The 68,462-nt window shown below is 42.0% G+C and overlaps 3 protein-coding genes across 6 annotated transcripts in view; 2 read left to right on the top strand and 1 right to left on the bottom strand.

Annotated features, from left to right (window-relative positions):
• The window catches only part of ide (insulin degrading enzyme), a 31,380-nt gene extending 20,160 nt beyond the window's left edge, over nt 1–11,220 (top strand). For both annotated transcript variants that reach the window (XM_022743767.1, XM_022743768.1), the window contains exons 19-25: nt 1,543–1,654; nt 4,551–4,718; nt 5,196–5,468; nt 6,565–6,626; nt 9,494–9,566; nt 9,654–9,721; nt 10,684–11,220. In XM_022743767.1, coding sequence (XP_022599488.1) covers nt 1,543–1,654; nt 4,551–4,718; nt 5,196–5,468; nt 6,565–6,626; nt 9,494–9,566; nt 9,654–9,721; nt 10,684–10,779 — 852 coding nt within the window. In that variant the 3' untranslated portion in view covers nt 10,780–11,220. The remainder of the gene's footprint in view (nt 1–1,542; nt 1,655–4,550; nt 4,719–5,195; nt 5,469–6,564; nt 6,627–9,493; nt 9,567–9,653; nt 9,722–10,683) is intronic.
• A 1,967-nt stretch (nt 11,221–13,187) lies between these two features.
• march5 (membrane associated ring-CH-type finger 5) lies at nt 13,188–41,806 on the bottom strand. Of its 2 annotated transcripts, none has more exons than XM_022743777.1 (6): nt 41,398–41,806; nt 30,045–30,247; nt 20,482–20,612; nt 17,772–17,955; nt 17,199–17,365; nt 13,188–15,298 (listed from the first exon to the last, which is right to left on the bottom strand). In XM_022743777.1, exons 1-6 carry the CDS (start codon nt 41,439–41,441, stop codon nt 15,182–15,184), a joined length of 846 nt encoding a protein of 281 aa, XP_022599498.1. In that variant the 5' UTR covers nt 41,442–41,806; the 3' UTR covers nt 13,188–15,181. The 2 variants fall into 2 exon arrangements, with proteins under 2 accessions (XP_022599498.1, XP_022599497.1); XM_022743776.1 differs by having other exon boundaries at nt 17,199–17,392.
• A 2,173-nt stretch (nt 41,807–43,979) lies between these two features.
• The window catches only part of cpeb3 (cytoplasmic polyadenylation element binding protein 3), a 39,128-nt gene continuing 14,645 nt past the window's right edge, over nt 43,980–68,462 (top strand). The window contains exons 1-5 of one of the 2 annotated variants that reach the window (XM_022743780.1): nt 43,980–44,163; nt 44,439–45,385; nt 53,666–53,750; nt 62,535–62,591; nt 66,220–66,243. In XM_022743780.1, coding sequence (XP_022599501.1) covers nt 44,058–44,163; nt 44,439–45,385; nt 53,666–53,750; nt 62,535–62,591; nt 66,220–66,243 — 1,219 coding nt within the window. In that variant the 5' untranslated portion in view covers nt 43,980–44,057. Of the gene's footprint in view, nt 45,386–53,665; nt 53,820–62,534; nt 62,592–66,219; nt 66,244–68,462 lie in introns of both variants that reach the window. The other variant, XM_022743779.1, reaches the window with a different exon arrangement.

Here is a 68,462-nt window from a genome sequence, read left to right on the forward strand (position 1 = left end):
TATATATATATATATATATAGAGAAATTATGATTTTTTTGCTAGGGTCTGTACCAAACAAACATGATCCTTTACATCTGAAGAATATGATTTTATGGGCATCTCTGCAGAACCACAATGCTTCATTTATACTGGGATGTTGTGACACATTTTCCTTTAAACATGAAAGATTATAATTGTTTGTGTGATATAAGCTTAAGCACATTGTGTTAGTTTATACTAATGACTTAAAGTCAGATCATATTTTATGGCCAGTTAATGCAGAAAATCAGGTATTTCCAATTTTTTTTTCTCATCACTGTATGTGTATGTCTTTTTTCAGTGAATATAAAACGCACATTTTTATTCTAAAGAATCATTCCAGTCACCCTCAGCCTTTTTAACTGGCCTTCCAATAGTATCACAGAGGATTATTGTCAATAAATTATCACAAGATCTAGCAAACAAGTCACACATTAAACAAGGTCCCAGCTGCCACAGCAACCGCATTACATCTTGTAATAATGACAGCGTCACAGTCTGGTGGAGAGAGACTTAGATTCAACAGTGGGAGCAATGATCCATTTTGTTGTCATTGAGCTGCAGTGGAGACCTGCTCCTGTAACACCAGAGAAGAACCGACTATGGAGTCAGGCAGTCCTGTTATGAGGCTGTGTGATACATGAGGAATTTTTCATTTTCATAAAGCAGGCCAATTAGAGGGTGGGGAAAGGTCACCTCAAACATTGATTGAAAAAGTTACTAGGGATGTAGCTTTAATTACTTTCTTGTTGTTTGGTGGCAAAACGGGTACAAAAACTTCTCATCTAACTTTGTTCTACAACCCCAACTTTTTCATACAATATATTGACCTTGGTGGAATCCTGGATTTTAAAGGCTCAGACAAAACCAAAACCACTTGGCGTTAAAAAGGGAAATTATTATTTTGGTTATTTAGGTTACTAAGAGGTTGTGTGATTATATCTGATGCTGAGACGTCTGCTCAGGAAAACCCACTTAACTCACTATTTTCAGTTTTCTCCAAGAGTATCCACGGCTGGGGACCTGCTCAAACACAATTTTGTGATGCTGCAAATGAAATAACATTCACCTCCTTTGTGTTAGAAGCCTGGGTAGACAATGCATTGCAATTCCTGCAAATAAAATTTAACTATCTGAATGAAGGGGGAAAATACCCACTGAATATCAAACAAACCTCAGAGTTTAATACAAAGCCCACGTGTACCATTCATTTACTGTACAAGTGGGAAAGGTCCAATGTCAAGCAAAGTTCTTACTGGTCATGTGGAACCCACAGCGTAATGCAGCCTGTTGGGGAACGTCAGAAGCAATTCTGGGTAATGTACATAGAAAACTTACTACTAACTAAACCGGGAGCCAGTTTAAAGGAAACTGTGCAGAGCAGAAAAGTAAATTACAAGTTAAACATTAGAGCTCAGTAGTACATGATGTTTGTTTAGAGAATGTTCCTTAAAAACACTGTTACTCAGGTTTTTGTGGACTAAAATGTTTTCTTTTCCCACCCTCCCTGTAATCTCTCCAGTCTGCTCTTGGCATGATGCAAATGGTGGAGGACACGCTCATTGAGCACGCTCACACGAAGCCCCTCCTCCCGAGCCAACTGATTCGCTACAGAGAGGTGCAGGTTCCAGATGGTAGGTCCTGTGCTCTCCCACACCACACACACACACCAGTTAAGCACTCTTAACCATCATCCACCAGTCATGCCTGTCTCCACGGTGATCACGCAGAAAGGTTCTTACCCAGCGCTCCTGCCCTCGTCATCAGTGAGGCTGCCGTGTGTTTGTAAAGACTTGATTAAATTCATTTCCCTTGGAGGAACATAACAGTCACTGGGTGGAAATGGACGTCACTGGGCGAAATACGTACACACCCTCCCCTCAGCAGTTCAAGGATGAACACAGACACGCAAAGCACCTGTGCTGCCTTTCATTACATTAGAAAATTGAGTGACGTGGAGAGGAAAAGCAGTGCAGCGCAGGGCCACCTGGAGACATCCTGTGTTTCACCGAGGGATTTTCCAGGCTTGTCTCCAGGCTGCCAGTCGGACACAGAGCAGGAGCACAAGAGAAGGACGTAAAGGATGTAGACGCAAAATTAGCTTATGAAATGAGCGACTGGCTGACAGTTCGCCCAGGAAACGCATTATGACTCTGAGCTGAGAGCTTTAGAGAGTCAGAGAGTTCACACAAATCTGTGGCCATTTAGTCATTAATCTTTGGTAAAGCACCATGAACTGATCGACAGGCTTTTTAATAACATGACAAACACTAGAAAACAACTACGCTTCTTAGTGTTGTCTGTTGCTGTAGCAAAGAAACAAAATATTGACATCTGTAATTTAAATTTAAAATAGATTGATGGGGCAATTAGTTATGTCAGTTTTAATAATATGGTAACACGCCGTATCATTTGGTTGCCTGTCAACGACGTCATATCCCCTATGTACATGGGTTGGAGTTGTGGTTGCCTGCCTGCCAGAAGCTCAAAATGGACCTTTATCCAGTTTTAAGCCACATATACCTTTTACACCTTGGTCGTTTCAACTATATATTTTAACCAGATAAAGGATTTTAGTCATCAGATGTCTGGATCTTAAATTATCAGAGAAAAAATGTTAGGCAGTGAAGCACTTAGCCACTCAGATGTCCTGTGTCTGCCAAACAATGTTGGCGAATCACTGATTTTTTTTCCTTTTAAGTGGAACTGCTTTATTTGATGTTTTATACTGGTTTTAATCCCCTGGTCCATTTGTTATGGAGAGGAGGACACCTCTGCAGATAATTTGGCTGCCGGAAAAACCTCCTGAATGCCTATCTCTGATAACTTATGAACCAATCAAAACAAAGGTTAGCTGCAGTCTCAGCTCCCAACCTTTCCTGGATGTATCATGTCTGCTGTACAGCGTCGGTGAAACATTGACTTTAAATGTTAAACTACTTTATTCAGTGTTTTTAACGGTTATAATCACCTGGTCTGTTTGATTTGGAGAGGAGGAGACCTCTGGATAATTTGGCTCCTGGTAAAAACCTTCTGAACGACAATGAAGGAATCCAAACCAGGAGAAGCTTAGGGCAATGGTAGTGAAGACAACAACTCCCATGATTCCACACTATTTCATAGTGTCACCCAACGCCATCTTTTGTTCTTGTTTTAATTGAGAGACCCCTAGCAACAGAAGTTACATACTGTGTGTTTAAAGCAGTAAGTTGCAGTTTCAGCTCTTACTATGCAGCATGTAGTGTTTGATGGTTGTTATGCTTATGCCACACTGACAGCCTGATAACGTGCTGTAACAAAACAAAGTTCACTCTGACATATGAGCTTAAATTTTCTAAGCTTCACATTAGTGCTTTGATTAATCAAGGCTTTTATCTGTTCTCTTTTATGTTTCTAAAGTAAAGTTAAGTCAAAGTTTCGGCACGTTGAGCAGGGGGGTGGGGGTTGGGGGGTGGGTGGGGAGGACTGTGAGGACTGTGGACGTGACGCTCCCTGAGTGCAGAGCCTGAGTGCTCACTCAGCATGTGCATAAAGGTACCTGCATTACCCACCCTTAACTTGTCCTCCATTCAAAGTGAGTTTGATCACACTGGACTCAAATAAGCTAAAGCTGAACATAAAGGCAGTCTGGTTCTCCCCATGCCAGAAGGGATGGCTCCTCTGAAAGCAAATATCAAGCACAATAAAAAGCTAGAGGAGACCAATTTGAAGCCACTCAGCAAAAAAGCACGATGTTGGCCTTCAGCAGAATGTCTCCGCCTTTCTGGAGAGTGTCACTACTGTCCTCTGTGTGAACTCTCCTGTTTCAGTGTATTACACTCAATCTACGCCTCAAGCAAAGTGCTCAGGCTTCACTGCAGTTACTTTACACAGAATTGATTACATTTTTGACAGACCTGATTATGCACAGAGGAATGGATTATATAGAGGTGTACAGCTAAGCTGGTGAAATTCATTTCAGTTCAGGGATCACTGTGGATTTTGGGTTCATGAGAAGGATTCAGACTGAAACTAGTTGAGCTTGTTTTTGCTCAGTCACGGCATCACATGCTAAGTGCAGCTCTCATCTGAGCAAGACCGAGTCACGTTTGACAGAATCCTGTGAACTTGCACATGCTTTATAATCTTAATTAAATCTGCACACACATAAGAGAAAAGAATTATTGCTCATGTTATTTGATGCTGTCTTCCACTACCTGTTTTATGTTTAAAAACTGGAGCAAGAGATTTGAGGGAAAAGGATTTTTCAGTATTTTTAAACATGTAAAAATTACTAAATATTTTGAATTTAATGTCTTAAATATTTTTCTGAGTACTTCAGTGTCTGTATCAAGATACAAAATGCATTTGTGCTCCTTCAGTTGTGTTGCTTCCTTTAGTCTTCAATTGAAATAAAATGGGAGGTGTTTTTTGTTTCAGAAGCTGAGCCTTTTTCTCTGTTTTCTGTCTGTGTCTGTTTTTTTCAATGTGTTTACATTGTATGATTATAATACAGAGTGAAATGAACAAATATTCCTCTATTCCTCTCAGGTGGCTGGTATGTTTACCAGCAGAGAAACGAGGTGCACAACAACTGTGGCATTGAGATCTACTACCAGACAGATATGCAGACCACCCACGACAACATGCTGCTGGAGCTGTTTTGTCAGATCATCTCTGAGCCCTGCTTCAACACACTGAGAACCAAAGAGCAGCTGGGTGAGCCCAAAATATCATGTTGAACATTACGTTTACACTGTTTTCCAATCTGGATTTCAAGTAATAATGTTGCAGAAAAAAAATGAATTTTTCAGTGAGAATGATGTTGCATTTAGTAATTAGATGCTGCTCTATAAAGAACAGACTGTGTAAGTGAAGTTTCTAAAGTACCGTCAACCATGATGATGTTTAATCATTTGAATAATTTGAATGGATTGAGCCTTGGTTCCGTAAGAATAATGCCAAACCAAATATTAATATCAAGCTAAAGGCAAAGACGGTGGTAAAATGAAGTGATGAACACACTTCACAAAACCCTTCTTGTAAAATGCTTTTTTAAACATTTATAAGGCTCAGCTCATGAACATGAGTATGTGATTGTGAAATTAATAGTTTAGAGCAAGATGGCCTTAGAGCAGATTTTCCCTTACAAGCTAATGTGTCTTCCTACTGAGCTATCTTCTCTCTGTCCCCCAGGCTACATTGTGTTCAGCGGGCCCCGGCGGGCCAATGGAGTCCAAGGGCTGCGCTTTATCATGCAGTCGGAGAAAGCGCCCCACTACCTGGAGAGCCGTGTGGAGGCTTTCCTCTGCACCATGGAGAAGGCTGTGGAGGAGATGGGCGAGGAAGCCTTCCAGAAACACATCCAGGCCCTGGCCATCCGCCGCCTGGACAAGCCTAAGAAGCTGTCTGCTGAGTGCGCCAAGTACTGGGGGGAGATCATCTCTCAGCAGTATAATTTTGACAGAGGTGAGGCATCCCAGCAGCCCACTTCACTGCTAACCCTTGATTATGTTTTCTTTCCAAGTGTATTTAAATATATTTTAAAACCTTTCCTGATCTACCAGCCAGACACCATGAAGAGCTTGTGTTACACACAAAGTCAAATATAAGTTCTTGGGAGTTATCAATATTTTGGTGGGTCCCAGAGGTGAGTGGGATGCTGCTTAGAGCTGCACAAATTAGGATCGATTAAAGCCTGAAATAATCTGCAGCCGTAGCACACCTCTCTGTTGCAGCACTCTCCTGAGTGCCATAATGGATTGTAATGGGCCTGATTCACTGGTAATCTGCCTAAAGCCCTGAGTGATGGCAACACTGACAGTCTGCCAAGGGCGTGGTGGTGATTACTGATACTAGCAGTGATGGAGGGAGGGAGGAGAGTCAGGAGGGTGAGGGCAGCTAACACTCAATGCCAAGGGCACAGAAAAAAACATACAGCACACATCATCAGTCAGAGCTTACAGTCTGCTTCATGGGCTGACTGTGAGATAGAGCTGCTGTTTGTTAAATGCTTCGCTTGATTCAGTATCATTTTTTTTTTACATTTTGTACAAAAAGACTTTTGTTTGATATGATTGGTTTTTAGAAAGCTGAGGTTTACCATTGATCTGTTTGCAGCAGTAGAGGCTGTTGACTGAGAATTGTTCAGAGTGGTGAATTTATTTTCTTGTGCCGTGCTCAACAATTCAAGTTTGTGAATGTGTTTCTTTCACAAGCTACATTATCACAAAATCAAATCCAGGAGGCAAACACAATTGAATATCAAGAAAATGATTCCTGAAATGAGCTCAAGCTAGAGAAATTGGAGGTTTCCACAAGCAATCGATCTGATAAATCACACTGCAAGTTTATTTTTTAAACTCACCGACATGAATCAAACTGTTTGCTGGCTGCAAAGGTGAGCAATAGAGCCTAATTTAAAGTTTACACAGGCTATAATATGTTGGCTTAGAATGTATCTCATGTGTAGCCCAGATCCTCTTTGACATGCTCACACCATAGTCATAATGAGCCTGCTACAACTGATGATGTTAACTCTTGTGTTTTCCCTGTTGTGTTGCAGATAACATTGAAGTGGCATATTTGAAGACTTTGACAAAAGAAAATATAATGCAATTCTACAGAGTGAGTACAACTTTGTCATATGATGGCTCTTCCTTTGAACACATGTGACAGTGAACAGTGGGAGACGCATCCCTGTCCTCCAGTTCAGCTCAAACTGACATCTGTGGTTTAAATTCTGCTTCTTTATATTATATTCCATTTTTATTTAAAAAAAAAAAAAGAAAAAAAGAAAAGAATATATTACAACACCATTCAGCTTCTACAGAGACAAAGGATGATGAAGCTGAGAAATAGTTTAGTTTCTAGAGTCCTAGAGGTTAGAGAAGAGAAGCTTGGGGACCAAAGGGTCAACAGTTCAAATCCCTGGACTGACGGGAAGACACGGCAGAACAGGACTTTCCGCTCCCTCAACATCCATGGCTGAAGTGTCCTTGAGCAAGACACCTAACCTCCCAACTGCTCCCCGGACACTGTACCACAGCTGCCGTGTGCGTGTGTGCGCACGCTCATGGATGGGTTAAATGCAGAGGTAAAATTTAGAGTAGCCGTCAAAGATTTAACTTAATCTCACAAATCTGAACTTTATCTTATTTAATATGGAAATGGCAACATGACTTTACAATGAACAAAGATGAAATGACTCCTTCGGTGCAGTTACTCCACAAACTGCTACAGATTTATTTGAATGGCCTTAAATTATGACACTCATTGACTTTAATTGTGGTACTTTGTGGCTGTGGTTAATGCTGTATTGACAGCAGAGGTGTCATTAGGAGGCAGCTACACACATTACAGCAATAACCCAATATTTAATGACATGGAAGGGTCATTAAATATTTCAAAGGTCCATCAATCATTATTAAAGGCACATTTGGACTGTCTAATGAGAAGTGGTTTAGTCACAATTCTGTGAAGATAAAATTAGCACTGACACAGTCTGTTGTTAATATCTGGTGTCTGACCCCAAACTAAACCTAAAAATTATTGACTGACTTAAACATTTAATTTGATAATAACATGAACTGACAAGAAATTATTTGTTTAGACAGACTGGACATTATTTGGCTGCTGTTATTTATGAAACATCTGGGTGAACGCTCTGTCAGACAATTTGTTGTTTGACTTCCTTCTCGACCTTGGAAACGGCAACATCTGGAGAAAACAGTTGAACCACAAGGTCCATTTTGTTGCTGCTGTGTTGTCCATTTTCCAGGCACTTTAAGAGCTTTTAAAGTTAAAGTCCAAATAAATGAGAAACTGTGAATGTGAATCCAAGCAATATCTATAATTCATTACAGCTGGGCAAATCCATCTGCTGATGAAGGCTTAGTGATATAATTGAAAGCTCCAGAATGCAATTTAAAAATGTACATAAGCGTCATGAGATCTTCTTAGGCTGTCTTCATCTCAGGTCACCAGTTGTTGCACGGTCATTAAGATTTTTTTTTTTAACTACTTCTCTTGAAAGGAATTGGGTTAATGATTCCAGTTACTTTAAAGCTCCATAAATTCCTCTTCTCCTCTGATTTATGTGATTTAAGTGTTGATCCATAAGAAGATATCTGTGGTTTTAAAACCAAAAAACCATCTCAATGTAGTTTTACATCTCCTCTCTCAGGCTTCTCTCTGGAGCTCTAGTAACAACAGATCGGTTGGCTCCTCTGGTTGGCTCACTGTTTTCTGAGTGATTGAATAAAAATATAGCAGCTTTCAGGTAAAACACTCAGAGAAACCAAATCCTGCAAGGTTGGATGGTGGGTCCATGTGGGCGGGGCTTGGGGCATGGCTGAGAGAGGTGACACAAAGTTCCAGAAGTCTCGACTGCTGGTTCAGTTTCTGAATACAGGCTGTGTGCATTTCTCTGTGGACTAAGGCTTTGATACTTTCCCAGTATTAATATAGAACCTAGACCTGCTGTATAATCAAACACATGGACAAATACCTTTATACTGTATGGGACCTTTAAAAGTTTTTACAAAATGTCCCTGCGACTTCTGGTGCAGGTTTTGTATATGTGAATAATCGCTGAAAGGAAAGTATGAGAGTTGCATTCTGTAGAATGATGTTTTACCTTCCTAGTGTAGATAATTGGATATATTGATCACTAGTACAGTAAAAATAGTATCAGACTCTATCAAATCAGTGTTGCACTGCAGTGACTGTATAACAGTTACATTTCTGATGAAATGGCAGCATTGGTTCAATATACAGAGTGAGAAAACCACCTGCACTGTGTGTGTGTGTGCGCGCGCGCGCGCATGGTTTTAGAGGATTCAGTCTGCCCTCCCAGCTTTCATCTCCTGCCTCCTGCTTCTATTCATAGCTGTGGAGGTGACACTGACACAGGGCGCTCACAGCATATCAGCTGCCATAATGACAGCCAGCCAGCCTGTTTCAAGGGGGATAACGGGCCAGAGACACACGGCCGCTGAAAGAATTGGCATTATCTGAGCCCAGCAGAAACCATTACAGGCCCCATGCAGAATAAACCTAATGCATTTCTAATGTCATATCAGCTGCAATCACTTTTTTCCCCTCCACTCTCGGTCACCAGAGTCGATGCTGTCTGACTGCAGATGAGCCAAATCTTCAGTCTCATATAATCCTCCATCCAGAGACAGTGATGAGGCCTGACTGTGTAGCTAAATCTCCACAGGGCTGTCACAACTGATCCCTGACTCAGTGAGAAAAACATGGCCACCCCGGCCACACTGCTCCAAAGAGTCTGAACACATTGATGAGTCATCGCACTAACTGCTGCTGATGGATTCATCTGTTTGTTTTCCCCAAAACTATATGTGGGGATCTAATTAATGAATAAAACTCAAAATCCTGGTTATAGTCTTGATGCCGTCATCACAAACAAACAACAACGTTCCCTGCCACCCGCCGTGCATCATTCCACCTGTCTGTCTGTGTCTGTGCAGGAACGACTGACGGTCGACGCCCCGAAGAGACACAAGGTGTCCGTACACGTCCTGTCCAGAGAGATGGACTCCTGTGAGTACCTGTAGACACGTGTTGGTTGCAATGGCTTCACTCAATGACGTACAGGTATACTTGACAGTGTGTGTGTCTGTTCACCAGGTCCAATAGTGGGAGAGTTCCCTGCTCAGAATGATGTCAACCTGGCTCCTGCTCCCTCCCTGCCACAGGTAACAATCATGTTCTGTATTTATACTTCATTTTTTGTCAAGCTCTCTGCTTTCCTGACAGCTGTCCCATGTTTACTTCAGATTTCAGGCAATGAGAAAAATACAACATGACATCAATCATTTATTAACCTGTAACTGTTTTGTACAAAAGGAAGACACAAAAGATCAATCCGAACTTTAGTGCAGCTTTTTCTGGACAGAATTTTGTGCAAAGAGTAATGAGGCTTCGTGCCAGTCTAGTGATATTCTATATTTTTAATATTCAACAAATCACGTGAAAGGACCAAATTCATCCCATTATCTGTGTCTAAAGCCTGATATGTTATTCCTCTGTCCAAAAAGAAGTGAAAACACATCAGTGAAGCCACACTGTTGCACTGGGGGGGACAAGTTTCTTCATGACCATGAACACACTGTAGTTTATTTTGACTCAGTCCGCCACGCACCGTCCTGCTGCCCCAAATAATCACTAAAGCACCAAATGTGTATTAATCTGCAGAATAAAATAGTCCTGAACGAACGTACTATTACCTCTTGTTTCAGTGGTGTTTGTTAAAAACTACAGTCCCAAGCTGTTTTGGGGACTGTGCTACAGTCCTGGTAGGAAAGTCGAGAGAATAATGCTGGTGTTGTCCTTTTAGACCAGTTCTGTTTTACTGGTCAGAACTGGGAAAGAGCTGTTTGTGTTTCTCAACTAATTTCCCCTGTTTAGAGGAAGTGATTCATGCTGAGTGAAAACAGAACAAATCCATGAGGAAGAAAATTTTGCAGCAGCTGTTGCGGATTAGAGAAAACTGAAGTTATAAAGCCCCTATAGTGTTAAGTAGTTACCATGGAAACGGCATGCATGTAGCTCTTTTTGCTATCAAATGCAGTTTAGGGAGGGTGCAGACAAAGCAGAGTAAGTGTAGATGTGTCTCAGTAGGAGTTTAACCTGCAGACATTTTTTTTTATTTTTCCAGCCCACGTTGGTTCAGGACATGACGGAGTTCAAGAGGAGCCTGCCTCTGTTCCCTCTGGTCAAACCTCACATCAACTTCATGGCTGCCAAACTGTGAGTGAGTCCGGCAGGTCGACACGCAGCAGCAGCACGGGGGCGCCGGGGGGAGGGCGGCCGCGAGGGACCCCGCTCAGTTTCCCACCTACATATCCCCCACCATCCTCCTCCTCCTCCTCCCATCAGGAAGACTCTTATCTGACTGAGCCTGCGTGAGTTTGTGTTTGTGTGGGTGAGTGTGTGCGCGCGCGTGTGTGTGTGTGTGTGCGCGTGCATGTGCACGTGTGGCAGGCTGGGGCCACTAGAAGAGATGCTTGGAAACAAATGCGTGTATTTGAATCACAAAGTTAGCCGTGGTTGTCAACATAGCTGTGATAACAATAGAGGTCACACCAGACTCACCTCATGTTCAAATCTCTAAAAGGAGATGCAACACTCACACGCATCACAATACTGTGTAGGTTGTTGTAGAAGATATAGAAACAACCTGAAAAAAAAAAAAGATGAGGGCCAGATCCCTTTAAACAAGTTTGAGTATACTGCAGAAGCTTCACACTAGGAGGCGTTTTATTTGAATTATTCAGACATGCTGCTTGGAGAATGGATAGCTGGTTTATTGTGATGAGCTGTGGGCTGCAGAGGTTGACCACACTAGGTCCATGAAGGTCTCCTCTTTTTATTTGTCGGACTGCTTTGTTTGCCATGTAACTCTGGGAGGCACCGCGACTCTCCTGAAAACGTTATCACAAAAGACGCACTCGGTTCAAACGGAACATTTTATTCAAATTTATGCATTTCTGAAGAATATCTGCCTTATAATTACGGTTTTAATCCTCGCTGCTTTTGAATTTTTTTTTATTTATTTTTTTTGCTTGTAAACTGGTAAAATGTTGGGACCCTTTGAGGAGCTGTTTTAAATTGCTAATCACAGAGAACCATGCCCGTGGAAATGAGTTTTTATTTTTTATTGCATTTTACAGTAGTGTGTGATTCAGACATCTCAGGGGTACCTCCATGCTGTTTTATTTTTACATTCAATTTTATTAGTGATTTAAAATACAAAACACTTTTATCAGTCTGTCATCTACATCAGAAGTTTGTTCACTAAATGTGATCAAATACTTTTTAGTCTCCAAGTTTTTTTGTAGAACTCAAAGGACTTATTGGCTGTAGAGATGAACAGTTTTATTTTTGCTCTCTGTGTCTGCATGTGAGACATTCTGCAGCTTGTGCCTTTCCAGGGGGGCATCAATTACTTTGTATCTGGCTGCTCTTGGTCTGATCCGGGGCAGAATCCTGGAAGATCTGACACCCCCAACCCACCCACCGCCACCACCCCCACCCCCCAAAGTAAAAATATAAAAAAAAATGCTGGACTGTGCACTGGCTCTTACAGCGTAGATCAAAAAACAAAAAGCAGCTAGACTTTTTCTCTGACAGGAAATATTACACTTATGAAGGGGAGGGTTAGAGAAAAGCTCCGGTCTGGATTTCTTTCTGAATATATGCACTTCTCTCTCAAAGCAATAACTTCAGTGATGTAGACGGTGAACAGTGTGAGGCAGAATGAGATGTAGCCCAGAGGAGCTGGATCCACACTGGTCCCAGGCTCCGGCCTAAACCGCGGAGAGGACTGTGTCTGTTCTGCGTGAATAGTGATGTCAGTGCCGTGCAAGCGTGACCTGCTCTCAGGTGCTAACTTAAAAAAAAAAAAAAACAAAAAAAAAAAACACTGCTGGTAGAGCTGCCAACCACTCTGTTCAAACAGCCAAAAAAAAAGAGTTAGGATTTATTTTTTCCCCGTCTCTCCTCCACCACACCTGCGCTCAGGTCTAGTTCATCGCTCACTCACTCGATGCTGCGAAGATTTAAAGCGTGACTTCAGGTTGGAGAGTTGTAAGGCAGGACCTGTAGGACTGTGCTGTATCTAAAGCTTCTTCAATGTTTTCCAGCATTTTACTACGTCACATCAAAACAACTTCAATCTTTTTAAATTTTCAAATGAGACCCTGTGTCATCGTAAACTGCTACTGCGTTAAAAGGCACTATTCCCTTGTGGTTAAAACCCAAAGACAACCAGCAGCAGGAGCAGCAGCTTGCCTTAGGTCGTCTCTCACTCCCACAGGCAGTAGCTCGACGGCGTCTGCGGCAGTGACGAAGCCGTTTCCATGCAGTGTTCGGAAGAAACTGGCAGCATCACATATCAGGCTTGGATGGGCCATGCACTGTTTACCTTGTGAAGTACCTAGTGATCGGTTTACATTTAGAAAATCAGAAGCTTTTTTAATTTCTGGATGTCTCTGGCAACACGGGACTGCGATTGGCTGGTTGGGTTCATGGGCTGATGATAAGAGTGCTGATGTTTTTGAGTTTTTTCATTGTCTCCTGTGTGTTTCTAATTAATAAACAATTGAATGGAATCAGGTGTTTGTTTTCCTTCACTACAGTCTCGACACATGCACGTCAACGTTGTGGAAAAATACCTTTATTCACAGAACTGGTACCATTTTAACTCTTTAAGTCAGAAGCAACTTCTGTACAACACAGTTCACGCTTGAGACGTCTCTTCTGGCAGAGCGGAGACTGAACGGTGAATGTGCTGGGGAAGCTGTGGTTTGCAGATGGTGGGAGGACATCTGTAAAGCAGGCACAGTTTTACATGTGCAGGTTCAATATTCCAAGTGTTCGGCGTTGCGTCACATACCATAGGTTCTCATGTTTCTCACCTGAGGGGCAGAAAACAGCAAAACACACCACGATTTGCCACATGAAATGAATGACACTGATAGTCACATTATGCTCCCAATGATTTACAACCTCTTTCGTATCATGTAAAGCAACATTAAAGAGTCAGTTCAGAGATAATAAGCCCCCTCTCTCCTGCCTTTAATGAAGATCCAGAGCTTTATTTATCAAGCTTTTTCTCCCCCAGTTAATCTCTTCTGATGTAGTAATAGCATTTAAATATTATAGTAAGAGAAAAGTTTTCATTGTCTACTGAAGAAATTATCCCAAATTAGATTGTAAAAAATGAAAGGGCACATTTTCAATGACATTTATCTGTAGTGTCAGTGTGGAAGCAGAAATCAAAAACACAAACTATCTGCACCACTTGTATTAAGTGAGAAAATATGGCTTGTCATTTGGGTGAACTGACCCTTTAATTTCCACAGGAGTCCTGCCAAAGTGTCAGCTGCTCCAATGACTCATTTCAAATTTCCACTGTCCAAGTTTCACTCGTGTCTGCAACCAACCACAGTCTGACCTGAGCTGCACTTCACACTCAGGCAACACAGCAGTCCCATCACATGTTGGGGAAAGGAGAAAAAAAAAAAAGAAAGGAATTGTATTTTAAATAAAAGCCACATAGAACGAGTCCAAGCGGAGGAGTTTGAGTACTTTCACCCCAATGAAAAGTGCTCCATCCAACATCGTGTGCGAGTCACCCGAAGCTTTAAAAACTGTGTCTCAGTCCCAAATCCAGTCAGTGCAACAAGCTCTGAAAGGACTACAACATCCACACGACCGGTGGAGACGGTCTCATGGCAACAGGCTTCAGGAGCTCAGACTAACCTGAAGTGCTGTGTTGGGCGATGAGCGTTAAAACACACCACATAAGAGCTTCTTGTAAAATGGAGATAAAGCTACAGACATGAACACCGCCAAGGCATGTGAAAAAAAAAACAAAATCAAAATGCAGGGTCTAAAACACACACCTACTTAAACTTCTGATCTGTGGTCAGTGTTAGGGTTTCATAGTGAAGTATTAAGATTCAACCTCAACAGTCACGTTTTCCTCCTGGCCGTAGTTAATTTACTGCATCATGACTCACAACTCTTAAACGCATTTTATTATTTTATCATTAATACATTCCATACACTAAACATTGTTCCTCATTCAATATAAAGCCCCTAACATTGGCAGAGGGGACTTCTCAAATCTGCAAAATAAACATTATAAAACAATCATTTATTAATATTTATAAAACTTTATAATTACACATGCCCCGCATTTTTTTTCCTTTAAAATACAGTTAAGTTTACAGCAAGTATTAGTTATGTGATCGGTGAGACACATCCACCCTGCGCAAGTTCTTGGGAAAGAGAGGTGTGTGTTAATGTGTGTATGTGTAACTGCAAACGTGCTCCAGTCTGTGTCCACAAGTCTTTTCCAGTCTTCACCGAATGAAAGCGTCAGAAGATTAAAAACGATGCGAGGTGGCGGTGATGGGGATCCTTGCATTGAATGTCAGCTCCAGAAGGGAGGAGGGGTGAGAGGGGTGAGGAGTAGGTAAATGAGGGTGACACTGATCCTAGTCTGTTTCACCAGCACTTCCTGCTCAGGGGTCTGACTTGACATGTTCATCTCCTCCTCCCCACCCTCACCCCTTCAGCGGATGGGTGTGTGTGTGTATGCGTGTGTGGTTCGTGGAGCGGTCCTCCCTCTGGACTGCGCCTCCTCCTCAGGCTTCCTCCTGCTCGGGGAAGTTGAGGATCTTACGGTGGGCTTGCCTCAGGTACTGCTGCTGTTTGAAATACACCTTAAACGCTCCCTTGATGGCCACGAATGCGATACCTCCCTGTGGGGGAGAGAGAAAAAAAAAAAAGAAAAAGTTGAGTTTAAAGACACATCAAAGCCTTTTCCTCCACTCCGCTTCAGAAAGATCCTTTCATTTCCACGCCGACTGTCATACGAATGACAGCACCTCACATCCCATCAATAGACAGAGGAGATCTTCCTGGTTGTTTCCTGTCCAGCTGTGAACGGGGACTATTTGAAAACTTTTATAATACTTCATTGTACTTGTTAGCAGATGATCATGTGCCTAAACTTTTGCACATGCCCCAATTTAATTAATTTAATTTTAGTTATGAAATAAAAAGGTGACAGTATTAATATGTGTCAAAAAGTTAATTTGCTGCAGGGGGTGTTTTTACTTTCACTTCAAAAACCAACTAAATATATTAGTTGTAATGTTGTATATTGTTTTTGAACAGAACCTGAGTAAATGTGAAATGTCATCTAGAGGTAACAAGATCATTAAAAACTGTTTATGTGCTGTAAATGTAAAACTAGAATCACCGCCTCACAGTTGTATGTCTGCACCAACCAGCAAAGTAGCAGGAAATATAGTGAAAGTCTCTTCCTCCTGAGTTACAGCATTGAATAATTGCCAGAAGTGTGACATTATATCACAGTGAAGTTGACCTTTGACCTTTTGAATATAAAATGTCATGACTTTTTATCCCGTTAGACATTTGAGATAAATTGCACGTTGCAAAAACGTGTTTTGTGAGGTCACAATGAGCCAGAAGTGATGAAATTCCCTTGGGGCATTCCTGATATACCGCGTTCACAGGTGCGTGAGGTTACTGTGACCTTGAACTTTGACCACCAAAATTGGATCAGTTCATTGCTGAGTCTAAGTGAATGTTTGTGCCAAATCTAAACAGATTTCCTCGGGGTGGTCTTCAGACACCACATTCAACATGCCAAAACCATGTTTCGTGAGGTAATCGCGACCTCAACCTTTGAGCACCAAAATCTAATCAGTTCATCCTTGAGTCCTTGTGAATGTGTGTGCCAAATGGGAAGAAGTAATGTCAAGGCGTTACTGAACTACTGCGTTCACGAGAATGGGACGCACAGTCGACAGACAACGTGAAAACAGAACGCCTCTGGCTGTGGGCGGCGCAGAGGCATAAAAAGCAACTGTATTAATATTTGAAGAAAGGTTCATTTTAATGTCAGATAGCTGCAGGGGTTGTCTTTACTTCTTTTCACTTCAAAAACCAACTAATGTGTAGTTTACCCAGGAGTACCTGAAACCTGTTCTTGAACAGAGGTATCATCCAGAAGTAACAAGATCATTAAAAACTGTTGATGTGTTGTAAATTTGAAAAAAAATGCAAAAACTCACAAATCATCCTACATCTGTGTGTTGATGTCAAAACTTAGTGATGACACTCATGTCTTAATTTTGAATGAAGCCCTGGTCGAGAACTTTAGAACCTAATCTAAGCAGAGTCATCAGTGCGTCCTCCTTCCTGCACACGTGAAACTTCATCATGCCAGAGCTTTCAGTCAGCAGCAGCCTGTCCGTCACTCACAGAGCTCAGTGCGTGAGGACAGAGTGTTCAGTGGTGTCAGTGCAGCCTGGATCACATGAGCCACTCCGGTTACCTCTCTGTCCTCAGCACTAGGTGGGTGAGGAGGTGGGGCCACATGAATGGTTCATATGTTGCAGTTATCACAGAGGAATCATTTATTCACTGACAGTGTGGCTGTGTTCCCTTCAAACAGCAGAACTTAGCACACTTGATTCTGTTACAAGGAAAATGATTCTGACTTTGTTTTGGGCTGCCAATGGTCAGAAGCTCGAATTTACAGTAACAACAATCATATCATGGTCCAGTACTGTGTGACAGGTGAGTGATTCATCATTCAGTCATTCTACAGTTGTGTGCTGCTGAACCCACCAGGATGGTCCTCTGCAGGTTGGAGTTGACACTGCTGAACATGAGCTTCCCCACAATGGTGGCGATGGTGGGGAAGACTAGGGCGCCACACAGGATCCGTGTAGCCGACACATGGTCTGCCAGGGGGCTGGCCTCTGCGGGGATCCGAGGAACTGGACAGCCAATCCCTTTAGAGACAGAAAACAGCAGCAGAGCTGCTGAAACAACCACTGCTTCTCAAGTGGCTCGCTCCATGATATTATGATAAAGACGCTCCTCTAAAAATGTTAGGAGACTTGCGGTTGAGTGGTGGTTGTGTTTCGGTTGCAGTTACACGCCCCTGCTGAGTACAGTTACAGCTTCTGCTCATATTGATTTCACATTGGGAGCAAGTTCTGAATTAAGTCCAAATTCTAAATGGCTGACATTCAAATCAAAAGCATAATCACAACAGAAAACAGACTGACACATTTTTCAAATAAAGGTTAAAAAGAAGAAAAACATTTTTGTGGTTTCTGGTTGTAAACACGATACGAGTGTGTGTGTGTGTGTGTTTCTGTGTGTGTGTGTGTGTGTGTGTGTGTGTGTGCTGACCTGGGAAGATGCTGTTGAGGATCTGCAGTTTGTTAGAATACTTCCTCCACAGACGCAGGACGTAGTCCTCCCAGCGGATCATCTTGCCGAGGATCAGCATGACCGGGATGGTGGGCAGGCCAATGAGCAGGAACAGAGGGTCGGCCCGCTCCATGACATCCAGGCCCTCCTTATGGCCCACCACCTGACAGCAGAGAGCACAATCTGAATGGAAAACTACCGCCGAGAAGGGGTGAGTAAAACTTTATTTATACAGTATCAGTATCAGTACAGAATTAAAAACATAAATACTAAGTGCATACAAACACAACACACATACGAAGACAGAAGCACACAGCAACCAGTCCCCATGCAGGACAAGCCTTGAACTTAAAGAAGTGTGTATTTAGATGTTTTCTGAAACAGTCAACAGGCTCAGCTGATCTAATGTGAGGGTGGAGATTGTTCTGAAGTGTGGATGCTAGCCAGGACAGCAAAAGAGCAGTCTCCTTTGGTTTTCTGTTTGGCACGCGGTGCAGCCAACAGGTTTTGGTTGGATGACCTCAGTGGCCGCTCAGTGGTGTTAAGGGTTTAGTAACTAGGAAATGTAGGCAGGAGGCAGCAGCTAATCCATGTAGTTCCTTTTAAGTGATTAAAAGAATCTAAGAGTCGATCCTGAACTTCACTGGCAGCCAAAGCAGCGAGGCTAAAATAAGGATGATCTTCAGTTCTCAAGATCTGAGCTGCTGCATTGTGAAAAAGCTGAAGACGAGCTAGGGCAGTTTGAGTACGGCAAGAGAAAAGGGGCTTAGAGAAGTCATCAAAGGGAAAAAATCAAATCACAAGTAGATAATAATGGTCTGATTTTTGCAATGTTTCTCAGTTGATGTAGGGGTCAAGTACACCCACACACTGGTGCCATCCAGTCCTTTATAGCAGCTAAACAGGTGTGAACAGTGTCTAGGATTTTCTTTTACATACAGCTGAGTGTTGTCCTAGTAACAAGGACAAAATATACAACCAAATATAAACTGATTATCTGGTCCAAAGGAAGCATACACATAGAGAAAAGAATGGGACTGAGGATTGAGCCCTGAGGCACACCATGTAACAGCGGAGTGGATGAGGAGACGCATCTATTTGACAAATATGATTCAAACCAGTTTAAGGCTTTCCCAACGCAACGCAACTACTTAGTCGATTAATGAGGATGTTATGACCAACAGCATCAAAGGCAGCACTTGCATCAATTAAAATTCAGCCAGCATGAGGATGTCACTTGTGACTCTTCACAACTCAGTTTCAGTACTGTGGCTTTGGCAAAGCCAGATTGAGATTTATCTGAAATATTGTTCTCTTCAACAACTTGAAGCAGCTGCTCCACAACATTTTTTTCCCAATACTTACAATATAACAATACAATATAATACAAGAACTGAAAGGTAATTTCAAGTCTAAAATTGTTCGGAATGGATGGACAGAGGCTGGGTTGTTTGAAAAACATCTGGACACATGCCGTCTTAAAATGATGGGGGTCACAGCCGGAGGTGAGGGACAGGTTTACAACAGTGAGGATAGCCGGCCTATGATAGAATATGGAGGGTAAATATCAAGGTGGCAGGAGGACAGGTGCAGATGAGAAATTGTGTTAATGAGGTTGCGCATGATAATGGCAGCAAATTGGATTAGTACATTTGGAGCAGCACTAGAAAGACCAAAAGAGATGAACTGGGACACAATGTTGGATCTGATGCTGTTGATCTTGTTGACAAAAAAAATGATAAATACTTTTCACAATCCTCAGCTGAAGTGGCAGAGACAGCGGCGGGAGCAGGCTGTACAGGCTGTACAGGCTGACTGATTGTGCTACACACAGCTCAGGGACTGTGTTTATTAGTAGTAATTAATTCTGAGAAGTAAGCTGTTCTTGCATCCTTTATTTTCTGCACATGAAAGAGCTTTTGACTTCAATCAGAAATTAAACATTTAAGTCTTTTTCCATCTGCGCTCAGCTCTCCTGCAGTCCTGCATCGTTTATCTGGGGTGGTGATTTGGCGGCTGATACAGACCTGGTTGTGACAGGTGCAATGGTATCTTTCACCAAGGAAGCACATTATGAAAATCAATGACCAGATCATTTTTGTTAGAATGTATAGCTTCAGGATTTACACAGTATGTGGCATTAACAGCGACAGGAACATCGCACTTAAGAGCACAGTTGTCAGTATAATTGGACCAGAACAGGGACTGAGGTACAGGGAATGTGATTGTAGGATTTTACTTTGACCCCCTTGCTCAATCTTCGTCACTTTACCGTGTGTTTACTGTGGACCATGACAGAGTCGAGGAGTTTGGCGAAGTCACATTTTAGTATTTCAGAGTTCTGTCTGAGGATCTTATCACATACAACATGAAGGACAGCATCCTGGGCGAGTGGGTGATCGGCACATAGAACAACTCTAATGCTACGCCTAACTAAATTTGCTAGGTGGCGCTGTTGCGAAAAACTAGTGTGCCAGAAATGCAATCCTTGGACAGAAAGGAGAAACAGAGGAGCACAAAAAGGCATCTGTGACTTGAAATACAGACATGAGTTGCAAAACTACTTTTGAGTAGATTTTGAGTTTGATTTAATTTGCCAGCTCACAGGTACAGTCAAAGTCACAACACTGACCAGACTGAACAGGCCTATTATAAACCAAAACCCCTCAGGAGGGATCACTGGTCCAACCTGCATGACAGTGACAGCTCCGTAGGTGACAGCAGTCCAGTAGATGGAGCCCACCATGATGCCAGCAGCTGCAAAGGGTCCGGCCTTAGAGATGAGCCGGTCGGCCAGGTCCAGCACGTAGACCACGGGACCTGATGGAGGCCAACAATCAGGTATTAAAGTCAAACGTGCAACTTTTATTTCAAAGTTATTCTTACCACTGTTAGGTAGACAGTTACATTCACAACCTGTGGGCCCTTTCCTGAAAATGACTTGGGGTATAAAATACAGGGCTGCAAATGTTATTTTCATTATTGATTAATCTGCTGATTATTTTTCCAATGAATCATTATTCATCATTATTCATCATTATTCATCATTATTCATCGTTATTCATCATTAATTGAAAATACCTTGTTTTGTTCAACAGTCAAATCCCAAAGAGATTCAATTTACTATCATAGATAAAGACTTGTTCACAATTGAGAAACCATAACTAGTGAATTTTTGGAATTTTTGCTTTAAAAATGATAATTATGTAAGAAGAAAATGATAAACAACATAACATCAAATAATTACCAAAATAGTTGCTGGTTATTTGGTCGACAAATCGTTTTCCGCTCTGATAAGGCTGTCATTTACTCAGCATTGATGCCAGAATAAGTATTTTACAGTAGTGCCCATTTCTAATAAAATCAGAAATGACACACTGGATATAAAGTATATACTACTTATACTTCTGAAAATATAACAGTTTATAAAAATATAATCCTGGTGAACAATGGTGCGCAAAAGATAAAAATTAAAGTGACACAGGAACATTGTGTCACTGGCAAATAGTCAAATACATTTGTGTCAGTGAATGTCTCACCACGCCTAAGATGCTATTCACATGCATAAACACACCGTTTTGTGCATCAGAGCAAATACTTTCTAGAAGACTGCAGACACTGAAGTCAAGTGTAAGGTACTGTGGGAAATACACAGACTAGACAATCAGCTAATGAACAGTGAGTGTTTGTACAGCAGGGGTCATGAGACTCCTGCTGCTTAAACAACCACCTGAACAAGAAACATGAACACATCTAAACTCAACACATATCATCAATCTACAAAAAGAAAGGCACTAGTCATCATTCTTTAGGTGACCTATTCTTTATGCAAAAGTCAGGCTGACAGGTCATGTGACACAAGAACAACCACAGCCTGTCTTCAGGGTGAATGACCTGTATTATAACAACAGTAAGAGAACTGATGACACAAGGAAACTCACACTAAATAGACAACATGTGATCAGGCATTCTTCCAGTCCAACAAGAAAAATTACAACAATGCAGTCAAGTGAAAGTACAGTTTCTTCTTCAAGGCTTTAACCAAAGACTGAAGCATGTGAGGTATGGTGCACACCTTGTGTTGTGTTGACAGAGAGGGAGGAGGCTCTCAGGCGGATTCCACCTCGATTAAAAATAACCGGGCTGATCTTGACAAGCATGTAATAAGGATTAATCTGAAGTCTTTACTTCCCTTCCTGACATCAGGGGCAGGACCCCAAAAAAGGACCCCGCTCCAGCATTCCTGGCTGACTCGGGGGAAATCATGCAATATTTACAGGAAGGCAACCTGATTTCCTCACTCAGACAGACCCATCCACATCCTATTAATAACTAGCCTGTGAGTGGGAGGAGAGCTGGGTGGGGATGCTACCAAGGGGACCAAGCACAGAACACAGCACTGGGCCTGGATGTGTTGCAGTGGAACTCTGTAGCTGCAAGATGAGATCCACAGCACACAGCAGTCTGGGTTTACAGGCCCTGAAAACCTATTTTCTCAAACACCTTCTTGCTATAATCAGTGTTGTCCTACATATACACAACATGTTCTGCCAAAGTACGAACAGTTTTGGGTATTTCACGAGAGATTTCTGTGACTGACCAATCACGAAGCGCTGCGCCCCTTAGTTACAGTTTATATTCTCAGTCAATTTTCCATTCTCACATTTGTGCAGTTAACAGTAATAACAGTGGCAGGTCTACATCTCTAAATTCCTAGTAATCTTTTCAACAATTCGTCCTTGGTTTCAGACAAAGGTAAAACTTATTTCTAGCAAAAATGGTTGATTTTGTCTGCTGGAATGGTGACTGTCAGATCTGTCAGATTTTATTTGTTGCAGCAAGCTAGCTAATTATGCTAACGAGATCAGTAGGTCGGTTAAAAACTCTGTCTCTGGTTGACATTTTAATATTTCCAGACAGATAGTTTTATCAACAGCCAGTTAGTCTTCCCATTATAGGTATAAAAAGGAAAAATGCAAGTGTAAATATTTAGTAACAACTAATCTCTATGTAAGAAGCCTTTTGTCTTGTGAAACCTGTTTTAATTTAGTGATGCATAAACCTCAGTCTCTTACATCAGAACTGGGCTAAGTTTGAATTCTGGAGTCGGTAGCATCAGCTGTTCATAAGTTCAAATATTGTTGATATTTATATATGAATGTGAGGATATTATTATTATTATCCAGAGAAACAGTCTCACATATTTATAAAACTGGTCCAAAGGTCAGCAGGCTTTCTAACAAACACACTCGTCTCTCGAGAGGGGTGACATTTCCAATCACATTTTTAAAATAGTGATTTTGACACATCTTGTCGCATTGAGTAATAAAGCTGTGAAGTGGCATTAAAACAGTGCTGAGTCATTGGTCATTGTGAAAGCAGGACTTGGTTCAAGAACACTTTCCCCTCTGGCCATGTCAGCAGTGGATTGATAAATATATTATGCTGTTCATTTATGCTACAAGGCAAGAAAAAAAAAAAAAAAAACAGATCGACCATGTAGCGCAGAAAGCTTGGTAAGCCTTGGTAAGAGTTAACGCAAACACCTCAGCAGATACATTTTCATAAGCCTGCAGAGGAAACCAAAGCAGTGAGACCAAACTGTAACATCGTCTGACTACAACATTTACCTACACATGGAGTGTAAAAAGAGCAGCAGCTTTCTAAAATAATTCTGAGGATCCGTGGTTATTTTTGGGTTTGGGGTTTTTACAGTTTGAACATAAGACAGACTTTATCAAGATGTTTGTACAGCCGGGCCACCAGGAGGCTGTTACCCATAAGTACTTGCCACAAGTTGTATACAATTCAGCCACTGTTAGCTCTCCTTCTACAGCTGAGTACATTCACTGCTCATGCTAAAGGTCTGTCTTCAGACAGCAGTGCTCCAGTCCACTTGTTGGGGAAGGAACCCAAAGCAAGCAAGAAGCATTTGGCCCTTTTAAAGCTACTTAACTCACAATGGAAATATCCCACTTTTATCTCTAAAGTAGTTATAAACACAGTGGCTCTCTCTTGTCTACTGCCAGTCCTTTGATGCTGTCCAGAGCTCCCCTTTACTGCACCTGTGTTTCCCGACCACATTGATCTTGCAATGCTTGAGCGCATTAATATGGCATATTTTGATGACAGCGTTGGAATCTCTTCCGCTCTCTCCCTGCCTAAGCATTACGACATCGCGGCTGGAGAGAACTGGGTCGCCCTTAATGGCCACTGGCAGGACGGAGAGCTGAGCAATTCATTTCAGCCACTGGCAGCAGATTCCATAATTAAGATAATTAAAAGGGAGGGGGGAGTGAAGGAGTGAGGGGAAAAGTGCAACTGCAGTTCTTCGGTAGTGGGCACGCATGCTGGCACACTGTTCCAGCTGGCTTGTTTACTCTCTCTAGGCAGAGAGTCCATAAAGAAGAAGGAGCAGCAAGGACACACCGTCCTCGGAGTTGTATTGCCAGCCAAATTAGCATGATAGGCTGGCTTTGGCTCTGCAGCAGGTGCTGGTGGGAATACAGCCAGAATGGCATATAGCTACCCTGCTCTTTGTGGGCTGCAGTGTTGCAAGCTTCTTTCTCTCCTGCGCCATAAGTCAGGGAAAACAATCAAAACCTAGGTTAATAGAAAAGGTGATCTGTGGCTCCTGAACAACCCCCTATCTGATCTGGTGGCAGACAGGGGGTCCCACAGTGAGCAAATCATGAGTCATACCTGTCAAACCTGTAGAAATGAGCCGGCCTCAGCAGCAACCCTAAGAAAGCAACCGCTGTGGCAGCTTCCCCTCAGTGCACCCTGTCTCTACCTGTCCACAGCTTTGCCACCGTCACCTAAATTGAAAGCTGTCATCACAGTGTTGTCACCAAGCTGTGAAATTGCTATTATTCTGAGGGCTAATTAAAGCTGCTGCAAATACCACAGCTAGTGAAGTCAGGCCAGTAAAATTGTATCCAAATATAAACACTTGTCTATGCTTTAAAGTAAAGATGGTACAGGACTTGGCTGTCTGAACAACATGCAAATAATAAATACAAGGTATCGCCGTGTCCGTATAACCATAATATAGAAAGGCACGGTTGGAATAAAAAATGGGAAAGGAATACTGCAGCAATGATGCAGCAAAACAGACAATGCTGTACTCCTCCTTGTCTCGTACAATGCTGTACTAGACAAGCGTGCTAATGCCCAGCATATCCTGCAGCTACAGACTGGAACTCCTCAGATGTACAAATACTATCTCAGCTAAGAAATGAAGAAATTTACTCTCCTGTATTTATGAGAAATAGACATTGTTCATCAGCTATAAATAGACAAATTAAACTCTTGTTCTCATTTGCCTACTGTGTAAAAACTGAATGCAGATGTGATATAATGTGTTTCTAGATGTTTGGTTCAAATGTTTTCATGCTGGTTTAGTTTTCAGAACCCTGTGGCTTACTGGAGGATGAATGTCAAATGTCAAATTACAGCAAGTAATGGAAATTTAAATCAGTCCTGCACAAAACAATCATGATGTGGTAAAATCCATCAATGTGGAGGTCCAACTAACAAACCCAAATACTTTGCAAATGCATTTTGACATCATGCGGCGCCAAAGATGCAAAAGTAGCAAATCAGACTGCAGTGTTTGCATGGAGCGCTCGGCAGGAAAGGTTCCCGTCTGAGGCACATCCTGTTTAGAGTCTAGAGATGTCACCGTCACCGGGCAGAGTTCTAATGATGTGTGAAATGTGATGTTGAAGTCACAGGGAAACACTGGAGGACAGCTGTGATTTTATGGATTCATCAGCAGAGCGGCAGCGTCACTCCACTCATCTCCTCTCAGCCTTTGATGAGCTGCTCCGTCGGCTCCTCCCGTGACCCACTTTCACTCCCTGTCCGCTCTCCCAGACACATCCAGCATCCCTGCGCAGCTCCCTCACCACCTCTGTCTGACACTTGCAAATGGGATTAAGAAAAAGGCACTTTTCCCTGTGGTGGGAGAGCCTTTCAGGTACACTCAACAGGCTCTGTGCATTTAACAAACCGCTGGTCCTCTTCCTGCCCAGATACATTCAGTGATTTTCAGCTGCTAGGGGGAAAATTAAGCCCTTTCTCATAAGGGCACTGCTTAGAAATCTGTTGTTTGTTTGGTTTTATTTCTTCAATAAAAGTAGAATGATTTTCCAAGCATTGGTAGGTTACCTGCCACAGGACTTAACCAGACCCAGCTAAGGTAGTGGGTTAGACATTTAAATCGACACACTAAAGCTCATTACTTCATTTCCAGACAGTGCACTCTTCTATCCATTAACAAAGTGGGAACAGGTGGACCTAGATTTACTGCCTCTGCAAACCAGTCAAGTTACAGTTTACATCGTGACTGTGGAGACTCATATAATGTATAAGTGAAGGAATCAAAAAAGGTTTAAGTTTATTTGCAGAACAGTATGATGGCACAGTGAAGTTGACCTTTTGGATATAAAAAGGTGTGTCAAATATTGTCTAATATGCATACGATTTCTTGAGTTATGGCCAAATAAGTACCATAGTACTTGATGTACATATGGACAGACAAAAAACATAATGCCTCCATTCTCGTCTTAAAAAAAAGCATAAAAATGTAGCACTCTCTCAACTCTCTGGAATAGATCTCTCCTTCCAGATTTAGGCCATATTAATAAAATTAATATACTATTATTTACAAAAGTATAGATATCCCACTGACTCCCAGACTGTTTTAAGTCTTAGCAGACAATTCTCTCACTTAAAAATGCAAACTAACTTTTCTCTTGATTGGCTTCCAGTTAGATGTACAGCGTCCTCCACCACATCCTCACACTCTGTCATCGACACTGAAGGGAAACCAAAGAACGTTACACACGACTAAATCAAAAGGTAACACAAGCCTCTGGTTGCTTATATAACCAGAGGCCATCAATCAGTAAACTGGACCACAGTAGAGAGGAAGTTCCCTTTCAAAATAAACCACTGGCCCATCCATCACAATGCTCTATTGCTGTTGGCCAAACCTCGTGAGGATTCACACACGCGACAAGCGGACACAAACTTCAGAGTGGGCATCAGGAGCTGATGAGCTCGAGGTTAAACATGTTAAATTCTGGCCTACAACTCTTTTTTATACCCAGCTGTTATAAAAATAAGAGCTGGCCAAGAATAACTAACCACAAACACACAATGATGTGCCACACTGTGAGAAAACACTGATGCAATGTGTCTAAATCACGACTTCAAAAGCTACTGTGTGAAACAGAGACTTGATTCATAATGTGTCTTGAAGCCAGAGCATGTGAGTGAGACTAACATTAGATAAGACAAACATGTTTGTATATCCCCTTTGAACATTCTCTCGGACTGAAATAGAATCAATTTACATCCAGTTTAGCTTGAGTTTGAATATTATTCTAAATAATATTTGATTAGTTTCTGAACAGGCGAGTAATACATTAAATTGGCAAAAATCAAATTTCAGTGAGCTTCAAAATCAAAAACAAAATTCATTTGTTATCTCTCCCAGTAAGATCTCTTTGATTTCAGCACCAAAACTTTTTTAAGTAGTCATCTGTTAGGAGTAATAAAACCATACATACAGTAAAAGGAATATCCTGTGTATCCCTAACAATGTGCCCCAGTGTAGCCGACAGTACCTACTTCTTTTTGCCATGTTGCTTGGCAACCAGTCAGGCATAGCTTCACTGCAATTTCACTCAATCACTACACATCACCTTTGTGCTTTCATCTTTGGTATGAATCGATGCATTCAGAGTTATTCTTTACCTGAAACACCAAACACTCCAAGCTGTTTATGTCGCCAACACATTCACACTAAGTAGTGTAAATCTGATTTCTGTGACTTCAATTAGTTCAAAGTTCAAAACCGTCTCTTCAACTGATAAAACTCAAGTGAATGTGGTCAAAAATACTACAAAGGTATGGATTAATGGCAGCAGACAATTGGAGTCATACAGTTACATTAACAATGGCTCCATTTTATTCAAGTGTCCCAGTAAGCCATGAGCCTGAAACTGAAGCAGTGAAATGGAATTCAGCCATCATTCATTTTATTATTTACACCTGTGCTTTTACTACTGTAACAAGTCAAAATGTCTTCTGTGAACAGCCTTCATTTAACTTGGTAAAATTTCAAGTAATGACTAATGTAGGTTTAAATACCTGTAAACACAACTGTTGTAACTTTATTTTATTATGGTCGAGGTAGATGGCCGCCCACCCTGAGTCCGGTTCTGCTTGAGGTTTTTGGTTTTTGCCTCTAAAACAGGAAGTTTTTCCTTCTGACTGTCACCAAGTGCTGCTCACGGTGGGAATTGTTGTGTCTCTGTTATTATAATCAATATTACAAAGAGTATGGTTTAGTCCTGCTCTATATGAAAAGGGCCTTGACATGCTTTCTGTTGTGATGTTATATAAATAAAAATTGACTTTATGTTATTGAAGTAACCTAGAAATGTCATAGATCTTAATCTCTCCAGACAGGCATCATGTCAGAAATCATGCTGTACATTTGTGGTCATAACTGATTCAACAATATCAGTGCACTCGGTGCAACTGCAGAGCTACAGTCGGACCCATACTGAAAACTCCTTATTGAACAAGACCTACTTTTAATTTCTTTCTCCTGTTAGGCTCTAACTCAGCTGTTTAAAAGATCTAACCATTTTCATGAAAACTACTAACTTAGTTTTGGAATGTAATGCAATGATATATTTTATTTATTTGTGAGTCAATAACTGTGATATTTTAATGATATTTAATGACTCAACACATTTAAGTGATTTAATTACTTAAATGTATTGAGTCATTAAATTCATTAATATATGTAATCCGGGCCTGTTGGGCTGTTCTATTAGATGTTATTTTTTCTGACTAACTGACAGGCCTATTGGGACCTGTGAGCCAATTAACACGAAAACATCAATACAAACAGAAAAAAGCCAGGCAGACACATTCACAAATACCCAGCAAACAGCCAAGTGTCCAGTAATCAGCTCTCAGAGGGCGACAAACATACACAGGTTATTTACTGAGGAGGAGGAAGTGTTTAAAGAAGCTGAGCTGAAACATTCTGCTTATAGCACTAAAGTGACTGACAGTGCAGCCTTGGTCACTATAAATAAACATGAACCTGTTTACCAGCCGGGCCAGGCCTCCTGCAGACATTGTCTTAAGGCCAGCTCCTGTCTCAAATTGCAACTTCTCTCCCTTTGAGTTTGACATGCAAGTGGCCCAGTGGCTGATGGGTAAACAAGTCACAAGTGTGAACTACTAACCTGAAATCAAGTCTTCATATTTGGCAGGAAAATTTAACAATGGGATTAAACCAACATTATTCTTCCTGCTGTATCTGGAATATTTTTCTGTTACAAAGGATGAGGACAAGTCAACCGTCGTCTTATAGAGGTATGAAGGGATCAGAGACAGAGACACTGAGACGTGAGCACTATCTGACCAAATAAGCATGGCAGTGTATGGTGTATTTTCATTAGATGAGTCATGGCTGGTGTTTGGGAACAATTGAAGCCCTCGTCACTCTGACGTGTTAGGATAATTGAGGTAGTCACTCCTCTAAAATGCTGCTGGTCAATCAGCCAGGAGCCCGGCCGTATAACAAGCGAGCGCCCTTCTGTTCCTTGTCAAGCTGAAAGGAAATGTTTACCCAGATCACCACAGAACCTATGCTGGTTCCGGAGTAAATAAACATGCACTCAGGCAAGACAAACTGAATAGCTCTCAGAGTTTTGGGTACAGTTACAGGCAGCAGCTATTAAGAGTGGCCTCAAAGAGGCGCTTCAGCAGACTATTCACATGGAAATTTGCTCTATAATGCTGCTTCAATGTTGACAGCTTGGGGAAAATGAGAGCAGTAATTACATTTTGAAAGAACAGTAAATTAAATTCAAACTTATGAGTTAGAAAGGTTATGGCACTTTCTCAGTATAGTATTGGCAACCAGCTGACAGGCAAAGTTTTAAACTGTCTTCTTAGTACCATACCATGTGGTTCACACACAGGATTGGAATTTATTACAATTATTTGTACAACCTTATCAAATAATTTTAAATTACCTGATCCTAATTATTAATTATAATGAATTCGAGTCCTTATAACCCCTCTTACTAATCAGTAATGATCCATTAGCCCTACAAGGCAACATAAGCTGTAGGCTCTTCAAGGTCATCTTGTCATTTCTAAGTCTTCTACTTATCTCCCCATCCCCAGTTTTATCCCTTGCGAGATGCAACCCACCCAGTTTGGGAAAGACGATGAGGTATTCTGCATTGCATTGTGGGCAGGCCACGCGCGCCGTGCTGTTGCCCCGCTGCTTTTCATCCACCCAGCGCTGCAGACAGGCCTGGTGAACCCACTTGGTGGAGCCACGGCAGTGACACGGACGCACCCACTCTGCCGTGCGGTCGTCCTCGTCTGTGGCGAAGCACACCCAACAGCTCCTAAAAACAAACACACAAAGACTGGGGATGAGGTTGTCGATTTCCAAATGACAGTTACAGTACATCAGTTTCACACTTATTTCCCTCAAGTGTGAACAAAAAAAAAAGCTGACAACAACGAATAATGTGATTTCTAAAGACAGATAAACAGATTAGACAAAGCTTCTGCACTTCTAAATCAAAGTGGTGTGATAAATACCTTTGGCTCTAGCTAAATAAAATCTAAGCAGAGTGCCTGCCCACTGGCACTGACAGAATAGGCAGAGGCCAGCTCGAGAGCCACATAGCAAAATAAACTGCCTACCACCTATGACTCTACATTCTATTTCAATTAAAGGCTTTCAATTTATTAATAAATAAATACCACTGTAGTGAACTAATTTCACTATGTTCACTGTCATGAGTCCATGAGTATCAGGACACATCTGAGGATAAAGAAAAGTCTACAATTACCTAAAGTCACTGAGGCATGTGTGGGAGCATCTGTTTGTTTGTGCATGTAGAGGAGAGAGTGACAGAGGGCAAGCAAGACTAATGTAATCTTTTCATGTCTCCTTTGAGTGAAAAGCAGCGAATCAGCAGCGCAGAGTAACTTCAAACATGAATCAAAGGTTTGGGCTTAGATCAGGTTTATTTGGACTTCTTACTGAGAAGTGTTGCTGAGGCCATTTTTCACCTGTTTGAGAATAATGGTGGAGGCAGTGATCAAAGTCTCCGAAATGACTCCAGACTAAATGGCCTAGATGGAACACACAAACGAACACACGCATGCGCGCACACAATCACTTTGGGCCAGTGACTCTGCATGAAATCAGCCAAGATCAATACATAAACCCTATAGGCAAACAAGCTGTGATGCTGACTGCTTGTCAAGCATATCTGACAGCACTGCAGGAAGTGTTCAATGCACATGCACACACTGGGTCAAACAAACAGGCCCTTCATCCTGCCATCTGGACTCAAGGGAAGAGATTTCCAAGGGATTAGTTTTTAGATCACATCACAATGTCAGATTGCACTTACTATTAAAAAAAAAAAAAAAAAAAATCAATACTTTCTTTGACTACAGGGGGACAACCTACACTTCACTTGTGCACCGTTTCTTGTGGCTGAGTTCTTGCGTTGCCTGTAGTTTGAGCTACATCCTCCTGACATTGCCTTTAGAATTAATTACACTGCTACTAAAACCTAAATTCACCAGGGCATCCCTGTGAGTGTGAACACAATATTCTGATAAGGCACTGCTTGGATGTGCAGGGAAAGCAGAGGGGGACAGGACAGGATGCAGTCAAACTGAGGACAGAGTCTCCCTTTTGGGTGACATCCAGACAAATGCCTCGTTCTGGCCTCAAGCCAAACCATATTAACAACCCCCACTCCTGCCCACAAGTATCCCAACACATCCTCCTGCCTCTCCTCCCTTTGGCGTAAACTGTTCCTAAATTAGACAGAGGTATGAGGCAGGAGGAGTTGACTTCCTCCAACTTGTGCCTCCTCACTTACAAGAAAGGAGCCATTTGAATGTTTGGCCTGTCTGCTGTGCTATCGTCCAATTAATTGGACTCCCTTTGTGAACAATACACACCCCTCACCCTCCTCTGACAGATATCCAAGTTCCTTGACCTTACCCCAGTACATCTCCAACTGTGACATTATATTGCTTTTCCATAATTAATAAGCAGAGTGTGACTGGTTGGAAGGTTCACCACCCCTGTGTCTCACTGCATGCGGCCAACTTCAAGAATCTAGTTACATTCTTATTTTAGCTGCTATATACCAATCATATTAGTCATAGGTTAGATGTGAATAATTGGTCTGAGAAAATCAGCAACACAAGACCATCACTACCAAACTATGACAAGGGAGCTGGTTCTATTGGTTCTAATAAAAACCTAGGAACAAATGCAATTTTTGTTTGATAATTTTTCAAATTAAAACAAACTCATAAAAAAGAAAACAAATAAAATGCAAATTGTGAAGATTTTCTCGTTCAGTTGTGCCTGGGACAAGCCTGTTGCTAGGAGGATCTGCTGGGTCAGAAGCCGACAGCTGCCTTCGACCCAGTTACAGCCCGACTATCCGTGTGTGACATTTACGTTCTCATTTTCATAATTACACTGAACCTTGAACAGCTGGCATTTCACTGGATGAATGAAACAATGATTAGTCTACACACACACGCCTCCCATAAACCCCTGGCAAAAATTCGGTGCAGAGGGAGACTGTAATAGAGCCGTTTGTTTTTTCTCTCAGGCTATGATTATGTACATTTTGGGCCATTATTCAGATTAGGACATTTGTGCTACTAAATCTGTGAGAAAAAAAACCTGGCAGATTATTACTCAGAGTCCAGGTTACAGTGAGCACCTCCTCCACCATCAATACGCATTATCATGAAATCTACATTTACACTCAGGTCTAAGTTTATCCATTTCATAACAGTCATGTCTTTAACAGGTAACAGATATGCCTGGAATGGAGGAAACCTGCAGCCTTTTTACTCTCACTAGGAAGTAGGAAATGTTTATTATCAGATTATCAGAAATATCCAACAGTGGTATGAAGTACAGGTCTAATTTCTAAATGTATTCCCAGAATCAAGAAAGTCCAATAACCCTTAAATGGGATTTATGGGACGTATGGAAACGTTCTGGTGGTTTTACTGGTAATCATTACACCAGGAAAAAATGTTCACCATACATTCCCAAAATGATCCACTGCCTGCGATTGCAACTATTCTGCCATCAATAACCTGTTTCATTTACATTTTGATTTGCCCTGATATCTGATGGGAAGACATTTTGTCTGCATGTCTGTGATATAACACAGAAAACTCTGAAAAGATGGTTTAAATCCAGTTTTACTGCTCTATGCCTTGTTGGCAGTTCAACTGAGTCATGGCAACCACCATGACTCACTGTGATAGAGACATCTGTCAGTGAAGGCAAACAAGCCCCTGGACTGTCTCTTATGGAGAATAACAACAACAACAAAACAAAAAAAAATAATCAAAAATGCTTTTTAGAGAGAGGTTGGTGGCTTTTATAATCACAAAGTTTTCTGGGTGCCCACCTCTAGCAGCACTCCCACATTGGCTTCAGTCGCTGACTAAGCTAATCCCCATAGTACACTGTGTGTGGACATTTCAACCCTCCCACAGTTGAATAATGGATGTCAAATCTGCGGCCTTCTGTCATCGTCATGCTGAGGTCTAGGTGTGCTCTGTTACTAGGGCCACAGGGGAGTAGAGGGGGGTCCTCTGTGAAAGACTGCGGATGACCAACTGGGATTATTTGCTCGGGTTGCTGCCCGCTTGCAATGGATGATTTTCCAATACTCCCCTGATGCTGAATAAAACATGACGATGCAGGAGAGGCGCCCTCGGTTCGAGGCGCTCAAGTAACATGACCGGCTAAAGGACAGAAACATTGAGCCTCTATTCACACTTCTGTCTGCTGTCCTCATAAAAATCAGCCTGTAACAGGTCACCTCCCCTTTGCCTCCGACAGGTACGGCAGCCTTCACCATACTCATAGCTGTCTGACACTAAAACACAATTTTTGCACTGCAAAGCTGGCAAGGCTAATAAGAAAAAATATGCATTCAATGTCCTACACTGAGGGGCTTAATATCCCACAAGACAGCACAGAGAGTGAAAGCGAGGCAGCTATACAAAGTGAGGATGAGCAGTTGAGTAGAATATTGGACAGATGTCTCCAGAGGAGCACGACAGCAGAGAACAAAGCCCAGAGCTCCCTTAGATTCACTGGCTCCTATTCCTGTAACCCAGCCCCACTGCATGACAGGACCTAATACAACAGCACTGAAATGCTATCCTCTGTGTGAAACTTTAATCTCTGGCTCGATGTCACCTCAACCCTGTTTAACAGAACAGTCGGGCAGATAAGCCCACGCTGCACATGTACAAAATGGTCTCCTTCATACAGAGAATGCCTGTGCAATATGACATGAAAACTGGCTTGTAAAACTATACATTTAAAACAATAGACAGCAACAAAAGTCAAACCAATGTTTACAACAATCTAAATCAGACTGAATTAATGACAAGCTTATCAGGTGCAGCAAATACATGTTTGCTGGCGATTGTACAATGTGTTCACAACACATATTCAAATATTTACGCTCCAAAAAATGAATCCCAAACCTATGGATACATTACATTGAGAGATGCTATCACATCTGGCACAATCCCGTTGTTACTGTCTAACAAGGTCTGGAAGGTTTCCATCAAAACGTCCTTCAAGAACATGAGCTCTGATGATGGCGACTTGCCTGCACTCCACTGAAGCAAGGTGACCTGCCATCTCCTCCGCTTATTTACTTGTTCAACAGGCAAAATCAAGAGGGGCTTTGCTGTTTCCACAATGAGCTTTAATCCACCTAATGCTAACCAACTGCTTTTGAAACTTCAAGGGCAGGCGAACAGCAGTGTGTATTATCCTTTTTATTTTGCCAGTTATTCTGAAAAACCTTCAAGCTGCCAGGATCAAAAGAATGTGCAGCAGTGGAGGACTGTAGATCCTTTCTGTAAAGCTAGGCCAACATCATGTGTTCTACTTCAGCCCTGAATGGGATTTTGACAATCTGAGAAAGTGCAGAACTGTATCATAAAGTCACACAGACACGGGGGGTCTGATGGTGGGCTCTGAAGGAATACAGGCTGTCAGGGTGATTGACACTATGTACAAAAATGAGTGTGACCGCATAGCTACTTTCTCTCTCATAGTCTCACAAGTCAAGCTCATGTTCATTAACAAGTGCATAAGCCACCCTACAAAAGGTGCCTTTCACTCAGCAGAGGTCACATGACTGTGGGAAAACTGGGGGCTTCTCAGCACAAAGGCAGGGTACAGGAGCACTGGATTCTGGCCTACAAACATAAAAGTTAAGGCCTAGGGGGCTTCTCCATGTCTGACTGCTTCTACTCATTCACAAACTAATCTTGTCCATGTCAATTAAACAACAACCCAGGGTGCTTGTTTGCCACCTTGGAATGATATAGTATCCAACTACTCAGAGTCTAAGATTATTAACTTTCATTTATCAGCTTCTGGTGAAAAGAGTCTTTGGCAGATAAATTGATGAGCTTCAGTTGCCACACAGACTTTGAAGATCTCATAGTCATAGTGTTGGGTATTTTCCTCATGAGTTGGACAAAATAACTGTGTCCTTACAAAATTGAGCAATAGAATACAACAACATGAACTCCAGCTTCTAAAATTACTGGATTTTAATCAACACCTTAGTGACAGTTTCAACAAAAAAATAGTCTTGTAGTTTTTGCATCTATATAGTGACATTTCAAAAATAACAGCACTTTAGATTTAAGAAACTGACCAGAAAACATGACTCACTGTGTTTATATTGCCCACTGACAGGTAAATGTTTGTCCACTGAGTGGACTAACACAGGAGCCTCCCACCTCTCTTACAGCATCCAGCCACTTCATAATAAATCTGTGTACTTCTGCTACCTGTAGTACTACTAGTACTAGGCACCGTGACCTTTGTATCATATTAACCGTTGCACAGGACTCCAGGCAAAGGCGTTTGTTTACGCTTTGCCATGCCCATGAGTGGATGGCATCCAAAGTTAAGAAGGTGGATTACAATCCATTAATCCAAAACTTCCTGTTTATGCAAATCTCTAGATTTATGTAGTATTTGTCTTAAGTATCACTACAATTTTATTGTGCTCTCTGTAAATTTTCACACTTTAAAAAACTATGAAGGGTCAAATAGTCTTGTGAAAAGGTTTGAGATACAACCCTGAGTTTGGGGCCAACAATGTAACAGGATGGCCTTTAGTTAATGGCCTGTGGTTTAAATAACTCTAGCCTGCTAGCTAAACCAGCTAGCTTAAGACATGTCATTTGGGGTGAGCTTTCACTGATGTTAATGCCATGCAGCGCAGGTTTTCTAAAAGCTACAGGTTACCAGCTGCTGACAGCTATTCATTTCTGTTTAGAATATGACCATAACCTAGTTTATGAGAAAATGTTGTCACGTTTATGCAGTTGTTTTGCATTAGAGAGCCAAAAGACACAAACTATTTAAAAATACAAGGTAATAACTCCAATAACTTGACGATATTCTGGCCATGGAAACTGCTGCTTTCATATTTATCTGTTTAAATAGGGATGGTATTTGAAAAAAAAGTAGTTATGTTAGATAATAACATAAGAATAGATACATGCATGTCCTCTACAACAAAGAATTAGAACAGTCTTGTATCACCAACAATAACGCAGATCTTTAAGACCCAGAAAGGCAACATGTCAAAAGTAGCTTTACCTTACTACAACATATTATGATAAGAAAAAACCCAACAATATAGTTTGTTAAACATATGTATGTATATCAATATAACCATGAGCTCTTATTTTGAAGTTTTGTATTTAACAAGAAAATGAACATCACTTTCTTCACACCACCCCATACCAGAATTGCACCAAATCATGACTACTGAGTTTAACCATGCCTTCAATCATCATTATCCCTTTCATACACACACAGCACATATTTACATACACATTCATACAACAGCAACAGGGTCAGTGATCTGGACAACAGAAGCAGACAAGAAAATAATAAAACATGGAGGTTGTGTGAGAGCCAATAAAAAGGTCAGGCTGGATTGAAATGTGTCTTCTACATCTATTTGTGAAACACTGCATTGCAGGGGCAGCTGGCTGCTTGTGGCAGGCCAGATAAGAGCCTGTGGAGCCTTATGTTTGTCAGTGATAGAGGCTGGGTACACAACCATGGGCAAGGGGACATGACATACATCTTACTGCTATCAGCTCCTCAAACACTGTCAGGGTTATTGCCTCTGCCACACAGCCACAGCACGCAGCTAAAGCACATTTCACAAAGCTCACATGCCCTTCCTTTCTTTCTGCTACTCTACCATGTGCTTGGGAAACGGTTTCAAAGTCCAGCATTCAATATTGACAGAAAGTGCTGTGTCAAATTCCTACAAATGCCTCTTAGTATGCACTGCACAAGCTATCAAATGCTGGTAACTATCTTGAGGGGGAACGGCACACCGATGTGCTTGGACCTGAGGTTGCAGCATCCGCTCACCATCACTTACCCAGAAGATGGAAAATTCTGGTCACACAAGTAGCACGACAACACGTAACAAGCAGCCAGCGTGGCTTTGTGCCACTTAAAAACTGAATCCTGTTATATTATTACATACAGAATGACGATGGGTAGAAATGACCTTGGTCAATTGTGAAAAATGCTTGATTTATCTAAGTCTGAGTTAAAAACAAGACTCCTTTGCTTACATGGAAGATGATTAGATTTCATCACATCTTATCTTGTTCTGCAAGTTTATACTTCAATTTTATGTATTCCCAGAAATGAAAACAGGGAGATTAGTAGGTCAAAGCACTAAACTTATTATGCATGCCCATAATGATTACTTTACTGAATTCATTACATGGACCTCAATTGCACATCCCACAATTTGTAAGAGAGGTATTGAATTACCTGCAATTTATTTTCTTAGCAAACATTCCAATAAAAATAGAACCAAGCTGGTTACAATTACCAGATTCACTTGTCTTGTTCTACAACTGCATTATGATAAATCAGAACTGCACTACTAGATTCACTAACAGTTGTACAAGACTGGTGCAAAAACTTGCAATTGAATTGAAGTGCCAATTCTTTTTTGGCTTAATTAATCAATTTAATTCAAATCTGAGGAAAAAAAAAAATTTAAGACACAAAAATCTAAGGTATTATTGCATTAATAATTGATAATAGTTGAACCTTTTTTTTTTAAGTTTTTAAAACTAAAAATACTTTTCAAACATTTCAGAGCTTCAGAAAACTAACTTGTTAAAGATAACAGGTTCTAATTTAGTGTTTGAATTTTGGTGGTGCAGTAACCCTTTTGTTTACATTTGATCAGCAACTGAGCCTTTAAATACGTTCAAAAATACTAACATCACACACACGGCTAGTGAGCTTCAGCTTGACAGTGGCAGGTAAGAACTTTTTGTTCTCCACAAATCTCTGAAATCGTTTATTTTATGTTTCAAAAACAGCAGATCACACAGGAGTGTTTTTGTAGTCAAGCTGCACAACTTAAAAAAATTGATTTGATCAAGCAATTCAAAAACCTAACTGTTCAGTCAGCTTTGGGGTTAGTTAGACTCAAAATCAACAGCAAACCTTTTTAACCAGGATGTGCTCAGTGGATTCAACCCAGTACGATTTAATGCAGTCTGTAAACTGTTTCATTTTTTTCCCAGTTTCACCATCACATAAAACTGATCACCTTATCTGACTACACTGATGAAAGCTGTAAGACAAAAACACATTGTCCCATGCTAACTTTAGTCAAAGCATGCTGAGCAATGTGTTGATGTGATCTGACCACAAAACACACTACAGCTGCAATCCTGCAAGTCTGATCTCTGTGATGCGATATCATATGAAATCGCATAGTTAAGACCCTGAGCTCAGCTATCTTTTGTCTTACTGTGTGCAACAATATTACTTTGCAGAGCAGCATGAGCAAAAAGCTGCATTAATGTGAAAACAACATTGAAAATGAACACAGCATGAACTGATGCTCTTGCTAAAACAACAAAAGGAAACCAAACAAAAATCTGAATAATAATGTGCTGAATGTGAATTTAACTTGTTGCCTAAAGGTTGGCTGCTAGCTATCACAAATAAAAAGAAGCAGCCTTTCAGAATTTGAGGCTGCATTGTCTGGGTTTTATGTCTAGTGTGGCTGCCAAAGTGACAAGCTACAGCTATGAGCAAGGCTCAGGACCTTGTACTGCTCCAAGGGAACTGCAGAGTTGCCGATTGTCTACCCCAACATCCCTGAAGAAATGTACTGAGGGTATGATTGTATGTGATTTTAGCTCAAAATAATTCCCCACCCTTCATAATGGATACCGCCTCCATGAGACCATGAAACTGTTAAACCTGCGGTTCCACATTGTGCTAAGCAATGCCCCAGTCTGCCCAGAGTGTTGTCAGACATTTCAATGTCAGAAGACAAGTCTGAGCTTCTTATGTCAGCGGTAAAACTTATCACTGTAATATTTTCCCATGGCTTCAAAGGGAATTCGCTTTTTTGTGTGTACAGGCATTGGACAGCTATGCCAGATTGGCAGTATGAAGCAAACCTAAACATGTTTGAATGTCATTAAGCATACCCCCTCCCTCTTTATAGCTTCCATCTATGTTTAGTGATCTTGCATACTCTTCCTTCTTGATGCTTTTTACTTGTACAGCTTCATCAAATTTATTCCCATGATGCTTTGAGGAGGTTTCCAACACTGATTTTCCCCACAACACTCACAGAGAACAATTAGCATTCCATTGCTTTGTTTTTTCCCCTCATTTACTGTAAAGAATCTCCACATTCCTAGCTAGCGACAGATGATGATACCTACTAATACTTCCTCTTTCATAGAATTGTTCCTAAAGGTGTCATCAGGCCCACTCAGGCTTTGTTCTAAGTGTATAGTGGCAAGAAAAAGTATGTGAACCCTTTGGAATGACCTCAAAAAAGCACTTCTGGTAGCTGCTGAAATAGACCTGCACAATGTTTGGGGTTGGGGTGGGGTGGGGGGGAACCTGTACCATTCTTCCTACAGAACTGCTTCAGCTCAAATATATTCTTAGGATGTCTAGTGTGAGCAGCTCTCTTCAGGTCATTCCACAGCATCTCTACTGGATTAAGGTCTGAACTCTGACTGGGCCACTTCAACAGGTGGATTTTTATAGTTTGAAGTCATTCTGTAGAGGTGGATTTAGTTTATTTTTAGCACCATTGTCCTGCTGCATCACTCAACTTCTACTGAGCTTCAGCAGGTGGACAGCTACCCTGACATTATCCTTTAAGATACCTCGATAAACTTAGGAATTAATTTTCACCTCAAGGATGGCGAGCTGTCCAGGTCGAGAGGCAGCAAAGCCCCAAATCATAATTGGAATGATATTTTCATGTTAGTAAGCAGAGGCCTTTTCACACCATACATAGTGCTGCATGTTCTTCCTAAACAAGTGGACCATCAGTCCATAAAACCTTTTCCCAGTAGTGTTATGGAGTTACAAGTTGCTCTTCGGCAAATTTCAATTTGTTATTGTGGAAAGCAGCAGCTTCTTCTGTGGTGTCCATGGCAGAACACCATGCTCCATGCAATCATGATTTGTGTTTTGCAGACTTGTGAACTATAATCTCCGTTTATAGATTGACTGTGGAGTGATGAATATCTAAACTCTTCAAGATAACTTTGTAAGCCTTTCCAGCTTAATGCGAATCAACAATACCTCATCATAAGTCCGTGCTTGTTCATAACTGTAACTTGGATGAAGATCTGTCTATATTTTAGAACAAATTTATACATAAATGGAGGTCATTCCAAGGGGTTCACTTAATCTTTCTTGCCACTGAATGCTCAATATGATTTTCTCTTCTTTATAACAAACTGTTCATGCACACAATTCAGACATCTTATCAAGTAACTGCAGGGTTACATAAGTTCTGGCTATTCTATGAATGAGTGTGAGTTTAAATAGCACATATCCAGGTGAATGAAAGCAAACCTGCCATAGAAATTGTATCCAGTGTTTCTTTTTAAAAGAAGATAAGCAGTTTGCTCTTTCAGTGCCATAATGATCATTAGCTATGAACGTGACCATTTCAGAAATCTTACCAAGCACAGCCTTCTCCTCATCTAAGGGTCAAGAGTTGACAGGACAAATGTTTTGGGATAAGTGCAGCTAACATTATGACCTTAGGTTAATTACGAGTAACAGGGTAAAAGAAGTACCTGTATATGGTTAAGGTGAATTAATTCAAAGTTATAGGGAGGTATTAAGTTCACTTAATGCAGTGTTAAATTTAGTACAGTAGTTGTGGTGGACATCCTGTATCAACACTACAATACAATGACTAGCCAACGTTTATGATATTCAAAATTGAGTTTAAAGTCAATAGATATAAAACAACCACATGTTAAAGTCGACGCTTTTCTGAATAGTTTTAAAAGGTAATAATCTCACTTCACCCATTTCTGTCCATCGTAATGATTTTACGTAAAGCTACGTAGCTGCCCATTAGCACGTTAGCCTTAAACTTGAACTCACCTGTCCAAATTCTGCTGCATGACCACTGCACCCTGTTCCGCCATTATCGTTGAGAAGCAAAACAATACTCAAATGCTTTCTTCTTAGTATAGGGGATTAACTGCGTTACAGATAAAACATTAAAATGGCACGCCTGTTAATTTGCTGCAGCTGAGGTTGGAGTAAAACCACTTGCTAGCTAGCTGAGGAACTAACGCTAACTAGCTGCATAGGCCTTTGTGTTGACACGGCGTCAGCTGCAAACGAGCCAATTATTTAGCATAAAACTATTCCTGCACGGTCATGACAGTCTAAACAGCATCTATCTGCGACCGATGCACTAACTCACGTAAAAATCCTCTTTACATCGGCTACGGCCTTGTTTGTCACTAATATCATCGCATTGGCGTGACCGTTTGACTCCATTGACTGGCCGTCTCTGAGGTAACGTAAAATAGCACGGCTGTGCGTGTTGCGTCATCAAAACAAGGACAGCGCCGCAAAGGGAAACCGTTCCTCTGACATGGGAAATGTAGTCTCGTAACGCTTCCCTCCCTCTTATGGCTAAAAACATCAACTTAATGTTCTGAATCCACTGCGAACAGATGTGCCAAAGGGAGGCCACGGCTTTCTGGAGACACGGCCGTCATGAAGATGCACATATGGCTACAGAACATATCTAATAGTGGTAAGACGTTTTAATAAGGATAGATTGTTCATGTCAAACTATATACTCCACACCATATCTGCTTGTCTTTACTTGAGTGTTAGAGTATTTTTATTACATCATTCCAAGCTTTTCTACAAAGTGAATGTAAGTAATTTATTATTTATTTTAATTTATTATTGGTGTCTTGCATATAAAACATGCGTGAGTGAAAGCACCTGTGTAAGAGAGAGAGAGAGAGAGAGAGAGAGAGAGAGAGAAAGAGGGGTGTTACTGTCAGTCATTGCTATTTTTATTACTTGTAACTTCACCTATGGGTCATCTTTGAAACTGATATAAAGATAGATATACATACATACATACATACATACATACATACATATATATTTGTGTGTGTGTGTGTGTGTGTGTGTGTGTGTAACAACATAGATAGGCTACATATTTGTGTTGACCAGCCACTGCAGAGTGAGAAACTACAACTCCCTACAGCCTCCTCGGCATCATCCATGCGCCGCAGTCAATCAGCTGTTGAGGCAACTGCTGACTATATCGGCACAAGGGTAGCTCGTTTGTCATATCTAAACCCAGACGAGGCAAACAGAAATATCTTTACTTACAGAGTCACAAAAAGGTGAACGATAAAGGTAATTCAAGCTTCACGTCAGGCAGAGAAGAGACAGCGCTGTGTGTGCATGCTGTTTTGTCGTTTGTGTGGAGGGGGACACATATGGATTAAAGGGGGATTTCAAGGCAGAGACAGCTTCATGAAATGTATCGGATGCCTCGATCAACGCGATTAATAGGCACTTGAAGGGTCAGGGTTTTGCAGTGTCTGTGGTAAAGGGGCCGGTGAGGTGAGCCACTGTTGGCTGCTGATTATGCTGCTTTGATGACCTTGGAAGCGCAGCTCTTGGAGGAGAAAACACGGATTAACTGGTGGGGTGTGTGCAATGCAGGCTATTGCGATTACCTTGAAAGTCCAACTTGTATCACTGCCATCGCGCTGCTGAAATTATCCCGCATGTCATCTGGCAGTGTTATTTTCAAAGTCTGTAGACTATTGCATCCATGATATTGAAAGGCCTCAGTGTAGGCTGCGTGTTAGCTCTCCTGCAGCCAAATTCCAACAAACAGCCTTACCAGTGTTATCATGGACTTTTAATTAAGCATATTTTTAACCTTGAATGATGTGACACTGTGCCATAGCCTATCTTTGTGTCTTGCATGCGCTCCAGATGACAATACGCTCAAATGCTCCGTATAGCCTTGCAGAAATCAAGCATATTGTGCTCTATTTACATTGTACATTAGTCCAGCTCACTTCTATGTCGTATTAATAATGTGGCAACTTTATGAATGCAAAATTGTCGTAATAATAGGCTTATTTGAATGTGTGCTTGTTAGCCTTGCTCATGCAGGGCGCTGTCTCTGATATTCAAAGTAAAGGATCATTTTGCATGAAAGGTTCAACATAATCTCTCAATTTGAATATAGGACACCGAGTAGAGCTTTGAGTTACATTCCACCTTGGGCTTTTATTATAGGATTATTGCCTTAAAATTCAAGTTACGTGAACAGGCTACATCTTGTTTAATGTGAATGCCAAACCCGTGGATGTGTCAATGCGGACCTCAGCCAGAGCCCCTCTTTGCGCTATAATAAAATCTCTTACTATAAATCATATGATTCCTGCAGGGACTTGTGTACTGCATAGTCATTTTGCCAGTCACCTCTATCTTCTCCGTTCAAGTATCGTCGTCTTGTACACTGTGCTGAAATATGATAAGACTAGTACATGTTTTGTTATATGGGAAATGTCGAGAGGTCTTTGCGGTGTAATAAAGTGGTTCAGGTGCGTCACTTTCTACTGCGTAAAAACGGCGAAGTGCGCCTTTTTTGGAAGTCATATTAGTCAAAAAAAAAGACTGTAGTCGTGAGTGTCGAAGTGCCTGAGTCAAAGCACAACTGTATTTTAACCTTGTTGAAGGACAGCTGTATTTACTGACGTATGTAAATGAATATAGGGGAGGTCCTTGGGCAAAAAACACACACTGAATCAGTTTCACATTGCAGCCCCGGAGTTCCTGCGTGGAAGGAAAAACGAGACGTGGCGAAATCTGGTGAATATCTGACTGCAGCCGTATGCTCCGTGTATAATTTGTGGGATTTGTGAATCACTCTGGTGTAGTCTTGGGAAGTGTGTTTTTTCCTCTTCTTTTCGGCTAAATGGGTGATCACGCATTCGCTTTGCAGTTGCCTGGTCCCTCTAACATCATATCCTTGTCGGAGTTGTCCCAGTTCATCAGATACTACAGCAGCCCAGCAAGCCCGGTGTATGATCTCCTGAATTACAACAATAATAATAACTCCTCGTCTCTGTTTCCCCCCGTTTCAGCTCAGCAAACCATGCAGGATGATTTACTGATGGACAAAAACAAAGCCCAGCCTCACCATCAGCAAGATCCGACGCAAGTAGACCCTCCTCCCTCCACCCCGACCCCGTCATCGGAGCCCACTTCTTCTTCATCGGAGTCGGAGAGCCCGTCGACCGGGAGCAACCAAGCGGCTTCAGCGCTGAACATCAGCAGCAAGGACAAAGTGCCGATGGAATCGCCGATCCTGCCCGGGTTGAGCTTCCACCACCAGCCACAGGAGACCGGCGGCCCCCTTTCCTCCCCTTCCTCCTCGTTTGGGAGCACTTGGTCCACGGGAACCTCAAACGCCGTGGACGATAGCTTTTTCCAGGGAATACCCTCGGTGAACGGGACGATGCTTTTCCAGAACTTTCCCCACCACATCAACCCGGTCTTCGGGGGTAATTTCTCCCCGCAGATCGGCCTGGCTCCCCAGTCCCAACAGCATCAACAGCAAGCCCAGCAGCAGCAGCCGCCGCCGCCGCCGCAGCAGCAGCAGCAGCAACAGCAGCAGCAACAGCAGCCCCAGCAGAGGAGATCCCCTGTCAGCCCCAGTCAAGGCCCCTTCCCCCAGAGAAACGCTTATCAGACCATCATGAATAACAGCAAAGGGTCGTCTTCATCTGCCTCATCGTCCGCTTGGAATAATCACCAAAACGCCGGTTGGAGCACAGCCTCCAACCCCTGGAGCGGGCTGCAGGCAGGCAGGGACCCGCGCAGAGCTGTGGGCGTCGGGGTTGGGGTAGGGGTCGGAGTCGGAGTCGGGGTGCCGTCACCCCTGAACCCCATCTCCCCCATGAAAAAGCCCTATACCAGCAATGTTATAGCACCCCCCAAATTCCCAAGACCCGGTCCCCTCACCCCCAAGCCCTGGATGGAGGACAGCGCCTTCAGGACTGACAACAGCAACAACATACTGCCTTTCCAGGTAAATACATTCCCAGTAAGAGCAGGCCTAGGCCTATCTGTATTGCTTCAGCCCGTGTTTAAAAATGCTGACCTCTTTGACATGCTATCAGTTTTGCCCCATCGGTCGACCTCTTAAAATATAGGACGATTTTTTTCCGATGTATTCTGCATGAATATTAAAGGAAAACTATGAGTTCCTGAGATAAAAATACTCCAAAGTAGGCTAGCCTAGGATAAGGTCACCCTGAACTCATCAGTAGCCTACCACTGATTCAGTATGTGTCCATATATTATAGTGCTTAATAGGCCATTTATGTCATATTCAATTTGCAGTTAATGGCACGAATAATATACTATGTTAATACATTTTCCATAGCCTATATTCTGCAGTGTTTTTCACACAGTCACTACAGGTTGCTATTAGGATGCATTCACAGGCATGCGTTTTGAATTGATTTAAGTAGCCTAATTCAACATAAAGAGAACTCTGTTTTAAATGTACGATATACCGAGGCTGTGTCAAATGGCTTAGTTGGATTGACAAATGACCATCGGGTTGTACCGATGGCTGTCAACATTGTTATATGGCTTGTATGCTGGCAGATTGTGTTGTGGAGGTCGAATACATCGAATGACACAGTGAGTCCTTGAAGTGTTAACCATCAATCATACATATCCTTCTGCAATCAAAGACAAACACCCTTAGTCAGTCCTAGAAAGAGTCGCTGTGCACGGTATACTGCAGTAAATAGTTAAATTTCCTCTGCCAGCTCACTCCGTGGGATTTAAAGGACACATGACGCATTCAGGTGCTCCTCGTAACCTAATTCAGACCGACAATACCTGTGTATGCACACTTCATTACAAGTTTGCCCAAATGGTCACGAATGATTTCTTGTAATCAGTGGGAAAATTTAAAATACCTATCACTAAGTTATAAGACAGAGTGAACTGCAGAAAGAATGTGCTGCAGTGGAAATAGGAGAAACCACGAATGAGTCATTAAGTTTATGTCTGTGTAGGGTTGCATTTAGACTTATTATTAAATTACACCAACATGTAGTCATAGTGACACCAACGATAATAATAATAATAATAATAATAATAATAATAATAATAATGATACATACGATAATAATAACAATATTAGTGATAATAATGATACTAACATGAATTACTATTATGTGTCAGTTTACCCGTGCCTTATAACACGATGCCCTTGCTCTCCCCTCCTTATCTCCGAGAAAATTCTTTATTTTCCTTTCGCTACTTTCAACATTGCTGGCAGTTCATATGCGCTCTCCTCGTAATTGCGAAGTTTCCGGCAGTCCCTGAAAGCAACATTCGTTCTCGCATTTGATTGGCTTGTGATGGGATAGTGGGCGGTGTTTGACCCCGGGGATGGGAACTGAGCGCAGGTCCAATCCGGTAGGTAGGGGTACACATATCACAGAAATAAGAAAGCGATATAAAGCTCTTATTTTGAGTTTTGACAACAACGAAAAAAAGATCATAATACAAGTGTTAACATTGATATATGTCTGTGTTTCTGCTGCGAGGACGCTGCATGACCGTAGAAGCTAAATTTATTCAGGGTCAAACATGCTAATCGACCACGAATGAACTTCATACGTTAAAAAGGAAAACGGACAGTTAAGCTAACAAGCAATGTAGCATTGTTGCACGGTGTGCCTCTTAACAACAGTAGTTTTCTCGATAGGTGAATATGTGAAAAAAATGTTGTCAGAGGAAGGAGCCTATCTGGTCATTGACTGAATACAGATTTATGGCAGTTTCAGTTGGACAAAAATGTGCACATTGATATTAACTGGGAACTTTCTGGTGTTATATGAAGCGTATGAATATACGTAAATTCCACAAAAATGATCTGGCCTCACCAGCACTACAGTGGACAGCATGTCTGTTTCCTATGTATTTCAGCAGGCAGTCTTTCCCTGAATGACATGTCTCTTTGCAGAGTAGACTAACATGAGCAGTCTCAATACTGTATGGCTTTTTCACATGGCTTGTCATGTGTTTTCCCCATGTTTAGCTATACTGCCCGACAAACAGGCCAACATAAACAATAAGCCAGCCGAATACTCCCCTCTTACTTAAAAAGGAGCACTTGTTCACCCGGTCAAAACAAGGACCCAGGAGAACGCAGTGCAAGTCCAAATGTTAACCTGTTACTGCAGAGAGGACTACATGTGCAGACGAAACACAGCCTGGTGCAGGATGAAATTCCAGCCGGGTCGAAACGTATAGCCTTTTGAGGAGATAATGATTGAATGTGTGTCAGTCAGGCCTCCCTCGGCTTTATTACTCGGTTTCCTCTGCCGAGAACCTCTATCTGTGTTTTCTTGACATGGCCATCTTACAGCTCTAGTTATCACCGAGAGACAAGGTCACAGGGCCACATATCATGCTGCATAGAGTGGTCTGTTTACCGAAGTGAAAATCAGGCGAATAGCAGAGATGAAGTACAACAGTCATCAGTGCTTGCATGTGGACAAGCGTTGCCAGATGAAACAGAGGGGTTAAAGTGACACACTGGTGCCAATAAGGTGCTTTGCTCACAAATTATATGTTCTCATTTGCAGTATAAGCGTGTCATGTTATCTCTGATAGGGTGGAGGTTTCTCTCTACAAAACAAATCAGACAAGATTGACAACTTGTTGTTTCCATTTCAATTACTTTAATTTCAGGTGTGATGTTTCAAGCATGCACCTCTTCCTCAGACTTGCCAAAGCTACACAGAGTGACACTGTTAAAATTATAGCCCACATTTAAGGAAAATGTAATTCGATGCATTTGTTGCACATTAACATTGATCAGTCCTTGAACAAAAACACCTTAAAGAGCCATTCCAGTGATATGAGTGATGCTTCTCCATAATGATGGGGGCCTTATGAAAGACAGATTTAATAAAAGAATTGTCCAAAGCAGTGCAATATACAACATATCCTGACTTTTTGCCCCATGTGTATGTCAAATTTTTAAAAATCCAGGATCCTACATTTCCCATAATGCAATTTAATGACATCTTTAATTAGACCTTCCCTTTCAAATCCCATTACCCTGTTTTGTTTAAAGCAGAAACAGGGACAACTGGGGGTAAAACTAGGGCTGAAACTAACGATTCTTTTCATAATCATATTAATCTGCCGATTTTTTTTGATTAATTGTTGGTTTATAAAACACCAAAAAAAAGTAAAAAAATTCACTGAAAGTGATGTCCTGTTTTCGACCAATAGTCCAACCTTGTTATAGTTTTTGAAAGAGCTCGCTTGCCTTGGTGATGCAACACGATCTCTAGTTCACACTTAGCTGCTTAACAATTACACCCATGATTGGAGAAGACTTGTCACCAGGATGCAAGGTCATGGTGCCACATGTCAACTGGCCTGTTTACTGAAGTGAAACTCAAAAGGCAAATCGCTGAGCCGAGCAGCAGGCGGGGTACACACACCGGCCCTGCAGTGTCATGTGGACAGCTGGTGACAGGTGTAGTTGTTGTCATTCTGTAGATCTCCCTCAGTATTCTTCAGATGCCGCAGAAGAAACGCAGGGTGAAATGTTGAGTCCCGTGTGCCCTGATATGTGCTCGTACTCGCCTGCCGCTGGCTGCCTCTTAAAGGCCGAGGAATGTGCGGAATGCAACTTAACATGTCAGTGTGAGGCTTAAGACGCAAAGTCACATGAGCTTCTCAGGAGATACCTTAATTTGAAATAGTGCTAGTGGTGACTCTTGTGTGGTTGCCTCGTATCAGATCAAGAGGTTTGAAGTCAGCATGCAGACTGACAGGTTGAGTCTCACACTCAAATGCTGTCTGATGGTCATACAAAACAGAGGGGCCTCAACAGGTTTGAGGGTGTAACCCCTGCCATTTACATTAAGAACTTTTGGTGGTTCAGCTTGGTTCTTGTGCTGTACTGTATATATAATATAGTTTAGGATTGAAAGGCACAGCCAACTGCTGGAGGCACCAAGGAACAGAGGGCATGTTAGTTCATGCTCATTGGGAATGCTCAAACATGAATTAATTAATCACCAGTCAGTTAACAGAAAATTATCAAAATAGCCAATCATCTTGGTAATTGTTTAATTGTTTAAGTCATTTATCACACAAAAATACCAATTTTTTACTTTTTCCAGCTTTTTTAACCTGACGGTTTGCTGTTTATTTTTGCATGTTGTACTGTCGGCCAGAGAAATCAAGCAATTTGAAGACATCACCTTGGACATATTTTTCACTATTTTTTGACATTTTCTAGACTTAACAATTAATCAATTAATAATAATAATGATAATTGTCAGATTAACTAATAATGAAAATAATCATCTCTAATTGAAACAGGTTCTTGAAATCTTAAAGGGCATAACTAATGCTAATCATATATTTATCCAAAGATTTTATATGTTGGGTGGCATTTCGTGGATTCAAACAGACTTTGTGGAAACACATTTTTTAAGAGTCAGTAGTGTAATGTGCAATCTAAATATCGACTGGGATACATGTGTATTTGTCGTAACTTTTAAGGCTTGTATTTCTTGCCCCATTTTGTTTGTCAAAAAAATCCATAAAAATTCATAAAGTGCATGTCTGTCAATCATCTACTGAGAGCGTGATGTCTGCGTGTTCCAGGACTGGGCTCACATATGTAATCAACCCTCACCGACGCAACCTTAGCTGTTGCCACCATTATCACTTTGGGGGGAGGATAAATTTTGTCTTCACCGGGTATAAAAATAATTCAGCAGAGGCAGGGATATATAGACGGGGCAACACAGAGCAGGAGAGAGAGAAGCCATCCGTAACTGTTAAGCTAAAGGAACTAGAAGATCTGAATAATGAGTAAACAACAAATGCCAGCAACTGGAAATCAGACATTACTCATCATACTTACTGCAGCACGTCAGCACAGCAATAAAAGCCCTGTTAAGAACTAAAATGTGTCTGTCCAATGAAACGCTAGAGGGCTTTTAATTTGAAATGGTTTCAGGAAGTGTGTTCGTAATGATGAATAATGCAGTCATTTTAATTGGACAAACTGGAGCAGATCAAAACGAGCCGTCCTACTAAAATACTATTTGAGGACATACAGTTGTTGAAAACTGTTGTGAATTCTCTGTAAACGCCCCCTGATGACATAATAGAAACTGTTCGCGCCAAATTATTTTTAAAGAGAAACCGCCAATGGGAAAAGTCCAACACTCTACCAGCCGACCAATGGTGTAACTTCATAACTCACTCACTCAACTCACTCACTCACTCACTCAGTCACGGACATTCGCGGCTATAGCACTCGCCTGTGGCTAGTCCAGCCAAAAAGAATTGACTGTTGCTCACACATTTTATAGAGTATAAAGAAAAAAAAACAATAAATTATAAATTCAACTGTTTCTGAACCTGACATTCCTTAATCTTACTGAACAGACTTTCTTCATTAAAAACAGGTACTCAGCCATATCTTAAATGCTTAGTCTGTTTCTTATCATGATCTCCTCATAAACACTTATAAACTCTTATATCTTGTTTATGGGTCATGAGGAAAGATGAGCTGCAGTGTAGTCAGGATAGGTCAACTTGAACCTGCATTCCACACTCTGGAAACTTATGTGATGTGTTAAACAATGAAGTCTGTTTGGGACTTTTGTATATGCTACCTCTTTAGGTCATTTGACTACAGTGAGCTCTCCGACCCCCACCCGTCATCCACATGTGTCAGAGGGGAGAGGAGAGGGAGGAAACTAAAAGCTCAGCATTTTAAGTGTTTACCGTTTGTACCAAGTGGGCAGATTTTTATCTACGTGGCGCTGTCGGGTCCAGAGTGGGGGGAATAACACTTTTGAATGCTCAGCCGAATGGGCAACAATAGCTGTGGTGTGCAAACAATGTGGCCCCGGCCCGGGCTGCGGACACAGGACACAGCTGCCAAGGCTGCAGCCTCCAGCTCCGGCTTCGCGATCTCGGCCTTTACCTTTGGCACACATGTCATTCTAATAAATTCATTCGCACACAGTGGGCGCCTTAACATTTCATCAGTGGGCGCTTTAACCTTGAGGTGTTTGATGTGGTACCGGCTGTCCAGTCCAGGACTCGATAGGACCGATCTGCTTCACAGCATCAGGAAATGAGTTTGGAGAGGTTTCGTAAATCACCGGGGTAAAATACCCACCTAATGACAGTGTTACTGCTGCAGCACAAACAGAAGTTTAGTGCCCCATCACAACCACAGCACCCGACTCTAACTCTGAGGGCAGTTTCAAAACCAGCTGCATCAGGTGGAACTGAGTTCCTGTAAGACAGACTTGGCAAACAGGAAAGCACTAAGGTGCTTTCATAACATTTTTACATAATCTTCAGCTATTGATTGATATATTTGTAATTTCATAATACCTTGGCTGTCACTATAACTCAGATATTAACCTGTGAAATGACTGATTTGAAAATGATTTAATCTGCTCTTGAAAGGTTCTCTAAGTTGGAACTAGTGCTGCAACTAATTATTCAGGGTTTCTCCTTTGCATCGGCCGCTGAAATTTCACATGGTTCGTTAATATTCACGACGAACCTCTGAGCTTGGACTTTCTACACTGTGCACAGCACTGACACAAAGAGAACTGTACCATGCACCTGCAAACAAATACACGCACACACAGTGATGTCACCATTCAACAGTCCAAAATAGGCTGTCTGCGAGTGTGTACGCTCCCCCAGAGCCCTTCAAGTGTCAAAAGCCCCCATTAAATTAACTCATACACCACAAGGTAAACATGTATAACCCTGTAAATCTGTAAAGATTCTAAGGTTGTTTTAAGCTGTTCCTCCACGTATATTAATACAGGTCCGGTGTAGCGCACTTGTGAACATGAACGATTTTGATTCCAGCAGGACAAACTATGACTAATCTTACAAATATTTTATTCATTAATCAATAAATGGCTTTTTTCTATAAAATGTCAGAAGATAGTTAAAAATGTCCACCTCAAATTGCCTCTTTAAAACTAGAAAACCAGCAAATAATCATATTTGAGAAACTGACCCACAGAGTTTTAGCCATCTCAGTCTTAAAAAATGCTTAAATGTTTAAATGATTATCAAAACACCGGTTTCTTTTGTTGATTGACTAATCCAATAATTCAGTGACTGTTCCAGCTCTAGTCAGGTCTTCTTCAGTTGTATGGTAGTGACATCTGTCAAAATAAATAATACTCAGAGGGTCACAAACAAAGTGAGGAGTACTTCATTGATTACAAGAAAGGCCAAGGAATAGCTGTTTTGATCATGGCTTTAAGTTGCCCCACTGTTATCCCCTCACATAGAGTTGACGGCTGAGAAGTCCTCCACTAAATGACACAAATCAAGAGCGATGAGGCTCCTGAGGGCACAATCCTGTCTCTTCTTTCACTGTCACTTTTTGACATGAAAAGCTTTAAGGTTCCCCTGACCAAGACTCATATCTCCTTTTCAATATCTACTCTATTCTCCATCATCCCCAGGGCTGACACATACTGTATATCTCCTATTTTCTTTAAAACCGTAACATTCAATCTAACGTCCTGAATTTATATTAGTCTAGATTAGCTAAGAATGCATCCCACCCTGTCTCACTGTTGGTATGTGCAAGTTGTTGCCTTGAGCAAGGTAACCAGGCAACCAAGGAAAAATGTGCAAGTTCAAGTCTGAAAGTTTTTAAACATGGTAAAGCTTCATTGTGTCCTTCATGCATGGCTTTCATAACTGTTCCTACTGTTGTTGATTCAGAAATAACACATAAAATAGGCATTTATTTACTTCAGTTAATTTTTATTTTGTCATATTTAACATTTATTGTACAATTTGATTTTATGTTATGCACAATATTTACACAACTTTGAAAGCTGTAATATTAGTGAGTGTGTTTTTTTTAATGTACAGCATATACTGTATATTTATGAATATATACTGGTAATGCTGAATGTGCCTTGTGTGTTTTTCATACCTGATGGTTGCAGTACAATAGAATCAAATTTTATTCATATAGTTCAATATCAAATGACAAATTTGCCGCAAGGGGTTCTACAGTCTGTACAGCATACAACACCCTTTGACTTTCGACCCTCAAACCCATTCTCAAATCAACTGGAAAAATAATGGAAGAAACCAAGAAAAACCTCAGGAAGAGCAACTGAGGGCTCCCTTTTCCAAGAAAGTCATGTAATAGATGTCGTGTGCACTGAGCCCTGGTTGTCCATACTATTTCCTTCCCTGACTCTGATCCTAACCCTCTTCCTGTTTTGCTGTGTTGCAGGACCGGAATCGGCCCTTTGATGCTTTTAGCTTGCACTCTTTGGAGAATTCCTTAATGGATATGATAAGGACTGACCATGACAAAGGTAAACCACACCCTGCCGGTGGCCCACCAATGACTATCGCTGATATTATATGGAGGAATCATTTTGCAGGTTAGGAATATTCATACGTCCATGCTTACAGTACTTTTTTTTTTTGTGCTTCATGGGCATATATCATCTCTGGGTACATTTGTTTTTCTTTTGCTCTATTTGCCAATCTGTCAACCAATCCAGTACGGATCACCCTGTTCTGTTTGAAATTGAAATGAATAATTAATATAATGAGCCTTACCTGCAAAATCTCACACAATTTCTGTGTGTGTGTGTGTGTGTGTGTGTGTGTGTGCGTGTGTGTGTGTGTGTGTGTGTGCGTGTGTGTGTGTGTGTGTGTGTGCGTGTGTGTGTGTGTGTGTGTGTGCGTGTGTGTGTGTGTGTGTGTGTGCGTGTGTGTGTGTGTGTGTGTGTGGGGTGGAGCAGAAGTGCAGCAATCTGCACTTGTGGTCTTAATGCATTTTCTTTTGCCCCTCTTCTGCTGATTGGAACCAATGGATCAAGTGAACGATGTCATGTGACCTGTGTTTTTAACTGTGGAGTGATTGAGTGTATTTGTGGTTTATGTTGTTGCTGTTATTAACTGACATGATTGCCACAAAGCAGAATTCAGATATCATACTTGGGAGGTTTGTTTGTGTGTGATTGTGGGCTTAGACATGCCATGACAGATTCACAGCCTGAAGATCAAGTCAGTGTTTTTAAGCAACCTCAATACACAGAAACAGTTTTCTTAACAGTGAAATGCAGATTCAGACCAAAATAAATTAGCGTCATGCTGTTTTATCTCCTGGGAAGTATAGAGAATTTATTAAAACATGAAAACAATGTTAAGAAATCTCTCTCACTGTCCTTTTAAGTCCATCAAATGTATGTCAGGCCTTCTAAGCAAATATTTTTGTAGCAGAGGTCACGTGTCTATTGTAAAAACTCCTGTCTCTCAGATGGGGCCCTGTCAGGTTGAGTGTAGGTTTTTCGTGCTCTCCCATCCTCCCATTTTAACAATGGAAAGATCGGTGGGAGGGGTATATAATAAGCAGAGCATGTCTCTTTCTCATGCTCAGGGTCTGTTTTCCCAACCTTGTGCTGAGAGAGCATTGTTACAGCAGAATGGTTATCCTGGCCTGGCCCAACTTTACTGGAAAGGTGTTGTAATGTCCTGCTGGGCTTCCCCTTGTGATTGTTTATCAAAACACAACAGAGACAGTGGAGATACAAGGAAAGACCAGGAGGGTGCTACACGGATACACAGTCCTACATCTCTCTTTGCTTGTTTACCCCTCTCGTCGTCATGTTTACTTCGTGAGGCTGCAGTAAGCAACCATGACGACCACAGAGCAGCTCCACGCTGCAAGTATCCGCACTCACTGTCAGAGAAAGAAATGACCAGGTACACCGTCTTCTGAATAATCAACAGCAAAAAGGCTGAGGAGGTTATTTGGACCACAAGGTTTTGCTCAAACTGAATTGTTTAACAAACATTGCACCTGGGATTTGCTACTTGACCAAATCCTGACTGGTGTGAGCCAGTTTGATGGGAAAAGCCTCGGGTCGAGTCAGGTTAATTTGTGGAAATTTAATGCCGAGTGGGGAAAAAAGGCAAGAGATAGTGCAGCAAATGTGTTGACAAGCTAAATGTCAGTAACAAAAAAATAAATGTGGCAAAGATGTCCCTTTGGTTTTCAGTAGCACTTGGGTTAGGTCAGGTTATAAAGGCGCAAGCCGGGTTCAGGTTAGCCTGATCAGCTGACTGAATTATCATTTCTTTTGACTCGATTCTATCATCCTGACATTGTGTTCATGTCAGGTGATTTCCTGTCTGAAGGGAAAATGTTTCCGCCCCATTACCAAAGTAATTTTCCGTTGACACTGAGACTGTCGTAGCAGTGGCCATCAGTTTTATCTGGCTGTCTTGCTATTTTTCTGATGCTATTCTTGAATGAAGCTAGGTAACACGCTAGCTATGCAAGAAGATGACATCCACATTCTTAATTCCCTCTACTAAGCGCTGATTCATCGATTGTTTCTGTAACTGGTTGAAACATCTGCCAACCCCAGACCTGTCTGAATTGCCCAACAAATCAGAGATGTGGGTGGAGATTCACAGGCCTGGAACCAGACTAGATTCAGGTGTTGGTTTTAGCCCCATGCACCCTCATGCTGCAACAAAGACGACAGAGCATTTAGTGTTGCAGTTGAGAGTCATTAGTTGTTACGCAGAGAAAATGTCATGGACTCATCAGGGTTTTGTTTCCCGCGGCCAAGATGAACTTGACCCCATTGTAAGACTATGGGCAAGGATCATCTTAACTTAAAGATGTATTTGGGAAACAGGGCGCAGGTAATAAACAGGAATATGTTTTTTAGGTGCTTTCCGAACCTCATCAATTATTCTCACAATCAAAGAAAATATGCACCATACAGACAGTATGATGTTGTTACTTGAATTTGAAAACATAAGTGATTTACTGTCTCTTTTGATGTTGGGTTATTTTGTAAGAATTCACAAATCTAGTTGGTAATTCTCAACTGAAACTACTCCTCCTTTGACCAGATACCGACCTAGACAAGTTAATAAATTATCTTTTTTTTCATCCAAGTTGTTTCTGAAGCCAACCACTGTTGCTGTAAGTCTGGCATCCCACTTTGGAGATACTACCCACAAGCTGAGAACCACCAGTAAAAACCAATTGTCCCAGTAGACGCAGATTTGCATCCCCAACTGGAATGGGTCCCACCCACATCCATCCCATCACAGACATTTCTCACATACTTCTCATTGTGATGGGAATAGTTGTTTTTCCTTTAGTGTTTCATGAGTCCCTGTGTGTGTGTGTGTGTGTGTGTGTGTGTGGTTGTGTGTGTGTGTGTGTGTGGTTGTGTGTGTGTGTGTGTGTGGTTGTGTGTGTGTGTGTGTGTGGTTGTGTGTGTGTGTGTGTGTGCGTGCGTGCGTGTGTGTGTTTTAAAGGAGGAGTGCTTGTACTGTAATGAGAATCAGCGGGTTTTCTAAAGGGAGTGTGAGATGACCCCACCCACACCCTCTTCTCTCTCTGTCAAGACAGGGAGGAGGGCAACCACTTTTTTTCTGAGCACTTGTTTGGAGAAGAGCCTGCTTCAAAGCGCGCGCACGTGTGTGTGTGTGTGAGAGAGAGAGAGAGAGACGCTCTATTCTTGCGATACTCTCAAACTTTTTAAAAGCTCTCTACCTCTGGGTGAGGGGAACGGGGCCACAGGGACGTCTGAACAATCTCCATTTCTGCACTGCTTCACACACACTGGTCTGCATGTAGTTGCTGAACTGGGTCAGCTGAGCTCACGTGTGGAGAGCCAGGCACCCCCGTACTAACACACACATAAGAGATTCTCCTTTTGGCCTGGAAAAACACCACTGATTTGACAACAGCTACCACCACTGCTGCCAGCAGTACTGTCACACACACACACACACACACACACACACACACACACACACACACACACACACACACACACACACACACACACAGGATACACTCATTCAAATTGTTTCTGACACAAATCAACTGTGACATTTTATGCAAACCACTCTCACCTCACACACTGTTTCAGGCTTACACTCATTGTTAGCTATGACACAGACAACTCAGCAGACATGATACTGTTTCTCACACACACACACACACACACACACACACACACACACACACACACACACACACAGACCCCTGCTATCACTAACCACTTGAGATACTCATAAGTGTTAATAAGTCCCCTAAGTCCTCATAGAAGCTGCATGTGGACCCCCCCCACCCCACCCCCACCCCTCCACCCACAGTGTCTCTCTGAACACACATACTCACATTGCCTCAGCTGGTCTGACTCACATGATCTTTCTCATGCATCAGTTACAATTTGCATCGTCTCATTGTGTGTGAGAGAGCAGCTTTTAGACGACTGAACGCCATTAATTTTAATGTCACTCTACACCCACTTTAAGTAGAGCTGCAACTTGTGATTATTTTCATAAAGACTGGAAACTTAGCCTAGCACAGAAGCTAGCCTGGTGTGGAAGCTTAGCCTTGCAGGGAAGCAGGGAGAAACAGCTAGTTTTGCTAGAAAGAAAATATGCCTACTATCATTTCTAAAGCTCACAAATTAACACATTACATCTTGTTTGTTTAATCCATCCAAGAGATCCCAGAAAGTAAATAAGCATGTTTCCCAAAATGTCAAATTATTCTTCATTGTCAAGTCTATAAATGATCACAAAATGAAATTTCATACAACTGTTAAAAAACCCCAAAGTGAATCAATTTAGATTCACTTGCAGAGCGTGCATCCTAAAGATGTTTGGAAATTAATTTGAGAAATTGCTTAAAGTATTTAATCAATTCATTAAAACCATTGACCAACTATTATAATAAGAATAATCAACTAACCATCTCAGCACAATGCCTCCACCTGGCTTTACACAACTTTACACAAGCCGTTTTCCATTGATTTTTACAGTCCGTGTTGTGTTTGGTTGTCACCAAAAGATAGTAGGGTCCCGCTGTAACTGCAGTAGGTAGTTGAGGGAGCGCAAACACTGGTGCTGTTTGACTTTGTGCGTTTGTTGACAAGAGCATTGGTCAGTGGATAAGAGTTGACACATCAGGAGGAAAACAAGGATTGCACGCGCAATACAGGTCAAAAGAGTAACAGTGTGATTAGGCAAGTGCTTCAATGATAGGAAAGGTTGGGTATATAACTTTTCTTGAAACTTTTGCATAGATACTGCCCAGACTTTGCACTTTATGTCTCTACTTAAGGTAAAATTGTGGTTTAAAGGTCTTCAGGAAGTTTTGGTTTAGTAGAAAGGTTAAAAGATAAAGTTTTGAGTTAAAGGTTCAGACCAAGAAAAAAAACTTTCTCCGTCATAACTTGGTCCTTTTAAAGATCACATTTGTTGAGGAAGCCTGTGTGAACGTTTGTCTTTGTTTAGGTACGGAGAGGGGTCACGCCAGCTTAACTTGAGGTTAAAGGTCAATATTTGGCTGGGCTGAAGTTTGGCTGACAAGCTGGACTTGACCCTTTTAACTTTTCAACCCATGTAGTTAACAACACTTGAGATGATCTCAACCGTGGAGGGAAGCCCCCTGTACTTTAACCAGCCAGTAATGACTGTATAGAGATAAGATGATGTGTTCGTTGGCCGTGTTAAAGGTTAAATTGCACCTTACCTCCAATAAACTACACTGTCAGAGTGTTATGTTTTGTTATGGTGGAAAATTCATGACTCCTGCAAGCATGACTGAGCTAATCCAGTCCAGGCAACAAAACAAGTCTGGGCTTGTTTTGTCTGTTAAAATCACGGTTTGTTCAGATCTCACAAACCATGAAAGCGTTACTATCTCTGCCAAGTTGTGCATCAGGCTTAACTAGATTCTGGAAATCCTCTTATTGTTCTATGAATGCCATTTAATAGTTTTATGATTATCACTTTAATGAAACATTGAATGACAGTTGGAGGTTGTCATATTTCTGGATATACTTCTGGAAATGTGCTATAAACCTTTGTGGTTTGTTCTGTACACAGTTTTGTATAGTTTCACGTGTTATGGCTTGATAGCTAAAGGAACCTTGGCCCTGTTGTAATCGTCTGGTCAAGGGTTGTTGGGTTCAGCTCGGGTTGGTATGAGGTGGAGGAAGTTGGACACTCTTGACAAACAGAGACACACAAAACACCTCTCTCACCGGGTCTTCTCACACAAGCATCCATCCCTCTCAATCTTTCCAGTCCTCTGTTGAATGTGTGCGGAACACAAGTCCCTCTGTGGGTATTGTCATGAGTCTTACCCCTTTCTGCTTATGTTGTGTAGGTAATTGAACGTTTCTTTGGCAAGAGCGCAGCTTTGGGGCACCCTGCTGCTGTAGTTTTTTTTCATCACGGCTAACATTTCCACTCTTTCTTGTTGGTACACCCAAATTACTCTCATAACTTTGGCTCGAGCTTTCTCCCATGAATGTTATTGGGGGCTTAGATATGTGCTATAATGTGGACCAGAGGGAGCAAAATGAGACCAAAGCAGTTGAGACGAGCGCCAGGTGGGATGCAGTCGAAGGTATTCAGCCATGTGGAGTCTAGTGAAAATTGAACCACTTTGGCACTTCTGCAGCCTCCAGTAGTTTTTGATACACATAGACCAAAGGTCCAAAACCTATTTTCTTTCCCTTCAAAACCTGTGCACCCTAGAGGGGACCACATAGTGTGTCCAACACAAAGACCATGATATATCTGTGATGATAGATGGGGTTGTTGATCAGTACCAGTACCTCAGCTGTAACTTCACCAGATGATCAGATTTTTGGCTTCTGATAATAAACTGTGGTCTCACATTTTCAAGAACTGGAGATAGTTCTATGAGGCAGTTTGCCCTTGAGCCAAAAAGAGCTAATAAGAGAGTAGTATTGTTATTAGTACTTTTAAGCCTCACTCTTTCCTGTTGTTGATAGCAGCTGATAAAAGATATAAATGTCTGTAGACCCCTTAAAAATATACAGCTGATATTGATTTCAACCTCATTTCTCCTGGTATACTGCAGACTTTTAATCAGACTGTTTTGCTTAAACCCCAGAGGCCCCATGCTCCCCCACAATGATTACTTTGGAGCACCCCATTTGGGCACCAGATCCCACTGGCTACCTCCAGCTAACCTATCCCCTACTCTTTATCCCAGTTCTACCAAAGCGGTCACAGCGAGGTCACTGTCCAGTCTGCAGATTGTCAGGCAAGTGAAGGGGAGGTGCTGTTGGATCCATGCCTAAGGAAACGGATGGTGTGTCTCTCCCGAGTGGCTGCTGCTGCTGCTGCTGTGCGGCCATCATGGGGAGGTTGAGAATAGCTCAGGCTCTCGGTGAGGAAATGTCACCAGAACAGCAGCGGCAGCGGCAGCAACTCGGGGGCCCCTCAGGCCCTGCCACTCAACTCCTGGGGGAAGCAGATGGCACATGCCCAGAGCTATTTAAAGGCTTCAGGAGGGCAACTGTCCCCCTCTATCACCCAAAATGACTAATGTAGATGAAAAGGGAAGCACAGATCAGATCAGTGTTTGTCCAAACTTTTGCCCTCCTATCAGCAAAGTCACAGCTTTGTGATTGTGAATGTGTTCAATGGATTGTACTAGGTGTGACTCCTCTTCTTTCACTTAACCAATTGCAGTGGGACTAAGTCAGAGTGCACGTTCTGCTATAGAGCTGTCAGGGATTTTCTCTCAAGGACACTTCAGCCAGTGAGACATTTGGGCTTAAACCCCCTAATTTGGTTGGCGGACTAACACATAGACCACACACACGTTTACCAATAAACGATTCTGTGCATCTTTCCCTTGGATCTGTTGAACTTGGAAGAAAATCAGATGTAAGGCTGGTGGGACAGAGAAAGCTGTGGACAGGTGGAGAACTTTCTGGAGAGTTAAAAACCGTCAGTGTCAGGATGTAACACTGGATTTCCCTCCTTTTGAGTGCCTCCAGTCTTTTTCTCCTGATAATAAGTTGTGAGGAGTATGTGACACTAGGCCACATATCCATATGTCACACAGTCCACGTGTTCATACAAATGTGTTCATGAATGTCTGGGCTTGTCACATTCTATTTGCCCCTAAGCCCTATTGTTGCCTAGATTGTGATTGGCCAAGAGGAGTGTGGAAATCCACATCTGTGGAGCTGCAGTGTGGCCGCCCCTTGTACTCCCCCTACACTGCCTCTGCGGTTTTCAGCCAGGTCTAACTGCTGCTTCCCCTCTTGTTTACGAGCCAGGAAGAGGCCCCCTTGGTGTCCCCACTATCTGTCTTCTGTGGGTGGAGGAGTTTTGAAACTTGTCATGTCATCATTGTTTGCGCCACAGCAGCTTTCAACATGCGGCCGACTGGTCTCTCAAAGTCCATGTCGCATATGGGGAAACCTATACTACCACAGAAGCAAAATATCCATTGCAGCTGTGTCCCTTTTCACCTTTACCCCCCACCAACACCCCACTGTTAACACTGACGTGATGCTCTGCACAAGCGGAGGGGCAGAAAAGGCGGCGTCTGCTTGAATCTGAAGGGTATTAAAATCTATCCAAGTGAAAATGTTGCTTCACCTGACTCTAAGTCGGCCGCTCGCCTGCTGTGTGTTGAGTGAAAAGCTTGTGTAGGTGGATTTTGACAGAGGGCTCATTTTAAGTGGTTAGGGATAAAGGGTGTGCCTCTGCGGCTGCCACTGCAATAATGATGACAGTGAGATGGCAATAGTTTGTCCTAAAACCAGGTGCCTCAGCTTAAGTGTCTTTTTCTTGTTGTGGATGATGTAGACGGAGCTAACCAGGATGACTTCCATTTAGATGTCCGACACCACCCCTCTACCCAGGAAAGCACTGACAGATGGGCCCTTGTTACATGCGCACAATGTCACCATAGCAGAATGCACGCTCTGTTGAATTCCTAGCCTTATAGCTGCTTTTGTTTGTGTGTGTGTGTGTGTGCGTGTGTGCGTGTGTGCATATGAGATATGTGACAACAGAGGAATGTGTGTGTCTCCCCCTCACTTTTCACATTTGTAATCTGTGGTCATGTTTTCTGCCATTGTGTCACGTTGGGTAAATTTGTTGTTTATTGGAGTTATGTTAAACATTTCATCACGGCTGGCGTTCGCTCACTGCCGACAGTAGAATGGAAGATTAAATGAATGTCTGTCAACAGGCTGGCTTTTATCAGTGATTTCCATGTTTTCCCTCTTTTGTAAAATTTTTTTTTTTTTTCTTTCTTTCTTTCACAGGACGTATGGGCCTCAATTTTCATCATCCTGGAGCAGACCACATAATGCCATTGAATAGTAAGTCACATTTCACTGGAGTACCCATCATCTCCTTGGAATTGTTTCACTTTTACTGATGTGTTGCTGCTGCCTTTTTGTCCTCTGCGTTTTTAAAAGAATGGGAAGTGATCTGTGGCGGGTTCCCATGAAAAACATATGACCGCACCGGTTCATGTCAATACGCACGGGGCACACCTGCCTACCCTTTGCTAAGGCCTGGATTCCCTGACACCATAAACCTTGGACAGTCCTCTTAGCACAGGCAGTTGACCTGTGAATAGCACTTCCAAAAATACTCCAACATGTAAGACTAGACACCCCCCCCCCCCCCCCCCCAGTGTCCCACCAGCCAGCAGATGATCAACAGTGACAGGAGAGAGAGAAATCAGGTCTTTATCCCACATGCTGCTACATGGATGCCTCAGAGTTTTCCAGGCCAGGCTCTGCCCTTCTGAGAGATCTTTATTTGTCTTTGGACGGGGTCAGGGATTTGATTTCTGCGGGGCTTGATTTCCTCTAGGTCTGTTAGGGCCAGTCATGTCTCCCATCTTTTTGTCCAAGACCTCATCAAAATATCAAGGTCGCCTGGACAGATCTGCAAAGCCCTAGTTTCCTCTGTGGACATGTTCAGTTGGTCCACAGGGTACGGACACCGGTAAAGGCAAGAGGATGTCTAATATAAAAAAAAAAAAAAAAAAAAAAAAAAAAAACTTTTTAGGTGAGGCAGTTTCCTACTGTCACATCTTGACAACACTGGCGCTCCTTCCTCATTTTGTTCTTTTTATCGTTCATATCCTCGGAGAACGTGTCTCAGATTGATGTTAAACTGTTGTGTCGTGGGACCACGCTCAGGCAAGCACAGATCTGCCCAGATCTTCCGAGTCTGTCAGAACTGGCTCGCTCTGTTGTAGCCTGTGATGTGTGTAGACAGGGAAGCTTTGGTTTCGACTTTAAAGTGTTTTACTCTGCGTTTCTTCTTCATTTGGTCCCATTAGCTCTGAGGCTTCATGCTGTGAGAGCCTGTAAAGGCTCTACTTTCTGTGGATGGTGATGGTAACTTGAAGCACTTGAAGTAGAGAAAAAAGGGTGAAGTAAGCATAGGTCCTCAATCCAGATTTATTGCTGTTGTTCACTTGATAGCTTAGTGGTGGTGTCTGAGGCTTTGAAGGCAAGCAGAGTAGGAGACATCAAACTCATCACGCCCAGAGGAATCACCCAGTTTCCCTTAAAGCATTTTCTCTCTCTCTCTCTCTCTCTCCCAGACATCACTCAGTTTGAAGTTGGTACTTATTCTTAACCCTCACTTTTCTCCTTCCTCCTCTCCCTCACAGTATTGTATTGTATTCCCTCTCACTGGGGCATTTGACGGTTTCCCAGCGAAACGTTTTCTTAATTTCGCCCTGGTTGCTAGGTGACTTTGTTTCTGCCAAGACCAGACGGTGAGAGTGCAAAGCTGCAGAGAGACTGCCCTGGTTTTTTTTGTTTTTTTTTTGGATTGGAGAGCTTTTTTTAATGAAAACATAGCAAGAGAGAAGAGGCTCAGAGACAATGTATTCCCTGAGAGAAGCCAGAGGGCCAAGTCGCACAATGGGGGCTCTCACAATGCAAAGGCCCATATTGGTTTTAGAGGCAATGAGTCCGCTTTGTGACTGATGAGTTTAGAGGAGCAGGCGGATCTGTTTAGTGCTGTGTTAACCCTCCTGCTGTTTGTTGGAATTTGCGCCATCTTAAGACACATGTTGCCTCCTCGGTGGTTTGCATTCACTGCACAGCGAGTTGTCGTTTGTGACAACGTGTCACGGATTAGGGAAACACTCAAACACAATCCTGAAACAAGATGTGTTTCTGCACCTAAAACTTGAGCTACACTGAGTGTGAAGGTTCCTTCTCAATCTTAGAACGGACGGACAGAAGTTGACATGGAAAAAGTTCAGTTATCATCAAATGACCAGAGGATGGGGGGAAGACAGTAAGATGCAATTGAAAGCTAATGAAAGATCTACTAAATGGACCTTGATGAATTGGAAATAATGTGGCTCTTTTTAACAAAAAAAAAAAAGAAAATCTAATCTCAATATCCACTTACTAGCTTCCTCCTGAGATTTCAAGTGAAATTCCTGGTCTTCCTCAGCAGATTGTGTTTGCGTAGTCATGGAGATAGGTTGGTCATTACATGGTGACAAATGAGTGATTTTGACACGTGATTACAAGTAGTTGTGTTGGTGGAACAAGATACAGTTTCAACCTTGACTTACTGAAAAGACTGTTATTCATTTTGACAAAAACTCTTTTTAGTAGCTTTTTTCCAGAGCTTTTGAATTCATCTCATGGTCTTTGTCAGCGGATGCAATTTGCTTAGTTGTCATGGAGATAGCTAAATTGTCACCACGGGACTTAAGTGTGGAGTTATATCATGTATTAACAGGTGGTTTTATTTGCGGAGAAGACTGTGGAATCTGTTGAAAGCTCTGGAAAAAAAGTTACTGAGTCGACCTTGACCAATTGAAAATAATTCAAACATCAGAACTCAAGGGCTTTTCTGGAGCTTTTGATCGCTCATGCAGATGGAAACTGCTCGGTTGTCATGGACCTTTTGTCACGTGATAACAGTTGGTTGTATATGGGAGAGTAGACCATGAAATATGGTTGAAAGCTCTGGAAAACACTAAATTTTTTTGTCCAAATGAACAACATTTTTTCTGGACAGTCTAAAGCTACATTTGATAAAAGTCCACAGATGACATGAGTAAAATCTACAGCTGTTATCTTTAATTTTTGAGTCACTGCAGTTAAACGAGCATTAAAAACCTGAATAAGATAAGATGGAGATAATTTTGAGGACGGGAACATGTGACCTGCTGATTAGATAGAAGTGATCACAGCGCTGTACTTTCGCCTCACCATAGATTTCGATCTGCACAGCCCTGACATCATTGCCTGCTCTCCACCCCCCACCCATACCTCTCTGCATGTTATCCTCCCTTCCCAGAGCCCTGAGGCTGCCAGCCACCTCCACACTCTCTCCTTATCCTGTGGGAAGTTTCCACTCGCACCTGGCCTGCCATACCTGACCTGAGAGCAGCTTTTAATATTTCACCAAGGCCATGATAATGACTAACCTGCTCTACCTTCAGCCCTGCATGCACTCTGCATACACGCTTTATGGCTTCATCTGTGAACATTCACTGAAGATTAGCACGGACACGAGCCATCGCAGGCTCATTAAGCTGAGATGACAATCTCCGGCTATGGGGCGTTGCATTATGCTGCTAAATATCTCAGCCATTTCCGTGGCTAAACCTCACCTATCACTCCCAACACACACACACACACACACACAACACACCATCCCGTGCAGCATCTGCATGCGTCTGCTGCCAGGGCAGGTGAGCGAGGTTTACTGTGGGGTGGTGGCCAGGCTGTATAATCACCCTCCTCCCGTTGCCGAAGCTTAGTGTGGCCATCTGTGGTTCACACTGTTGCCTTAGAGATGTTCTGGTTTTAGTTTATTTCCACAAAACCCATGTCTCTGTATCTCTTTTCCTACCCTTGTTCCTGCCCCAACCCTCTGTCTGTCCCTGTGTCCTCTCTCCTCCCCTCCCCCCTCCCACCCCACCCACCCCACCCCCACTATGCTGACAAGCAGCCCGGAGCTATGGCCGCAGAAGAGGTAACGTGTGGCATTTTCTCTGGGGTTCTGCTTGCCATGCCGGCCGTGTCTCTCTCCGAGGCTGAGGGGGGTCTTATAGTGTGGTGTCACTATCTGCTTTTCATCTGTGCTGTGATTGAATGAAATCATATTAATTTCGACACACCGTTTTCCGTGTTGTGCATTTAATCAAAGATGGGACGAGGGTCCACCAAATCTGTCCATATGAATTTTGTTTTGCTTGATGGTGAGAGGGAGAAAAACAGTCTGCCAATTTCCTTTTTTCTCCATTCTGAGTCAGTGTTCTACCTCTTATATTTATATGAACAACAGTGCAAAGTAGGGATGTTGTATTGCAAATGCATCCTGGTACAACATGGATGCACTCCCCTTTTTTTCCAGAGTCAACTGCAGCATAATTCTTCCACCAAATTAAACACTAAATCTTCTGAAATGTTAAAGCATGTCTGGTTGCAGTGCTTCCAAATTGAACTTTCACGAAGGAGTACGCTGACTCAGAAGTGATTCATCATCTGGATGGCAAAGATGGGTGCTTCCAACATGGCTCATCTCTGATTTGTTGTGCTTCTTAACTAATTGTGTCTTTCTTTAGCAAGGGGGAAGGCTGCTGTGTGACATTTGTAAGATCAATGAAATATTGGGGCCGGGGTTATGTTGTAATATGTTTTAATTGTAGTACGGCGCAGTGAACAATGTCTGAATCAAATTGAGGAGGAAAAAGTGAAGTATTTCTTACAATGTGACAATTGAATTTTTTACCACATTTCTCAAAAGGTCAAATCTCGACCCTGCTAAACAAAGTGAGACAAATGTGGTTGTACTTTGTAGAACATACTTGGACAATCAACATCACAATCAGAAAATACACTGGAATATTAAGACCAGAGGAAACCTCCCAGTGTTTTGTCTAGACTTCCACAGACTCAATGTGTCCGACTGGGAGGCTTTTACTATAACCACTGTCATTACCGGCAAATTATGTGGCTACCTGGACATTACACACACATGTGATTGTTGAACATCTTATTTTAAACACATGGGTATTAATATGCTGCTTTAACATCACCATCCACTCCTGTGGGAAGGCTTTCAACATGAATTTGGAACCTGGGAAACATTTTATGTTCATGGGTGTCTCATACTTTTGGCTACATTATGGTTTTTTTTTTATCTGTGGGAAAAGATAAGAGACTTTCAGTTTGCAGTTGCAGCTGTGGCCTTTAAACCTCTGCACCAAATGAAGATGTGATCACCTGGGAATTTTTATAGTGTTAATAATCTATCCCATGGTATTGAGAGATTTCCTGATTTAATCTGATCACGTTTTATTACGCCTCAGTGCCGGCAACATCTGTGGCCGGAGGCATTATGTTTTCAGGTACGGACCGAGTATCTGAAAACATAATGTATGCACATACAGTACGTCCTCTTCTCCTGAACGTAATGTCTCAGTTATGCCCTGACAGAATTTCTTCCATTTTTGCAGAAACATTCACTTGGACTCAAAGATGAAGTGATTAGAATTCTGAGGTCAAAAGGTCAAGGTCACTGTGACCTCGAAATACGTTTTTTTTTGGCCATAACAACAATTAATCCACTAATTATGACGCAATTTAACACAGATGTCGAACAGGGTAAAATGACAAGTGATAACATTTTATATCCAAAAGGACAAAGGTCAACTTCACTGTGACATCATAGTGTTCTGCAAAAAACACATACGGCCATTACTCAACGCTGTAACTCAGGAAGGGGAGATTGTGACCATGTTTCCTGTAACTTGACAGGTTGGCGGAGGCGAGGAGATAATTCTAGCTTAGCATATTTATAAAATNTTAAGCTGAGATGACAATCTCCGGCTATGGGGCGTTGCATTATGCTGCTAAATATCTCAGCCATTTCCGTGGCTAAACCTCACCTATCACTCCCAACACACACACACACACACACACACATCCCGTGCAGCATCTGCATGCGTCTGCTGCCAGGGCAGGTGCAGCAGGTTTACTGTGGGGTGGTGCCAGGCTGTAATAATCACCCTCCTCCCGTTGCCGAAGCTTAGGTGTGGCCATCTGTGGTTCCACTGTTGCCTTAGAGATGTTCCTGGTTTTAGTTTATTTCCACAAAACCCATGTCTCTGTATCTCTTTTCCTACCCTTGTTCCTGCCCCAACCCTCTGTCTGTCCCTGTGTCTCTCTCCTCCCCCTCCCCCCTCCCCA

This window comes from Seriola dumerili, unplaced genomic scaffold (assembly GCF_002260705.1).
Source record: "Seriola dumerili isolate Sdu_G_001 unplaced genomic scaffold, Sdu_1.0 BDQW01000073.1, whole genome shotgun sequence".
In the NCBI taxonomy this organism is placed as follows: domain Eukaryota; kingdom Metazoa; phylum Chordata; class Actinopteri; order Carangiformes; family Carangidae; genus Seriola; species Seriola dumerili.

Bases quoted from the DNA above. Each gene is read 5' to 3' on its own strand.
- march5 (XM_022743776.1), bottom strand. From the start codon at position 41,441: ATGGCGGAACAGGGTGCAGTGGTCATGCAGCAGAATTTGGACAG. The intron at 20,613-30,044 runs GTGGGTTGCATC...GGCCTCCATCAG, and splicing joins CATCGTCTTTCCCAAACTGG to GTCCCGTGGTCTACGTGCTG. The intron at 15,299-17,198 runs GTGGGTTCAGCA...TCTCCCCCACAG, and splicing joins ACCTGCAGAGGACCATCCTG to GGAGGTATCGCATTCGTGGC.